We start from the raw sequence: 51993 nt of genomic DNA on the forward strand, positions 1-51993 counted from the left end.
TTTTTTGTTTGTTTTTTTGCGTTGGGTCTTCATTGCTGTGCGTGGGCTTCCTCTAGTTGTGGCGAGCGGGGGCTACTCTTCGTTGTGGTGCGTGGTCTTTTTGTTGCTGTGGCTTCTCTTGTTGCGGAGCAGGGGCTCTAGGTGCATGGGCTTCAGTAGTTGCAGCATGTGGGCTCAGTAGTTGCGGCACGCGGGCTCAGTAGTTGTGGCTTGTGGGCTCTAGAGTGCAGGCTCAGTAGTTGCAGCGCACAGGCTTAGTTGCTCTGCGGCATGTGGGATTTTCCTGGACCAGAGATTGAACCCATGTCCCCTGTGTTGGCAGGTGGGTTCCTAACCACTGCGCCACCAGGGAAGTCCCCTTCTTTTTAATGTAGACATTTACAGCTATAAATTTCCCTTAGCAGGATTTTTGCTGCATCTCATAATTTTTGGTATAGTGTATTTTAATTTTTATTCATTTCAAGGTATTTTCTAATTTCCCTTGTATTTTCTTCTTTGACCCATCAGTTAGTTAACAGTGTTATTTAATTTCCACATATCTGCAGATTTTCCTAGTTTTCCTTCTCTTATTGATTTCCAACTTCATTCCTTTGTGACAAGAAAAGACACTTTGTATGATTTCAATCTTTTTTTTTGCGGTACGCGGGCCCGTCACTGCCATGGCCTCTCCCGTCACAGAGCACAGGCTCCGGACACGCAGGCTCAGCGGCCATGGCTCACGGGCCCAGCCGCTCCACAGCACGTGGGATCCTCCTGGACCGGGGCACGAACCCGTGCCCCCTGCACCAGCAGGCGGACTCTCAACCACTGCGCCACCAGGGAAGCCCTGATTTCAGTCTTTTAATATTAAGATTTGTTTTGTGGCCTAACATATGGTCTCCAGTTAACTTTACAGATGAACATGAAGCTCAGAGGTGAAATGACTTTCTGAAGGTCACACATTTGTTTAGTTATAGAATTAGGGCTAGAACCCAGGTCTTTTGATTCTTAGTCATTCATCATTGACATTTGATAAGGTGTATTAAAAGTGTGAAGGGGCTTAAGGAGCCAAACTTTGCTGGCTCTTCTGCTTTCTCCTATCACTTGAAAGTAAGTATTCTCCAAGGTTTTGTTTGTCCTCCTACCTCCACACATTCTCTAGCTGCTTCCATTGCAGCCTCCCTCCAGCTTGGAATGCCAGTCCCCTTTTCCAATTCCATGCCTGTTATTTCTACTTTAGTGATATGTGAGAACCTTAGAACCAACATGTGATAAAAGGAACTCACGTTTTTCTCTGCATTCCGTCAGCAAATTTTCCTAGCATTCCTTTTTTTGTTGTTAATGGTACTGCCACTCATTATCCCAGTGACTCAGGGTGGGAAGACTGAAGGTCAATTTTAATTTTTTTCCCTTCACAAGGTCTTCAAATCTGATTAGCTGGAAACTGTTGTGGTTTCCCTCTGTAGTACTATTCCTATTTATCCTTTCTTTCACATTTTCACTGCTATTCTATTACCTTTTGCCTGTATTATTGTAATAACCTGATAATTCATGCTGCTCTTTAATTACTGCTATACAATATTTATAATCTTTTTAAAGAATAACTATGACGGTGTCATCCTCCTCGCAAAATCATCAAACAATAGCTTCCTTGCGCCCACTGAATAAGGTGCACACTTCTCAGCTTGCCATCCAGGGCTCCTCATAATTTTGTTCCAAGCTTTTTATTCCACATTTATTGCAGACTTTACCACACGGCATATGCTCTAATTACCTAAGCCTTAGTCTTGCAACACATACTGTACTGAGTACAAGGTGCTGCGAATCCATTGGGAAGCAAAACAGACCAGGTCCTTTCCCATTCTTGCCTCCTGGATCTCAGTCTGATCTTGGACCTACTCTTCTGCACTTTGCACTCCAGACCAGGCTCCTCTAAGAACTTCCCTGTTCCTACCCATGGTGGGCCTAAAGGGAAAAAGGCGGCTGAGGGAGAGGAACAGGAAAAGATTGCAAAGTGCGAAGGTCAGGTGTGAAATCTGCAGCCCTCCTTCCCCTATCAACTACAGCAGGGCCCAACTCTTTACCCCGGAGTTAAACGAGTCTGAATAAGGGCCAGGACTGGGCTTGGCTGAGAAAACAGGGGCAATGGGAGAGAAGTTGGTTTCGGAGAGGAAAGCTTGCGATTTCAAAAACCGTTACAGCCTCTCGTTTCTCAGTCCGCAGTCCAGGCTCTCCTGCTCACTCTCTCCTGGAGCAGTCCAAACTGGCCTCACCTGGCCTCCCTCGCTCCCTCGTGGCGTTCTCCTTCCCCGCAGTCGCAGTTCCCGCCTAGAGCAGCCGCTGAGCCCACGGAGGAGGGGCGTCTAGCTGGTTCCAGCCTCTTCGGGCACTTAGCTCGCGGACCCGCCCCCCGCGCCAGTTGCCAGGGAGCGGTTGCCATAGAGCTGAGCAGTTGTCCGCGTGCGCAGGCGGAAGTCCCGGATTGAGGCGCCGCCATTTTTGCAGCCCGGGCGCGGAGCGAGAGGCTGAGAGTTGGAGACGCTATCCGCTTCCATCCGTCGCGCAGACCCTGCCGGAGCCGCTGCCGCTATGGATGATCGGGAGGATCTGGTGTACCAGGCGAAGCTGGCCGAGCAGGCTGAGCGATACGACGGTGAGTTGGCGGGGCAACGGGGGGCTGGAATTCTCGGACCCTCTGCCGCCGCCCACAGAGGCCGGGAGCAGGAGACAAAATGGCGGCATCGTCTCCAAGCCTAGCCCGGGGACGTGGATTCGGGAAGCAGGAAATGGCCTCTGGGCTCCCGGAGCGGTAGGAGGCTCCAGGCTCAGGAATTTGACCTGTTCGGAGTCCTCAGCTGCAGACATTCGCGAGCCGAGGAGACCAAGGCCATAGGGTGGAGGAGTTGGTTGTAAAATGGCGGCTGGGGGGGAGGGCGAGTCCCGGGGCGGGGGCGGGGGAGGAGATGGCGGGTGCTGTCTCCGGGCGAGCAATCACCAGGGGAGTTTCTGGGCCGGTTTGGGGACGTGGTGAACAATTTGGTGGCGTGATGAGGGACGAAACACCCGCCACATGGGGGAGAGTGGCGACTCGGCACTGTAGCGCGGGCGCCTTTCAGGGAAATATGGCGGGTGGGGGCGGTGGCTTTTCCCCGGAGGCCCAAAGTGGGGCGGCGGCTGTGGAGTCTCACAAAGGAGAACCCTTGCAAGCGGAGGGCTTCTCTGGGCTTGTGGTGGGGGGCCGTCTTGGATGAGGGTGGGGGAAGGGGGGAGAAAGTGGGAATCACTGCAGTTCATCCTTGGGCGGAGGCCAGCTGAGATGCTACGGTCGGATTTCCTTCCCGTAGGCCGGCACACCTTGTAGCGGGGTTTTTTAGGCTTTCCGTTCAACCTCGCTTTTTTCTAGGGAGGCCTAGAAAAATCTCTTTCACGTTCCCTGTCCTCAGATTTATCCCAGAGAGCTCGAAGTTTCTGTAATCATTTTCTGGCTCCATAAGTTGTGGGTTCTGCTGGATAGAACATTGAACAGGAAAAAAGGAGATCATGACTCTTAGTCTCTTTTCCATGCCTGTGCTTCAGTCTACCGGTATTTAAAAATGATGACTTTCCTGTTTATACGCAGCGTTATGACAAATGGAAGGACCTGTTGAAAAATAAAGTTTTTTCAAATAACGTGTAGTAACTATTTGGTTGACTCCCCTGGCTTGGAATGCGTGTTCGTACTTCATTGGGGATATTCAGTTATTCCAAAGCACTCAGCAGAGACTTCGGTTTTTGTATTAAGAACATAAGGGATCCCAGCAGATCCTGTTTTCTTTTCTCCAGTTTTAATAGACGGCTTTATGTACAGATTGGAACAGTTCTTCTTTGTTCATTGCTCCTTTGTTCCTAAAGGTGCTATAGTCATTTTTCAGAACTTTATCGAAGTGGTGGCCATTGTGTCTGTTTGCTCAGTCCCAAAGTGCTGCTTTTTTTAATTGCCCCTCCCGGCCTGGGTCCCTCCCTTCCCCCATTTTGGACCTAGGTATTTGAATTACCCCCACATCCTTTAAACTAGGATTATCAAAACAAAAAATCTTATGTATGCTTTTTGTGTTTTTAATGCTGTTGTGGGGTGAAACGTGGTTGGAATCAAGTGTCAGTGATCTTTAGATTTTGCTTCATTAAACCATTTATTTTTCAACATTCTGTGTGGGAACCTTGCTTTCCTTGAATGCCTGTTTGGTCATGTGAATAGCTTCAGGGCTAGTCCCAGTGTGTCATCATACCTTAGGATTCAGGAATTTGAAAATTAGGAGAAAAGACCTCGAACTCAAATTTAGGAAAGATCACTAAATTTCGTTTTGTAAATCCTTAAATTGCTGTTTGTATTGAACAAGATTTCTGTTGGGAGGAGGAGGGGAATAAGATGGGGAAATACAGCTCAAGGTCAGACTTGTCTTTATTTCAGTATTTAAAAGTCAAACAAATGTAGGTGTGCTTGTAATGGAAGTTTTTTTCTTCTTCCCCTCTCCTGCCCCAAATAGGTTCCCCTCTTAATCTACCAGTGCCCTTGGGAAGAAACTCTAAATTGTATTTGAATGTTTTTTGTTGTGTAGGGATTTAGGCTTTGAGTAAACCTGCTCTGATCACCAAAAAGGACATGGAGGAAGGTTTTTTTAAGAACTTATTTTAAAAACTGATTTGGAAGCTTGTGATTGTAGCTTCCAAGTAAGTGACATATTAGTGTGAAAATCATATTTTTGGAATTGGGTGTTGAGGATTTTTGACCAAAGGCTTAATTGGTTATTCATCACAGGACTATAGAGCCACATCCTTACTGTTGTTTAAACATTAGGGTTGTCCTTCAGGATCTAAGGGTGGGGGGTATATAGGATCTCCCAGGGGGAGAGGATCTCTTGTGACTTTTGGGCACAAAATTGGGAGGGAGTCATTGGAAAGGAAGAAGAGGAAGACAGTCATTAGGAATCATCCTCTACCTTTGTCCACTCCTTTATTGGGTGCAATAATTCAGTTTTGTTTGTGGTCACAAAAAAAAATGGCCCCATAGTTATAAGTTGCCAAACAATTTATCAGGTATGGGGAAGGTGAAGAGTGCTTTTGATGATTTGGTTTGGTGTAGTTGGATATACATACTGGCTTTTTTCCTTGTTCTTGCAGTACCTTTAGCTTTTATCTTGCATGTTATGTTGAACCTAGTACTTCAACTTTTTTGTGGCATCATTTAACTTTGTCCTGGTGAATTGGAATCAATTGATGCAGATTATTTAATGGTACTGGAGGACGAGCTAAGCTGTGTTCAGGAAAAGGACAGTTTGGTGTTGCAGATGGGAAATATTGAAGTTTGGGGCTAGGACTGTTCACTTTGAAGATCAAATCTAGCATCTTATCATGTAACAACAGTAGTCTAAGGGATGGTTTTTATATCCTTCATAACCATATTAAGCAAGCCCATCATCTTTTAGCATTTCTGAAGTCTTAACTTCTCATGTATATGAACCATATTAGTATGGGAAAGTGGGGAATATAGAGGGGGGAAAATGAGTACTTTCTACATTTTTTGAGAATAGAGCGGTCACCATAAGCTACATTTGGGTTGTGGGGTAGTGCTGGTTTTGGCCTGTTCTCACTTTTCTTCTCCATGTGATGATTAGCTCCACATGAGGTAGGGGTAACATTTTTTTTTTTTTTTGCCCGCGCCGTGTGGCATGCGGCATGTGGGATGTGGGATCTTAGTTCCCTGACCAGGGATCAAACCCGTGTCCCCTGCATTGGGAGCGTGGAGTCTTATCCGCTGGACCACCAGGGAAGTCCCATGGGGTAACATTTTGATGGTCGAGTTTGATTCAGTCTGTGAACGGAACACCAGGAATGCATCTGTTCTGTGTCACTTGAGAGCTGTCCTTTTAAGACACCAGAGCCTCATCTCTGGCTTATTTTGGTAGTCAGTGAGGGGTGGGGGGCATGTTTTGAATTACCTCCTTAATATACGTCTTGTTAGGAAAAAAAAAAATGGATAAGAGTAAATTGACTTTAGTAATGAGTTTAAAAGCACAGGTTAATTATCAGCTCTTTGACTATAGGCCAGTAATAATTTTTATTGTTGCAATTTCACTTAATGCTGAAATTGCTATTTCAGTTAATGGAGTTAAGTTTATTGCATACATTTCTCCTATCTAAACATAAGCAGAGTTGGATAATGCAATTTAAAAATTCCTCCTACAAGTAGCTTTTAGTCTTTGTGTTTAAGGTAGATGCTCTTTTGTGTATATTTTAGTGCATATACACAATATATAGTTCAGTCTATTCTGTTGGCTTACAAAACTATAGAATATAATGAAATCATGAATCATTGCAATTTGAGGTGGTGATGGGGTAAATTCTTACTGTGGACATTTCTAGGCACCCTTTTCACCTTTGAATTCTAGTATGGGGAAGAACACAGATACTAAACTGAGCAAATTTTGGATTCATTAAGTACAAGCAAACCCACTGAAAGTCCATACAAATAAGCAGGCTTTTCATAATTGTTTTATAGCTTGGTCAAGGGAATATGAAATATTCAGAAAATTTCTTGACTTTAACCTGGTATAGCAAGTGAAATTTCAGCACAGTGAATTAATGTATCTGATTTTACAAATGAATTTCAAATACTTTAAGAAGCTGATCTGAAAGCATGATTTTTTTTTTTAAAGGGCTGTAAGGCTGATTTTCCAGCAATTTTTTAGCCTTATATTTAAGTAAAGTGTATTTAAACAGTAGTGACAGGCATAGGATAAAGGTTAAAATTTTAAACTTTACGTTATATAGTTTCATATTTATATAGAATTTCACAGACCACTTTCAGAAAATTTTTTACTTATTTCATGTGATATTGAAGTAGGTAGTGTTAATTCCATTTTATGGTTCAGGAAAGTAAATTTGAGAAGATTTAGTGATTTTTTTTGTTTTGTTTTGTTTTTTAATTTTCCTGTATCACATGATTAGTTGGCAAGTACATGGCAAAGCCAGAACTTGTCTGTCTGATGACCTTTAGACTGGTACTCTTATTTCTCCTGAGCCACTCACAAAAGACCCATGTGTAACTAAATCAGATGGTGCCTTGTGGGAGGAGGGGTATGCTTATTTTTTTAGCAGTTACTTCACATAATATGTTTTGGTATTTATGACTTGACTCGTATCCATTGTAAATAGGTGAGATATCTTCATACTTTTCTAAAGAAACCCCTTGTTTTCTTTCAAAAACAAGGCACAGTGAATGAAGTTAGAGTGATGAATTTTAGGTAGTCTCAAAGTGTGTTTATATTTAGGTTTTTTGCTTTATCGCAATTTCTGTATTGGGATATAACTTAATGCCATGCATTTCTGTAAAGTACTTCTAAAACGTTTCTGCCCCTCACCTTAGTCTTAATGAATGCAGCCCTTAAATTAATGATATAGTCATAAAAATTTTGGGGGGCAGGGAGGTTGGCAAATGATTCTCAAATGTTCCAGATAGTAGCCTAGCTGGCTGTTAAGCAGAATCTATTAAGGGGTAGTGGGGAACAGAAACAAAATTGTTTTCACGGTTTTTGAAATGGTCAGTTAACAGTTTGATACAGTTAAATACAGATACATCCCAGTTGACAGATTGGTTTGCCAAGATAACATTACTTTGAGCTCATTAACTAAATATTCATGCAAGTCCTAGGAACAATTTCAGAAGCTCGTTTAAGTTTACTAAGTTGTAATAACAACTGCCATAATAATAGAAGGGTCATCATAATTTATTCAAGTCAGGATACCTTGAAGTGAAGGGGTGCCAATTCATAATTGTGCTGAAACTGCAAATTTGCCCTATGGTCGTCCTACTTAAGACCATTTGTTGCTACTAGTTGTCTCATTTAGAAAGTTTCCTAAGCCTTGTCCATCCCTGTACCACCAAGATATCTTAGATCTGAATCCCCACAATATTGGTTTTCTTCTTTCAAATGAAGTTATTATTTGGCAGAACATAAGACGGATCAAAGGCAAAGTGAAAACTTTCCTTCTCTCACTCCCCTTTCCCGCAAATGGGAGCTGGAAAAGTCAAGAATACAGTAGTTGCTGAAAATAGAGCTTACTGGCATACTAACTAGTCTATCAGACTGATAGTGTCAAAGCCAAGTATGTTTTATGTATGTTTACCTTGAGCTAGATCTGTGTTTAAAAATACTTGACTTAGGGCTTCCCTGGTGGCGCAGTGGTTGGGGGTCTGCCTGCTGATGCAGGGGACACGGGTTCGTGCCCCGGTCCGGGAAGATCCCACATGCCGCGGAGCGGCTGGGCCTGTGCCCCATGGCTGCTGAGCCTGCGCTCCGCGGTGGGAGAGGCCACAGCGGTGAGAGGCCTGCGTACTGCAAAAAAAAAAAGAAAAAAACTTAGGTGCAGACCCTTAGCAGCAGGGTCTGTCTTAAGTTTAGAACTTTGCAAATAATATTTTTAAAGTCTCACCCACGTCTTGTTATGATCATTATGTTTAGAACACTGAATCCTGAATAGTTTAGAAAACATATGATCATGATGCTGGTTTATCTTTTTGAAATTTAATCTTGAATTTATTGCCCTTCTTCCAGTGATCGATCCATCATAGTAGCTGGGCATATCTGTCATTGGTAGGCTTCATTTGTGATCAGGACAGGATTTTATCTAGCTAAAGCAATATGAAATGTGTTAAGCCCTTCTCTTCACATATAAAAATTTGGAGGAGACACGTTACTATGAGTAAGAATTAATGACTTTTGGACTTCCCTGGTGGCGCAGTGGTTAAGAATCCGCCTGCCAGTGCAGGGGACACATGTTCGACCCCTGGTCCGGGAAGATCCCACATGCCGCGGAGCAGCTAAGCCCGTGCGCCACAACTACTGAGCCTGCGTTGCGTTCTAGAGCCTGCGAGCCACCACTACTGAGCCCGTGTGCCATAACCACTGAAGCCCATGCGCCTAGAGCCTGTGCTCCGCAACGAGAAGCCAGTGCAATGAGAAACCTGGGCACCTCAACGAAGAGTAGCCCCCGCTCACCACAACTAGAGAAAGCTGGCGTGCTCAACGAAGACCCAACACAGCCAAAAATAAATAATAAATAAATTTATAATAAATAGTTACCTTGTTAAATTTGCTTGTTAGGAAGTCAGAATACTTAAAAAAATGACTTTCATACTTTGGTGGATGTAATGTAGTGCAAAGGCCTTGGAATCATTTGGATTCCTCATCTATAGAATGGGAATTAATGATATCTACCTTGCTTGCTAATTTCAAGGGTGGTTATGAAGTTGTGGGGTTTTGTAAACTGCAAAGTATAATTATCAGGTAGTAGTCTTAATTGTGAAAATTTCCTTTTACCCATTGTCAGAGATGAAGTAAATGTTTTTGCTGTTGATCTACATTCATATTAGAGGATAACGTACCTTTGTTTTTTTTGGGGGGGGGGTATGCGGGCCTCTCACCGCCGTGGCCTCTCCTGTTGCTGAGCACAGGCTCCGGATGCGCGGGCCCAGCGGCCATGGCTCACGGGCCCAGCCGCTCCGTGGCATGCGGGATCCTCCCGGACCGGGGCACGAACCCACGTCCCCCGCATCGGCAGGCAGATTCTTAACCACTGCGCCACCAGGGAAGCCCTGACGTACCTTTTTTGAGTTATTCTTAGCAAGTGTACTGTCATGGGTTTAGTGTCCAAGTTAGATTTGCATAAAGGTTAGTTCCCAAAACAAAATCCTTAATCTTAACTCATCTGTAAAATTGCATATCCAGAGGATGAAGGTTGTCCAAATTTATTCCCAAGCAGTTTAACCTATACTTTGGCCATGTTGAGGTATGTAGTACTTGATTTTTTTGGCTGCACCTTGTGGCATACAGGATCTTAGTTCCCTGACCAGGGATGGGACTTGCGCCCCCTGAAGTGGAAGCGCGGAGTCCTAACCAGTGGACCGCCAGGGAGTCCCTGGTATGTAGTTCTTCCTTTTTTCTTTTTTAATTTATTTAATTAATTTATTTTTGGTTGCATTGGGTCTTTGTTGCTGCATGCGGGCTTTCTCTAGTTGCGGCAAGCAGGGGCTACTCTTCGTTGCAGTGCATGGGCTTCTCATTGCAGTGGCTTCTCTTGTTGCAGAGCATGGGCTCTAGGCACGTGGGCTTCAGTAGTTCTGGCACTCGGGCTCAGTAGTTGTGGCTCTTGGGCTCTAGAGCGCAGGCTCAGTAGTTGTAGCACATGGGCTTAGTTGCTCCATGGCATGCAGCATCTTCCCGGACCAGGGCTTGAACCCATGTCCCCTGCATTGGCAGGCGGATTCTTAACCACTGCACCACGAGGGGAGTCCCTGTAGTTCTTTTGATATTAATTCCAGGTTAATATTCAGGAGGATATACTTATCTCCCTAGCAGATATAACACCTGTTGTCTATGGGTTTGGGATGAAAGGTTCCATATTACAAAAGCGTAAAAGTAAATCAGTGTTAAGTATTTGCATGTTAGCAGTCTCAGGTTACTGACTAGGAAAAAATATTATGTGTAACCAGTATCGTGAGATGTGATTTTAAAGGCTTAGTGTAAGCCTTGGGCAGTGAATGGGTTCTGATTAAAGAAAGCTACCAATTATGAGCTTCCCTGGTGGTGCAGTGGTTAAGAATCCACCTACCAGTGCAGGCGACATGGGTTCGAGCCCTGGTCCGGGAAGATCCCACATGCCGCAGAGCAACTAAGCCCATGTGCTACAGCTACTGAAGCCTGCGCACCTAGAGCCCGTGCTCCACAACAAGAGAAGCCACTGCAATGAGAAGCTCGTGCACCACAACAAAGAGTAGCCCCTGCTCGCCACAACTAGAGAAAGCCCACATGCAGCAATGAAGACCCAACGCAGCCAAAAACAAATAAAATAAATAAATTTGTATGAAAATAAGCTACCAATTAATACTACGTAATCCTTGGTGGTTAGTCATTTGAAGATTTAAGGACCTTGGAATGGTGGTGGTGAATACTTTTGTGTTGTAGAAATGTGTCCTGCTTAAGAGTTTATGTGATTGATTGATTTTGTTTGCGCATAATGGGCTAAATCATAAATTAGTAAAAATTTATAATAGGATTACCATGAGAATTTCGACACATTTTATGCCCTTTGACTATAAAATATCACTTAGGACAGTTATAATTTTGCTTTTATAAGTTTTTCAAAAGGTACTCATTAATACAAATTTTTTTTTGTGCAGAGTAGAGTTTTCCCTCCACAACTTTAAAATACGTTACTATGAAAGTGCTGCAATTTTGATGAGAGTTTCTTGGCTGTTCAAAGACCTAGGAAAATAAATCAGATTACTAAATTTGAATAAGAAGTATAACTCTTCTCCTGAATCAGTGCATGGGTTATTTCTGGTCATTTTACCTCTCATGTGCTCCAAAACAAAATTTTAAGGTTTTTTAATTTCAGTATCAAATTCTACAGAAATTATGAAAAGAGATTGACTTTAAGCTCTTTTTTTTCCACTCCCATATGTACCTTAGGTCATTTACTTCCCCAATCTTTTACATTTTTTTTGGTTCTAGTACAGGTAAACATGTTTGCATGCCTGAGGGAGTATCTTCGTAAATTCTAAGAGGAGAAATCTCCAGTTCTGATGGAGTAAGAGGGATCTTTTTTTTCCTCTCAGTATTGAGACTCGTGGGCAAGATACCTTTCTGGAGTCAAAATTGTAGAGTCGTTGTAAAAGGATGTCTGTTTTTTACCTATCAGAAGCTAATCAGGAACGTTAAAAAATATTTTTTTTATAAATTTATTTTTGGGTGTGTTGGGTCTTTGTTGCTGTGCGTGGGCTTCTCTGGTTGCGGCGAGCGGGAGCTACTCTTCGTCGGGGGGCGCGGGCTTCTCATTGCGGTGGCTTCTCTTGTTGTGGAGCACGGGCCCTAGGCGCGTGGGCTTCAGTAGTTGTGGCTCGTGGGCTCTAGAGTGCAGGCTCAGTAGTTGTGGCGCACGGGCTTAGTTGCTCCGCGGCATGTGGGATCTTCTCGGACCAGGGATCGAACCCATGTCTCCTGCATTGGCAGGCGGATTCTTAACCACTGCTCCATCAGGGAAGCCCTAAAATTTTTTTAAGGCTAGATTTTTTCTGGCCGGCAGCGCAGCTTGTGTTATCTTAGTTCCCCAACTACGGATCGAACCTGGGCCCTCAGCAGTGAAAGTGTGGAGTCCAAACCACTGGACCACCAGGGAATTCCCAAGGCTAAAAATTGTTTTACTCTTTTTTAAGGGAAGGTATGAGTTAATTTTAGAGTGAGAGGCTCCTCTGTTTAGGCTGGTGCATGAAGAAGAAAAATGGTACATATTTGAGTGTCAAGATTATTGTGTTTTGAAAAGCCTTAGTATTCAGAGTATGTACCAGGCACTGTTCTAAACAACTTGGGATTCACCAGTAAACAAAACAGACAAAAGGCCTGTTCAAGGAGCTTATTTTGCAGTGAATGCCTAAATGCTTTTAGAATTACTCTTCTGTTAGTATGTGTAATTAAGAGTTAATTTGAGGGTGGGAGGGAGGGAGACGCAAGAGGGAAGCGATATGGGAACATATGTATATGTATAACTGATTCACTTTGTTATAAAGCAGAAACTAACAAACCATTGTAAAGCAATTATACTCCAATAAAGATGTAAAAAAAAAAGTTAATTTGAATTAGTCAATAACAACAGTGGTGTTTGGTACAATGTAAGGCATTATACCTGGTGCTGGTCCCTGTCCCATATCAAATTCTTTCTTCATTGACTACTAGTGTTAAGTGGTATTAACAAACAAAAGTTTTCTCAAAAAATTATTTTCGTTGACTCTGTGATAATAAAACCCTGTAACAGTACCATCTACAATTTATTGAAAACTATTCCAGGTGCTTAACATTCCCTCAATCCTCAAAAACAACCCTGCAGAGTAGGTACTTTTACAGATAAGGATTAAGAACTTTAGGAAAGGTGGCAGCAGTAGGGATCACTGGGATTCAGCTAGTCTATTTCATTCCCGTTAGTCCAAACCACTTGAAGCTCTATTTCTGTTCCTTACATTAAAAAAAAAGAAAAAAAATTTTTTATTTGTTTCTGGCTGTGTCGGGTCTTTGTTGTGGCATGTGGGCTTCTCTCTAGTTGTGGCGTGTAGCTTCTGTAGTTGTGACACGCGGGCTCACTAGTTGGGGCTTGTGGACTTAGTTGCCCTGCGGCATGTGGGATCTTAGCTCCCCGACCAGAGATCGAAGCCGAGCCCCCTCAATTGGAAGGTGGATTCTTAACCACTGGACCACCAGGGAAGTCCCTGTTTCTTAGTTTTTTTTTTTTAATATATATAAATTTATTTATTCTTATTTTATTTTTTTGGCTGCACTGGGTCTTCACTGCTGTGCCGCGCGGGCTTTCTCTAGTTGCGGCGAGCGGGAGCTACTCTTCGTTGTTGTGCGTGGGCTTCTCATTGCAATGTCTTCTCTTGTTGCAGAGCACAGGCTCTAGGCACGTGGGCTTCGGTAGTTGCACCACGCAGGCTCAGTAGTTGTGGTGCATGGGCTTAGTTGCTCCGTGGCACGTGGGATCTTCCCGGACCAGGGCTCGAACCTGTGTCTCCTGCATTGGCACGCGGATTCTTAACCACTGCGCCACCAGGGAAGCCTTGTTCTTTAGGTTTTAATTTTATAACTTAAAGGTTATTTTGAACAGTCTTTTGGCTTAATTTGTGTTTTCTTTCATATATGAATAAGGCAGAAGGGTATGTAGGTTTGAGTATATGTTTTATTGAAGAGAGAGATGAGATAGGAGAATGAGCACTGGACCAGAAATCATTAAATTTAGGGGAGGTCTGTCATGTCCATGTTTTATTTCTGATTACTGTCCCTTCAGACATGTAACTTAGTCTCAGGGCCTGTTTTTCTCATCTATGTAATAGACTTCTTTTATTATTATTATTATTTTTTAATTGGAGTATAATTGCTTTACAATGGTGTGTTAGTTTCTGCTTTGTAACAAAGTGAATCAGTTATACATATGTTCCCATATCTCTTCGCTCTTGTGTCTCCCTCCCACCCTCCCTATCCCACCCCTCTAGGTGGTCACAAAGCACCGAGCTGATCTCCCTGTGCTATGCGGCTGCTTCCCACTAGCTATCTGCCTTACATTTGGTAGTGTATATATGTCCATGCCTCTCGCTCGCTTTGTCACAGCTTACCCTTCCCCCTCCCCATATCCTCAAGTCCATTCTCTAGTAGGTCTGTGTCTTTATTCCTGTCTTACCCCTAGGTTCTTCATGACATTTTTTTCCCCTTAAATTCCATATATATGTGTTAGCATACGGTATTTGTCTTTCCCTTTCTGACTTACTTCACTCTGTATGACAGACTCTAGGTCTATCCACCTCATTACAAATAGCTCAATTTCGTTTCTTTTTATGGCTTAGTAATATTCCATTGTATATATGTGCCACATCTTCTTTATCCATTCATCTGATGATGGACACTTAGGTTGCTTCCATCTCCGGGCCATTGTAAATAGAGCTGTAATGAACTTTTTGGTTCTATTATTATTATTATTATTACTATTATTTTTATTATCATTTTTAGGTCGCGCTGTGGGGCATGCGGAATCTTAGTTCCCCAACCGGGGATCGATGCCCCCTGCATTGGGAACATGGAGTCTTAACCACTGGACCACCAGGGAAGTCCCTGTATAATAGACTTCTGAAAGCTGTATTATACAATTTGCAGGCAGAAACTTTAAAAAAAGTAATCTTTGCCTTGTGACCAGCAGAGTGGAGGGCTATGAAAGAAATCTAAATTCAGCTGTGGATTGTGTCTACAACTTTGGGTTTTACTCCAGTCAGCTAAGCTACTGGTTCATTTAATAGAGGAACTCCCATTTGCCAAGTTTTCATATATATTCCTGCTTGTGTTGAATGAATTACAAGGTTCAACTATATGAAATTGTCAATTTCAGCCATTTTTGACCTACAAAAATGATGATTTTATATGATTTAACGTAATGTTAAGTTGTGGTTGGAAGGTCTGGAAGATGAGGCTTCAATATACCCCAAAAGGCATCAAGCTTTTAAGGAAGCACCAGGATTAATGAGGGACTGTGCACGAATACTTTCCCTCAGAGGCTGGTTTAGCTTTTTTACTTACCTTACTTGAGTTGACCTATTTTCACTTTGTAGGTCTGTTCTCTTTTTTTTTTTTTCTTTTCTCAGAATAATGGATTCGCATTTGCTGTATTTGCAATTCTCTCTTTTTTTTTTTTGGCGGTACACGGGCCTCTCACGGTTGTGGCCTCTCCTGTTGCGGAGCACAGGCTCCGGACGCGCAGGCTCAGCGGCCATGGCTCACGGGCCCAGCTGCTCCGCGGCATGTGGGATCTTCCCGGACCAGGGCACGAACCCGTGTCCCTTGCATCGGCAGGCGGACTCTCAACCACTGCGCCACCAGGGAAGCCCTGCAGTTCTTTTAATGCAGCACTTTCAGGGTCACTTTGGCATGATAAACTTCTCTTGGAACTGTGCAACATAGGGACCCCAGATATTTTGATCATTTTGGAGAAAAGGTGCTGCATAAAATACTGTTTTTTCTCCCGAATAACATGAATGGAATTTCATCCTGTTTTACTAGTTGTCAGGATAAAGAGAATGTACAAGGCTACTACCCTCATTGTTCTTTCCAGAGGAGAGTTGGTCTCAGTATTATACTTTACAGTTGGTAAAATGCAGCTGTAAGAAAATGTTTGGATTTATTAGATTATGTAGTATTAATATGGTTCCTTAAGTGTAACCAGTAGAATCCCACTTATTAATGTGGAATTTTTTTTACTGTTTTATATTTTAAATTACTGTTGTCTTTCTTCTTTCCCCTTACGCATTGTGAGGTTCTTTGTTGCTTTCTAGCTTTGAAATCTTAACTAGTGCTTATTCCTAAACCCACTGGCTTTTTCACATGGACATTGAAGATATTCACATGTTATTTTATTTAATCAAGGAATAGAGAGATTATGGGACTTCCTTGGGGGCACAGTGGTTAAGAATCTGCCTGCCAGTGCAGGGGACACGGGTTTGAGCCCTGGTCCGGGAAGATCCCACATGCCACGGAGCAACTAAGCCCTTGTGCTACAACTACTGAGCCCGTGGTCTAGAGCCTGCGAGCCACAACTACTGAGCTCGTGTGCTGCATCTACTGAAGCCTGTGCGCCTAGGCCCCGTGCTCCACAATAAGAGAAGCAACCACAATAAGAAGCCTGTGCACCACAACAAAGAGTAGCCCCTGCTCGCTGCAACTAGAGAAAGCCCGCATGCAGCAGTGAGACCCAGCACAGCCATAAATAAATAAATAAATATATTTTAAAAAAGGAATAGAGAGATTAAACAGTGTTGAGCAGGAGAAAAATACCACTGTTTGTAATTTCTTATTTATTTATTTATGGCTGCATTGGGTCTTCGTTGCTGCATGTGGGCTTTCTCTGGTTGCGGTGAGCAGGGGCTACTCTTCATTGCGGTGCGCAGGTTTCTCATTGCGGTGGCTTCTCTTGTTGCAGAGCATGGGCTCTAGGCGCGTGGGCTTCAGTAGTTGTGGCACATGGGCTCAGTAGTTGTAGCTCGTGAGCTCTAGAGCACAGGCTCAGTAGCTGTGGCACACGGGCTTAGTTGCTCCGTGGGATCTTCCCGGACCAAGGCTCGAACCCGTGTCCCCTGCATTGGCAGGTGGATTCCTAACCACTGTGCCACCAGGGAAGCTCTCCCCACTTTTCTAAAAAAAATACTTATTTTATATTTAGCTGCATCAGGTCTTAGTTGCGGCATGTGGGATCTTTCATTGCAGTGTGCGGACTTCTCTCTAGTTGTGGTGCGCCCGCGGGCTCTGTAGTTGCCCTGTGGCATGTGAGATCTTAGTTCCCTGAACTGGGATCGAATCTGCATCCCCTGCATTGGAAGGCAGATTCTTAACCACTGGACCACCAGGGAAGTCCACAATTTCCCCGATTCTTTTTTTTAACTACAGAAGTTAAAATTAAATGTAAAAAAGTTAAACAAGTACAGCCCTATCAAGTAAAATATTGACAGCTACTCCAACCTGCCGGATGTAACGTTTGTTGACAGTTTGAATATACTTTTAGAACTTCGCTCAAGTGCCAATTCGTGTATTCACAAACATACCTTGTTTTGTTGACTCTAATGTTATTGATATGCATCATACTAATACAGAAAAATGCTAACTGCATCATGACATGCCACTGACTAAGAGAAATCTGGGTTTCAGAGATGTTAATGTAAAAAAAAAAAGTGTCCTAAAGATAGATACATATTTATAGTACATACACGTAATGTACTGCATTCTTTCATAGAAATCACATTATATATGTTATTCAGCCACATGCCTTTTTCCCTCAACAAAACATTGTGAATATAAAAAAGTTTTTTTAAAAAAATTATTTATTATTTATTTTTGGCTGCGTTGGGTCTTTGTTGCTGCGTGTGGGCTTTCTCTAGTTGCAGCGAGCGGGGGCTACTCTTCGTTGTGGTGCGAGGGCTTCTCATTGCAGTGGCTTCTCCTGTTGCGGAGCACGGGCTCTAGGCACGTAGGCTTCAGTAGTTGTGGCGTGTGGGCTCAGTAGTTGTGGCTCGCAGGCTCAGCAGTTGTGACGCACAGGCTTAGGAGCTCTGCGGCATGTGGGATCTTCCTGGACCAGGGCTCGAACCCGTGTCCCCTGCATTGGCAGGCGGATTCTTAACCACTGTGCCACCAGGGAAGCCCTAACAAAGGTTTTTTAAAACAAAAATTGGGACTTCCCTGGTGGCGCAGCGGTTAAGAAGCTGCCTGCCAATGCAAGAGACACGGGTTCGATTCCTGGTCTGGGAAGATCCCACATGCTGTGGAGCAGCGAAGCCCATGAGCCACAACTACTGAGCCCACAAGCCACAAGTACTTTGCCTGCGAGCCACAACTACTGAGCCCGCATGCCACAACTACTGAAGCCCTGCGTACCTAGAGCCCGTGCGCCACAACAAAGACCCAACACAGCCATAAATAAATAATTAAATTTATTTAAAAAAAAATTGGACCATTTCAACCAGACTAACATAAAAACATTTAAAATGTCTGGTTTGTTCACCTATGTCAGTCTACCTTTAAAGGAGGAAATCTTCCCAAGGGATTTTACTGTGCAGCCAGGTTGAGAAACACGGGAATAGATCGTTTCTCAAACCCCTGACTAAGAGTTACTGAGGGTGCTTATTAAAAATTAAGGCATTTGATCAGTACTCAAATATAATACATATCTCCGGGTATACAGCTAGATTTGACTAGACGACCTTGTAGAGCTCCCTTCTTAGAGGCTGTCTCAGCTGTTTTTTCAGCAGTGAATTGCCAGAGACCCTGAGTTGGAGAATATGGGAAATTCTGTGGCAATATTGCATAGTTCTTTGTCCAGTTTTTTAAAAAACATGATCAATTAACTCTTGTTTTTGAGTGGCGCTGCATACTTTGAGTATGGACCTCTTACTATTTTTTCCCTTCATTTACGTAGTTTATTGATTTCTGTCGCTTTTCCCTGTATCTGCGTCTGTATTTTCATATTATGTTTTTTAAAAAATTTATTTATGGTGCATTGGGTCTTCGTTGCTGCATGCAGGCTTTTCTCTAGTTGCGGCGAACGGGGTCTATTCTTTGTTGAGGTGTGCAGGCTTCTCATTGTGGTGTCTTCTCTTGTTGCAGAGCACGGGCTATAGGCGTGTGGGCTTCAGTAGTTGTGGCGCGTGGGCTCAGTAGTTGTGGTTCGTGGGCTCTAGAGCACAGGATCAGTGGTTGTGGCGCATGGGCTTAGTTGCTTCGCAGCATGTGGGATCTTCCCATACCAGGGCTCGAACCTGTATCCCCTGCATTGGCAGGTGGATTCTTAACCACTGCCCCACCAGGGAAACCCCCAGTGGTCGCCTTTAAGTAGAGATTATAACAGGAGGGTTGTGATGGTGCCTGGGATTTCTGCTTTTTTATTAAGCCCCCAGGTGATGTTTGATGTTCCTGGTCTGTAGACTACACTTCCTGTAGCAAGGATTGTAGACTATGTTTTTCAACCGCAACTTTGTCTTAGCTTTAGTTTCCTTAGAAGTGGACCCTAAAGCAAAGATTCAGGAGCCAGTGATTTACTTTGTTGGGGAAGGAAACATCAGTTGGGGAGTGAGGGCCAGCATATAGTCAATAAAGGTGTATTATCAGGCTAACTACCACTGTGGGCAACTGTAACTGAATGACCCTGGAGGAACTTTGAGAGCCATTGTCAAACATATGTTTCATAGCCTTCTACTGGAAAAAGATCCCATCTGTGACTTTCATAGCTAGAGAGAAGTCAGTGCCTGGCTTAAAAGCTTCAAAGAACAGGCTGACACTCTTATTAGGTGCTAATGCAGCTGGTGATTTAAAGTTGAAGCCAATGCTCATTTATTGATTTTTTCCCCTTAAATTTTATTTATTTATTTATTTATTTAATTTATTTTTGGCTGCGTTGGGTCTTTGTTGCTGCGCGCACGTTTTCTGTAGTTGCGGCAAGTGGGGGCTACTCTTCGTTGGTGGTGCATGGGCTTCTCATTGCAGTGGCTTCTCTTGTTGTGGAGCATGGGCTCTAGGCGTGTGGTCTCAGTAGTTGTGGCGCTCGGGCTTAGTTGCTCTGTGGCATGTGGGATCTTCCCAGACCAGGGCTCGAACCCATGTCCCCTGCACTGGCAGGCGAATTCTTAACCACTGCACCCCCAGGGAAGCCCCACATTTATTGATCTCTGAAAATCCTAGGGCCCTTAAAAATTATGCTAAATTTACTCTGCCTGAGCTCTGTAAATGGAACAACAAAGCCTGGATGACAGCACATTTGTTTACAACATGGTTTATTGAATATTTTAAGCCCACTGTTGAGATCTACTGCTCAGAAAAAAAGATTCCTTTCAAAATATTGCTGCTTATTCACAATGCACCTGATCACCCAAGAGCTCTGATAAGAGATGTACAATGAGATTAATGCTGTTTTCATGCCTGCTAACACAACATCCATTCTGCAGCCCATGGATCAAGGAGTAATTTCAACTTTCAAGTCTTACTATTTATGAAACATATTTTGTAAGGCTGTAGCTTCCATAGTTAGTGATTCCTCTGGTGGATCTGAGCAAAGTAAATTGAAGACCATTTGGAAAGGATTCAACATTCTAGATGCCATTAAGACTAAGTTCACTGTTCTTTATTTAGCTTATTACTGCTTCAAGCACAGTGTTAGCACTTCTCTAAGTGCTTACATCTTCCTGGATTCCTGTATGTTTTTAAGTCTTAAAAGAGGCAAGCAGGGCTTCCCTGGTGGCACAGTGGTTGAGAGTCCGCCTGCCAATGCAGGGGACGCAGGTTCGTGCCCTGGTCCGGGAAGATCCCACATGCCGTGGAGCCTGCGCATACGGAGCCTGTGCTCCGCAACGGGAGAGGCCACAACAGTGAGAGGCCCGTGTACAGCAAAAAAAAAAAAAAAAAAAAAAAAAAGGCAAGCAAATAAAAGGATTTTAACATATTGTTGAGTTCCTATTATGTGCCAGGGAGTTTACGATGCAGTATCATTTTAACTCTTCATAACCCAATGAGTGATGGGGTATCTTCCAAGTTGTAAGTGAGGAAACAAGTTCATAGAGGTTAAGTGACATAGGTCAAATAGCATGTAAGTGAATATCTAAGCCAGAATGAAAATCTAATCTGCATCATTCTGGCTATAAATGTGGTTTCCTACCATGCTGTTTCCCAAAGTGTGTGTGTCTTTTGGTCCACCTAGTAACAGTACAAGTGGTATGTAGCTATGACAAGAATAGTAAAAATGTTACTGGAATAAAATAAGACCTCTTTAGAGAGGCTTCCCAGATCTCCTGTTTTGTTTCAGCATCCTATTCATTTCATATAGTACTCAACACAAACTGTATTTAGATGTCAGATTTATTCTGTCAACTTTAAGCCATTTAAACTTTTGCTTAAAGAAGAATCCCAGGGACTTCCCTGGTGGCACAGTGGTTAAGAATCCGCTTGCCAATGCAGGGGATACGGGTTCTATCCCTGGTCCGGGAAGATCCCACGTGCTGTGGGGCAGCTAAGCCTGTGCACCACAACTACTGAAGCCCGCGCATCCTAGAGCCTGCATGCCGCAACTACTGAGCCCACGTGCTTAGGGCCCATGCTCCACAACAAGAGAAGCCACTGCAGTGAGAAGCCCGCACACTGCAACTAGAGAAAGCCTGCACATGCCACAACAAAGACCCAACACAGCCAAAAATAAATAAAATATTAAAAAAAAAAAACACCCAGGAGTGGCTTCCAAATCTTGGCCAAACTGTTTACTCAGATTGCTTTTTAAAATAAGTCATCTTAACATATGTAAGATACATCTCAATATTTTGTTGGTTTTAACAAAATATAACTGGTGATTACTATAGCTTTTTATCTCTCTAGGAAAATATAAGTGATATAAGTCTCCTAAAGCTACAAACATCAGCTTTTAATTGTATTTTTAGATCCTTTCCACATTATTTACTGTTGGAATTAAAGTAGTTAAGAATTTTTATTTATTTATTTTGGCTGCGCCGCATGGCTTGTGAGATCTTAGTTCCCCAGCCAGGATTGAACGTGGACCCTTGGCAGTGAAAGCACCGAGTCCTAACCACTGGACCGCCAGGGGATTCCCAGTTAAGAATTTTTTAATAGATTGACTTACAATTTTGAGTAATGTAAAATCTTAAATTGTGTTTTCGCACCTCAGAACTCTTCAGTGATTTGGAAGCACACTCACACAAGTGCAAAAAACATTTTAAAGTGATGGCATCACAAACTTTGTGCAGACTTAGGCAGCTGAATTATTAGTGATGAAACTAAATTGTCGAATTTGGCAGGGATTTAATGTTCAGCAGCCAATTTAAGTCACGTTAGTTTTCTGAGAATGTTTTGTAACCAGCTTAATCTGATGGGCTTATGAGAGTATAGCTCTGTCAAAAATCATGTTCCATAGGGAATCATACTGAATTTCTTTTATGGTTAGCTGACAATACCTGCCCTTAAAATTGTCCAAATCAAATTTCTTTTCCATGCCTTATGGTACAGAATTATTGGTGCCAGTAGAGTATTCATCAGTGTGACAGAGAAAATGCATAGTTTTAGAAAAAATTTGGCTCTTACCTGTATATTCCTAAATATTAACAGTCATTGCTACCAAGAGATACGACTCTTAGAAATCTGTAAGACAGGATGGTGATTGTCATTGGATTATCCATATGAATTGATTATGTTTAGTGGTTGTACAAATTTTGCTTAGCTGGTAATTTCACTCATTTCTTGGAGGTTGTCTAAGTCCATCAGATCATCTGAAAGCAGCATAACACCTGGACATTCACATAGGTAACTTCCTGTAGAAATGCTCTCATTGATTTCATGAGATCAGAAGTGTCTGAGTGAAGACTGCTTCTCTTGTGTAAATCTAGTCAAACGTTTTCTGTGACTCTTTTTACGTAAAGATCCATGTGGTAAATTCCTCTTAGATTTAGTACCTTGGAAATTTTTCCTCCAACAAACTTGCATACTTCTTGTTATCAAATACAGGAACAAAATTCAGCTTGGGACATTTTATTTTTAATTTCTTTTTTTTGGAATTTTAAAAATATTTATTTTTGGCTGCACTGGGTCTTTGTTGCTGCGTGCGGGCTTTCTCTAGTTGCGGCGAGTGGGGGCTACTCTTTGTTGCGGTGCGCGGGTTTGTCATTGTGGTGGCTTGTTGTGGAGCACGGGCTCTAGGCGTGTGGGCTTCAGTAGTTGTGGCTCGTGGGCTCTAGAGCGCAGGCTGAGTAGTTGTGGCACATGGGCTTAGTTGCTCCGTGGCATGTGGGATCTTCCTGGACCAGGGCTCGAACCCGTGCCCCCTGCATTTCAGGTGGATTCTTAACCCCTGTGCCACCAGGAAAGTCCAGCTTGGGACATTTTAAGTTGTTGCTTCAGTTGTCATTAACCATAGACAAAATTCGTGGTCTGTGTTAATTAATTGCCCATAATTCCTATGCGTATCTGTGACCTTATAAGTAATGTCTGGCTTGATAGCCTTTTTTTTTTTTTAAAATAAATCTTAGTGTGGTTTCATTCGTTTTTTTTTTTTTTTAAAGCTATATTGAGACACTGTAGTGCGCCCTCCCCCCTTCTTCCAGCTTCTTGTACTTGGACAGCAGCAGGGTCATGTGAGCTGTTTGGCCAGTGCAGTGTGAGCAGAAATTGTATGTGTAACTGTGTACAGTAAGTCCCTTACATACAAACTTGCTCTGTTCCAAGAGCGCGTTTTTAAGCCCAATTTGTTACTAAGCCCAACGAAGTTAGCCTAGGCACCCAACTAACACAATCTGCTATATAATACTGTACTGTAATAGGTTTATAATACTTTTCACAGAAATAATACATAAAGAAAACAAACAGTACCTTGAAAAGCACAGTAGTGCAGTACAACAGCTGGCATACAAGGGCTGGCATCGAGTGAACAGGCAAGAAGAGTTACTGGCTGGAGGAGAGAGAGGAGGTGGGAGATGGTAGAGCTGAAGGATCGTCAGCAATAGGAGACAGAGGGTAAGCTGCAGTTTCACTCACACCTGACGTTGATGGCACAGGTTCTGGTTCCTTGATGGATTCAATTCTACCTACCCTCTTGAGAAAACGATCCAGTCATGTCTGGGTCATAGCTCTTTTTTTCTCGTCATAAATGACACAGTAGGACTGGATTGCAATCTGAACGGCTGCTGCAGTACTGTTCTACATTTAGGTCCTGTGCCCCCAAAAACTAAAATCCTCAAGTAAAATTTCTTTGCCATTTCCCACATTGTGAGTCTCTTTGATTCTTCAGTTACTACTTCTTTTGTCTCTCTTCGTCTTTTCCGTGCATCTCCTATTCCATCAGGTCTTCATTAGTAAGCTCCTCATGTTGCACAGCAAGGAGTTCAGTGAAGTCATCCTCTTGCAGACCTAGCTTGAAATAAAGACACTATATTATTGTACTCTATACAGTACTGTAAAGTACACAAAAGCACAACCACTTGTAAAGGATGCATGCACATGACAGTGTACTCCAGACAGGTGAACTGACTCAGGTGATCGGACATGCTAACGCATGTTCGTATCTTTGAAAGTTCACAGCTTGAAGGTTCGTATGTAGGGGACTTAACAGAGACAGTGACAAACCCTTTCCTGATTCTTCTGTTTCTTCCCTTGCTTCCTTGACTAGAGAAACCTCAAGTACCGAACCATACAGCCTCAAGATGGTGGACTCTCACAAACATTTGAGTGAAAAAGAAACCTTTGTTGTGTCAAGGCTCTGAAATTTGATGAATAATTTGGTTCCCAAGCTCACCTGTCCTTTGGGAATACAGAATTATCAATCACAATTCAGAATAGGTTGAAAACATGTTTACTGTCTCTTGTACTTTCAATTTTGAGATATTAAATAGATTGCATCTAGGCCTCTGCTTTCCAGAATCTTAGGGGAGGCAGAGCTGTCTGAAAATTACATGCCAGCTTCTCTAAAGGTCATCCTTTGGCTGGTATGTTAAGTATGTGCATGCTATATGAAGGACATTTTGCTTTCATGGCATGCCTCAATATGAATGAATCATTAAAGGGCATAACACTTCCCCCTTCTCTGCACACTAAGTCTCTGGTGGATTTCCTTCTTTTCATTCCTTAATTTCTAAACCGTATCTCTTCAGAACTAAGTATTGAGATTTTAAGGGAGATATTCATCACATTAAGCTCTCTGGCCAGCCTGAGCTCTTTCATCTTAAGCCTTTTAGTTCTCCCTTTGGTCCTCAATCTAGCTATTCTCTCCTGTTGCTGGCACAAGTCTGGTTTTCTGCTTTTTATTCATTTGGGAACTCCCCCACCCCCCTACCCCAACCCATGCCAAGCATCAGGTTTTCCTTTGCTGCTGTACTTATCTTCCCCACTTTTGACCCAGAAAACACAAATATTTTTTCTGTGTATGGTACAAGAGGCATCACCTTCATACATCCCAGCTTTCAGTGTTAAGTTTCTCTGATAATCATAAGATGGAAATGTTCCCAAAATTTAAACTTTTGAAACTGGGACATTCCCTGGTGGTCCAGTGGTTAGGCCTCCATGCTTTCACTGCAGGGGGCGCGGGGTTGATCCCTGGTGGGAGATCCCGCATGTGGTGCGGTGCTACTGAAAGAAAAAAAAAAAAACTTTTTTCTTCAGCAGCTGGGAAAATACTTCAAGATATTTGTTCTCTTCCTTTTGCTGTTCTCTTCTAGTGCAGAATGGCTTTCTGTGATGGTGATTCTTTTCTCTTTATTATCTTATTATCCTTATTTGAGGTTTTTAGTTATTTTGTAAAGTGTCTCTAAGATAATAGTCATCATGTGATAAAGTGAAAAACTCAGTGTGAGGGGAAAATGGTTTTTATTTTATTATATTGAAAAGTATAGTTTTTACACTTCTGTTTTAACAGATCTTTCTGTTTTGAGGAAGTACTCTCATTTGATAGAAATATTAATATGTCTTGGGGGAGGGGTAAAGACTTCTCTATATGTCAGTCCAGATGTATGCATATAAAATATATTCTGGGACTTCCCTGGTGGTGCAGTGGTTAAGAATCTGCCTGCCAGTGCAGGGGACATGGGTTTGATCCCTGGTCCCAGAATATCCCACATGCTGCGGAGCAGCTAAGCCCGTGTGCCACAACTACGGAGCCTGCGCGCTACAGCCCGTGAGCCACAACTACTGAAGCATGTGCACTCTAGAGCCTGTGCTCCACAAGAGAAGCCACTGCAATGAGGAGTCTGTGCACCACAACGAAGAGTAGCCCCTGCTCAACACAACCAGAGAAAGCCCGCAGACAGCAATGAAAACCCAACGCAGGCAATACACACACACACACACACACACACACACACACGTATGTATGTATGTATGTATGTATGTATGTATGTACTGGGACTTGCCTGGTGGCACACTGGATAAGACTGCACTCCCAACGCAGGGGGCCTGGGTTTGATCCCTGGTCAGGGAACTAAATCCCACATGCATGCCACAACTAAGAGTTTGCATGCCACAACTAAGGAGCCCACATGCTGCAACTATGGAGCTTGTGAGTCGCAACTAAGGAGCCCACCTGCTGCAACTAAGACGTGGTGTAACCAAATAAATATTAAAAGAAATATTGTAACAGATTCAATAAAGACTTTAAAAATGGTCCCCATCCAGGGCTTACCTGGTGGTGCAGTGGTTGAGAGTCCGCCTGCCGATGCAGGGGGACATGGGTTTGTGCCCCAGTCCGGGAAGATCCCACATGCCGCGGAGCGGCTGGGCCCGTGAGCCATGGCCGCTGAGCCTGCGCGTCTGGAGCCTGTGCTCTGCAATGGGAGAGACCACAACAGTGAGAGGCCCGCGTACAGCAAAAAAAGAAGGAAAAAAAAAGGTCCCCATCCAAAAGAAATTAAAAAAAAAAAAAAATATATATATATATATTCTGATAGATCCCAAACTAACAATTTCAAACAACCATGCCTGATAACTAATAATTGGTCTAGAGAGATTTTTACTGAGGTGATTTTTATTATTTCAACAAGGTGAATTTTACAGAGAGTTTTATACAATTTACAGAAGTACCTTGGTTTTTTCCCCCTGGCTTTTCCCATGGTAGTTCTGCATCACCCCTGAGATAACTTTGCATTCTTTCCATTTGACATAATGATTTGGGAAGCTTGCCTTCATGCAAGCCAGAAATAAATGTATTGTCTTAAGTTTCTTCTCATGTTGGGTCTTTGGAGGAGTTTCTTTTCAACAGTCCCTAGTTAACTGAAGATTTTATCAGTACTATCATCATCATGTCTGTCATCTGGATTACTTTTCATTGAGAAGGGGGGACTACAGAGTTTGGGACAGAGCTCCTTCATCTTCGTCGTGTGTGTGTGAGAAAATACACATAACAAAATTTACCACGTTGATCATTTTTTTTAAACAGTGATACATATATTTTTAAAATTATTTATTTATTTGGCTGTGCTGGATGTTGGTTGCGTTATGTGGGATCTTTGTTGCGGCATGTGAGATGTAGTTCCCTGACCAGGATCGAACCCTGGTCCCCTGCATTGGGAGCTCAGAGTCTTAACCACTGGACCACCAGGGAAGTCCCACCATGTTGATCATTTTTTAGTGTATAGTTCAGTGGTGTTAAATACATTCACATTTTTGTGAAGCCATTACCACCCATCCCCCTGATTGTTTCCATCTTGTAAAACCGAAACTGTATCCATTAAACAGTAACTTCCCATTGTCCCCTTAGCCCCTGGAAACTAACATTATACTTTCTTTACGACTAATTCAAGTATCTCATATAAGTGGAATCATGCAATATTTGTGTTTTTTGTGACTGGTTTCTTTCACTTAGTATAGTGTCCTTAAGGTTCATCTATGTCGTAGCATATTGCAGAATTTCCTTTTTAATATTCCATTGCATGTATATACCTACCTTTTGCTTATCTCTCCACACGTCAATGGACACTTGGTTGCGTCCATGTTGTAGCTATCATGAATAATGCTGCTATGAAAATATCCAGATACATCTGTTCAAGATCCTGCTTTCAGTTCTTTTTGGTATATACTCAGAAGTGGAATTGCTGGGTCATATGGTAATTCTGTTTTCAGAATTTTTCGAGGAACTACCATACTGGTTTACGCAGCAAATGTACCATTTTACATGCCCACCAACAGGGCATGGGGTCCGATTTCTCCACATTCTTGCCAACACCTGTTTTCTGGTTTCTTGATTGATAGTGGCCATCCTAATGGGTGTGAAGTGGTAGATGATCTTAGTCTTTTAAATAAAGGAAAGAGCTAGATTTTTTTCCCCCTTGATTGTCTTGCTCTGAATGCGCCCTAGGAGGCTCTTGATTGGGAATCAAATCTGGTAATCATTTAAAATGGCACTTTTGTATGCTTTGTTATAGATTGCTTTGATGGGCTTATTTCCTGCCCTCTCCTTTTTTTTTTTTTTTTTTTTAACATCAACCAGCCACTTTTCCATATAAAAGATAAGTTATAACCCTTCACATTCATTGTGCCTTTTCTTGATAATCTATAGCAGATGAATTGGTAAGCCTTCTAGACTACAGTATACCCAGTTCTCAGAATAACTCCAAATGCCTTGACTTTTTGTATTATGAAAGAGTTTTGGTCTTCTTTAGTCATTTCATGTACAGAATTCAAGATCAGATCATATAATACTAGATACTTCATAAGTCCCTAAGATGCCATGGTCTTGTTAATTGGGTATATTATTTGAATGTACTATAGGCATTTAGCTAAAGTTGATAACATAGGACACCTATACTAAATTCCCCTTTATGTATTTAATGAACAGAATTCAGACCTTCAGGATGATTCTTTGGGTCTCAGAAACTTCTTTAGGGGCAGATACATAGCTAAATTTTCTACAAAATAAAATGGGCTGCAGAAAAAGGGCCTATTGAAATTGCTGAGAAGGGACTATAGAATCTCTTGTTCTATCTAGGAGGGGGGGATCCTTAAATAGGTTTCATTTATCTGTGATATAGTCAGGCCCACCAGAATATATTTCTCAATCTCTGTTAACATAGTTCAGTTTACATTCTTCATTCTTTCATCAAATGTTTGTGTGCCATTTATATCATTAGATACTGTGCTTTTCTGGGAATAGAGAGATAAAGACACAGTTAATGCCCTTTTAGGATGGTAGTATTTGATGGGAAGAAAAACACTGATCCTCAACACAGAAAGAAGTATGAACATGGGTTGGAGAGCACAGTAAGGCTTTGCAGAATAAGAACTTGATCCAGAGGGATGAATAGTTTCCTAGACAAAGAGGAAAGGTCATGGGTCAACTGATCAGTCTTACATAAAGCAAACCCAAGACCTCTCCAGAACCTTGAGTGACAGAACCTTTTTAAGGCAGTGTTTGATTCTGTGGCCCTTTCTGTCCTTGGGGTGTTTGCTGTTAGTGTTTTTGGACTTAAGAATTTGTTTCTATGAGCACACTACTTGGAAAGTTAGTTGAATGTGGTGGTTAAGAGGGAGCTCAGGCACTTAAGTTAGATTGTCTGGGTTCGGATTCTCGTTTTACCACTTAATAGCTGTGTGACTTTAGGCAAGTTACTTTTTCAGTTTTTTGTCTTTAAAGTCAGAATTATGTGTTCTGATAGCCGGCAGACATTTTTTTCCATGTTCAGAGAAATTATGGTTATGACCCTGTATACTTTGGTAGGAGGTACATGAGTCCCATCATCCAATACACAGCCTGCTTGTTTTCCTGTGACTGATTCTGAACAGTTTGCTTCCATCCTGAGTCTGGCTCTTACTAGAAACTGTACGCCCCCCTTTAGATTTTGTACTCTGTCTTTATAAAATTAAGACGATTGGACCTCAGCAGAGACCTGTTTTACCATCTGGCAGGGACAGTCTTGGGAGAATCAAGTTTACTGGGATGTTGTTTACTACTAGGCATTGGCAATTAAGGTTTTTTTTAGATGTTGGGGGTAAGAGTTAATTAATTTTTGCTGTGTTGGGTCTTTTTTTATGTGCGAGGGCTTTCTCTAGTTGTGGCAAATGGGGGCCACTCTTCATCGCGCTGCGCGGGCCTCTCACTCTCGCGTCCTCTCTTGTTGCGGAGCACAGGCTTCAGACGCACAGGCTCAGTAGTTGTGGCTCACAGGCCCTGTTGCTCCGTGGCATGTGGGATCTTCCCAGACCAGGGCTTGAACCCATGTCCCCTGCATTAGCAGGCAGATTCTCAACCACTGTGCCACCAGGGAAGCCCGGCAGTTAAGGTTTTTGAAGATAATGTTCTGGGAGGTTAACTTGTAGGTGGAAGAAGATGTAAGCAGGAATAAACTACATTTTAATGTATTAAATTAAAGCATGTATGTCTGTTGTCATTGAAATCATTTATCTTGCATCTATTCTTATAAAAGCAAATGAAAGGATCCCCATACAGATGAATTCAAATAAATGTTCAAATCTGAGATAATATGATTAAATCAGAGCATGACTGTGGAGTCAGAGTGCCTGTTGTAATCCACTGAATTTGTGATTTTGAGCAAGTTTCACCCCCACAGTTTTTAGTTTCCTTTTATAAAATGGGGATAATACTGGTACCTACTTCAGAGGTCTGTTCAGATTCAGTGCATTCAGATTCAGTGTCTGTTCCGGTGCAAAGCATTTGGAACAGTGCCTACCGTGAGGTGTTTTATTTGTGAATCAGTTTATCGAAGGAATGTGTAAATAGTTCAGAGAGCAAAAACCAAGAACCAAAGCTAAATTAAAGTTGGGGTGCAAAACATTTGACTCTCCTGGCAGGATAGTCAGTAACAAAAAGAAGTAAGCTGGTTTAATGTAATGGATGTCTAACTAGGCTATTACCACTCAATGAAGGAGAAATGACCTGGAACAAAACAAGCTTAGTATTTGGTTAAGATGTCCTTGGAGTTGTGAGGATTATAATGTTTCAGAGTTTCTGTAACAGTGGTGATTTTCAGTCAGCTACCCGTTGTCCCCAAACTATCAAGAGTCCCAGAAATGATATTTTATTGCCCAAAACTCATGTACCAAACTGCGCATCCACAAGTAGTGATTTGACCATGAGATGCAGTTCTCTGGTTCATAAATTGTGATCATATCTACTGCAGATAGATTTGACAGTCTTCTGCCATCTGAGAAATGCTGAGATCGCATTGATAAAATAGTTGCTGCAATAATGATTTCGTGAAATACTAATGTTTGAGAAGGTTGTGTGAATGTAACTGGTGTTAGTCCTCTGCTGATGGAGGTTTTAAGGTTGTGGCTAGTCTAGAGTTTTGGATAAATAGGGTTTTCACATACTTTTGGGGTATATTATAGTTAGGATTGTGTTTCTGTTGCTGGTGTAAAAAAAAAGGATAAGGATGACACCAGTGTTATGGGAATTTCTCTATAGTCATAATTTGTACAAACTGGTACAAAGCCTGGTTGTAGAACTTTTAGCTCTTTTCTCTTCTGCTTCATGCTACTACTATCCCTTAATCTAGTTCCTTGGCGAGTGAAGAAATTTCTGAAGATAAAGGGCTATGGGGAGTAGTTTGGCTTTTAAAAGTAACTACTATAACTCCGTAATAAAAAGGCAGATAACTCAAAAATTGTCATAACATCTGAATGGTATTTTCCAGAGAGCATACAGAAATAGCCAGTTAGCATATGAAAAGATGCTCAACATCATTAGCCATCAAGGAAATGCGAATCAAAATCAGAGATACCACTTCATGCCCACTAGGATGACTATTAAAAAAAAAAAAAGGGAACAAGTGTTGGTGAGAGTATGGAGGAATTAGAATCCTCCTCTGTTGCTGGTGGAATGTAAAAATGGTGCAGCCCCTGTTAAAAAGTTCAGCAGTTCCTTCCTCAGAAAGTTATCATATGACCCCACAGTTCCACTCCTTAAGTATTTATTCAAGAGATTTGAATGCATACTTACATGAATGTTCATAGCAGCATTTTTCATAATAGCCAAAAAGTGGAAAGTCAACTCAAATGTCCATTAACTGATGAACGGATAAGTAAAATGTGGTATACACCTGTATACATTCAGTAAATGAAGTATCGATAGATGCTGCACTATGGCTGAACCTTGAAACATGCTAAGTGAAAGAAGCCAGTTACAGAAGACAACGTACTATATAGTTCCATTTATATGAAATGTCCAAATAGGTAAATCGATAGAGATGGAAAGTGGATTGGTGGTTGCCTAGGACTGAGGGATTTGGGGGTAAATGGGGAATGACTGCTAATATGTATGGAGCTTTTCTTTTTCGAATGATGAAAAATGTTCTAAAATAGATTATAGTAATGGTTGTGCAAATTCTGTGAATATAACTACCATTGAATTGTATGCTTTAAATAGGTGAGTTGTATGTGAATTATAGATCAGTAAAGCTGTTATTTAATAATAACAGATAACTGCTACTTTTGTATTTGTACCACAGTCTTTTGTGCATTGTTTTGTGGCTTTTTCAATGAAGGGAATTGTATACTTACTTGAAGCTGGGATAGTAGAATATCATTGAGTATTTAAAATATATTTCTCCCCTCACATTGTAAAACTATTATATGATCATTGTTGAAAATTTCTAGAGCACAGAAAAATAAAAAAAATCTGTCATCTGGAATAGTACCCAGAGACAAACATTGTTAAATTTTTAGTGGTATTAGATATTTGGGTACAGTTTTTCCATATATAATGTTGCAGAGCTCTACAGTTTAAAAGAATTATGGTCTTTTTTTGGTGTAGCTACGTTACTTTTTAAATTGCTTTGTTGTTGGAACAACTTAGATGAATTACTGGTTCACTTCTGAGGCGTGTTTAATTTGTTGTTAGTTTTTGAGAACTAGTATGGCAGTGAGCTTGAAATGATACCCTCTTTACTCCACTGCCACTAAATTTAGGCTTTTTTACATGGCTGTGGTTAAAAAAAAAAAAAATTGGATGTTTCAAATGAATGTGCTCAGGCTCCCACAGATGGTCTTAAATATGCCTTAATACTTTTTTTTTAATGCTTCAGAATTGCATTTAAAAAATTCAGCTGTATTGAGGTAAAATTTATAATACGTTACTTATACACAAAAAATTCATTGTTTTTTTAAAAATTATTTTTGGCTGAGTTGGGTCTTCGTTGCTGCGTGTGGGCTTTCTCTAGTTGCGGCGAGCGGGGTCTACTCTTCGTTGCGGTGCGTGGGCTTCTCAAATTGTGGTGGCTTCTCTTGTTGCGGAGCGCAGGCTCTAGGTGCGTGGGCTTCAGTAGTTGTGGCTCACGGTCTCTAGAGTGCAGGCTCCGTAGTTGTGGCGTGCGGGCTTAGTTGCTCCACGGCATGTGGGATCTTCCTGGACCAGGGCTCGAACCCGCGTCCCCTGAATTGGCAGGCGGATTCTTAACCACTGTGCCACCAGGGAAGTCCCAAATTCATTGTTTTGATAAATGTATTCAGTTGTGTAACCACCACGGTAGAACAATTCTGTTACCCCCCCAAATTTCCCTTGTACTCCTTTGCTCACAAGCCTTTCACTTCACCCCTATATCTTGGTAACCACTTACTTGCTTTCTGCCTTTATAGTTTTGCATTTTCTATAACTTGATTTAAATGGAATCATAGTCCTTTTTGGTCTGGCTTTTTCCTTTTGTTTTTAAAAATACCTTTATGGGAGTATACTTGCTTTACAATGTTGTGTTCTGTTGTACAACAAAGTGAATCAGCTATAAGTATGCCTATATCCCCATATCCCCTCCCTCTTGAGCCTCCCTCCCTGGTCTGGCTTTTTTCAATTAGCATGTTTTTTGAAATTCATCCATGTTGTTACTTGTATCAATAGTTCATTCTTGAGTAGTATTCCATTGTATGGATGGACATTTTGGGTTGTTTTCACCTTTTGGCTATTATGAATAAAATTGCTGTGGATATGTATGTAAAAAAGTCTTTGTGAAGATTATATTCGTATCTCTTGGGTAATACCTAGGAGTGGGCTTGCTTAGTCTTACGGTGTTGAACTCTGTAAGAAACTACTGAATTGTTTTCTAAAGATCATACCATCTTAATATTTCTATCTAACTTCTGTTTTTAAAAAATATTTATTTGGCTGGGTCAGGTCCTGGTTGAAGAACATGGGATCTTCATTGCAGCATGCAGGATCTTTCGTTGCGGCGCGTGGGCTCTTTGTTGCGGCACACTTGCTTTTCTTTAGTTGTGGTGCGCGGGCTCCAGAGTGCGTGGACTCGGTAGTTGTGGCATGTAGGTTCTCTAGTTGTGGTGCGCGGGCTCAGTAGTTGCAGCACGCGGGCTCAGTAGTTGTGACACTTGGGCTTAGTTGCCCCCGCAGCATGTGGGATCTTAGTTTCCCGACCGGGGGCTGAACCCGAGTCCCCTGCATTGGAAGGTGGATTCTTAACCACTGCACCACCAGGGAACTCCCCCCACTATGTAACTTCTTGATATTCCTGAAAGGATAATTTTTGGAAACATATCATTTCCTGGGATTACACATAATTTATCATATCATTAAGCAGTGTTTCCATAAAGTCACCATCTGCATTGTACTTTAAGGTATGCTTATGCTTAGAATGTGTGCTAAGGGTGCTTGTTAAAACGCAGATCCTTGGGTCTCATCACCAAAAATTCTGACACAGTAAAAGTTGGAGAGCCACATGCTAATATGGCACTTAGTCTTTTCTAAAAGCATAGTTTTCATTAATATATTTATTCAGTTAGTGTTTATTGAGCTGTTTTTGGCTCTTCCTCTGCATTCACGTACATTTTATTAACTATTTTTTCCTATACTTGGGATCACCCAAGGTTTATCTGGGCCCCTTTCTTTGCTCGCCACCTAGTGGTGACAAATAAGAGCCATACAAAACTTTACTGATGAATGAATGCATAGGAGGTGGACAGTGCCCTTCTAAAGGAGGAAGGATTGCAAATACCCAAAGATAAGTTTGTGTTTGTGAGTAACCAAATGCTCAGTATATGCTTGCTATATGAATGAATTCCCTTTTTTCCAGTGACTGCTTTTTGGGGAAGTTCAATTTATTTGTATTTAATTGGGGAATAATTTATTTGAGAGAAAATGCATTTTAGAGCCTGTAAATTTAAAACTTTTGTTTTAAACTGCCAGCTGAATTATTTTTACTGGGAAACGGATAGGTGTGCGCTCCTAGTTCTCTTAATATGGGAGAGATGCCTCCAAGCCATACTGAATTATACTTGATACTGTATGAAGTCATTTTGGTTCCATACAATTTATATTCTAGATACTATTTTTTCTGGGCTCTTAATTTACTTTATCTTTTACATGGTTTTAGTTTTTTACTCATACTAGTTTTGATGATTGTGAAGTTATTTTGTTAAAAATTTTTTTCTTTGTTTTACATTAGCTTGACAGCAAAAAGATCTACTGTGATAAGGATGTTTCAGGGCTTCCCTGGTGGTGCAGTGGTTGAGAGTCTGCCTGCCGATGCAGGGGACGCGGGCTCGTGCCCCGGTCCGGGAGGATCCCGCATGCTGCGGAGCGGCTGGGCCCGTGAGCCATGGCCGCTGAGCCTGCACGTCCGGAGCCTGTGCTCTGCAACGGGAGAGGCCACAACAGTGAGAGGCCCACGTACTGCAAAAAAAAAAAAAAAAGGATGTTTCAACAAAACATAGTTTGTACGGTCTCATTTTATTTTCACTTATAGAAATGGTGGAATCAATGAAGAAAGTAGCAGGGATGGATGTGGAGTTGACAGTTGAAGAAAGAAACCTCCTATCTGTTGCATATAAAAATGTGATTGGAGCTAGAAGAGCTTCCTGGAGGATAATCAGCAGCATTGAACAGAAAGAAGAAAACAAGGGAGGAGAAGACAAACTAAAAATGATTCGGGAATATCGGCAAATGGTGAGATTGTCATATCCTAGACAAGTTTAAAGAATGATGTCTTAGGTGGTGGACTGTTTAAATCATAGCCTAGTACACACATTGTTGTATACCCGTGTAATGTATATTTTACATTTTAATGTATTTACATCTTTCACCCACCTGGATTGGGAATTGTAGGCTATACAGTATTTCAGGACAGAGGAGAAGAACTTTGTTCCCTTGGAAGCTGCAGAGAGTAGTGTTGAGCACCACACAAGTAAAGAACTAATTTAATCTCTGTTTTTATTGTGGTAACTACAAAATACTTCCTTGAGTGACTTGAAATTACCACTCAGGACAATTTAACAAATATTTGTGTGCCTGTTATGTGTCACACCAGTTGCTAGGTGTTATGTGCAAAGTTGAGACAGTTACAGTTAGTATCTTTATGGAAGATCAGTCTAGTCATTGTTTTTTTCATAGAATAGAAAGTATCAGAGGGCATTGGGCGTTATTTCATAAAGTTATTGTTTCATATATTACATGTGGGTATATACGGATATGTAATGTTTTTATTGTGGGTTTTGGTCAAAAAAGTTTGATCTAGTGCAGTGGTTCTCAACCAGAGGTGACTTTGCTCCTCAGAGGACATTTGGCAATGTCTAGAGGCATTTTGGATTGTCACAACTTGACAGTTCTGCTGGTATTTTAGTGGGTAGAAATGAGGATACTGCTGAGCATCCTGTTATGCATAGAATAGCCCCCCACTGTTGAGAAACTGATTCTAGTGGAACTGATTCTAAACACACTCTTAAGAGTACAGTGAGGGAAATAACAGAAGCAGTCACAAAGTTAGCATGGGGAGTAGTAATTTGGTAGGGGGAGGGAAAAGGGAAACGTTTACTGACTAACATGGGGAGATATTTGTAATATATATAATTGTGCAAGATACTGTATTTAATCTTTAAATGACCGTGTAAAGGGTATTACTCCAGTTCATAGATGGGAAAACAGAGGTGTTCTGAGTGATTAAGTAACATACCTGGGGTTACAGAGAAGGTGGTTAGCTGGTACCAGTGTGACCATTACTTTCAAATATGTTGAAAAAAGAATATGGATTGTCGGTAGACAAGTTTGGTGTCTCAGAGGGATGAGGAAATGAGCAAGTGCTAAAGAGGTAAGTCTGTGAACTAGATTGTGGGATTTGGGATAAGTAGGAAAGGAAGCAGGAAGCAAAGAGAGGAACTGATAAATTGGGAGAAGATGAAAGAGTCAAGAGGCTGGAATTTAAGACTTCCAGGATAGAACAGCACAGTTAGGAGTATGGACAAGTGAGGATCATGGAGTTGAGATGAAGGAACTGTGTTGAAAGGAACATGATAATACCTTGGTGTGATACCCGGAATTGGAGAGGTAAGCTGTAGATACTCAGTGAATGTGGGTGAAGAGCCTGCGGAGATCTACTGATAACAGAAATTGAGAAATTAAAACATAGTGGATGAGCTTCCAAGGAGGAAGGGTTTGGAGTATTAGGAGAGCAGTCATACTGAGTCAGTGAGGAGTTAAGAGAGTCAGAAATCATCCTTCTCTTAGAGCAGTCTATCTTTACTTGAAAAGCCATAAAGAAGGTAGTTCATTCAGGAGAAAGCTGGTTTTACTTAGGATTAGAAAGAGATTATAGGAGAAGAGAGAGTGGGCGAATTATTTACAGTGGGAAGGAGGAGGTTCCAGAGGGCATGAAATGAATTTGGAAAGGTTGAACAATGTCACTGTAGTAATAGAAAATGGAAAGCAGACTGTGTATATATGTTTAGGAGTAGTGTGCGTTTTGGGCATGATAAACGAATTGGGACAAGTGGCAATATTTCCTATAGTTTACAGATTTTTGGTGTTGTAACTGGCTATGGATCTACCACTCAGGTGGTTGGCTGCTGAGCATAGTAGTGGTTAGAAATGGTGAGCCTTGGAAGCAGAATACCTTGGTTTGAATTTTTATTCCATCCCTTACAAACTGTGACTAACCATGCAACCTTACCTGGGTTCAAGTTCTCACTCTGCCTCTAAGTTCTTTAAGTTAGTGATCTTTGGACGAATATAGTAATCTTTGTTTTCCCATTAAGTGGAGACAATAGTTGCTACCTCGTTAAAGAAGCTACTTAATATAAATGTGCTGCACTTAGTAAGTAGTAATCACTGTTAGTTCTGTAGTTGAACTGTGAGGTTTTTTTTAAGCACTTAAGTAATGGCACTTAGGAAGAAAGACTTTCCATAAACTGGACACAGCTTGTCTCTGCTTTTTTATCAAGAGAGGGAAGGGGGGTTTGGAGAGGGAGGGGTATGCATGTTCTCTTCTCCAAAACCAGAGATAGAATGTGATAATTTATATATAATTTCTTAAACAATTTTTTTGACTTTATTTTCAGGTTGAGACTGAGCTAAAGTTAATCTGTTGTGACATTCTGGATGTACTGGACAAACACCTCATTCCAGCAGCTAACACTGGCGAGTCCAAGGTTTTCTATTATAAAATGTAGGTTCTATACTAGAAGGGAAAATGTCAGATTAAATGTTGGCTCTCTTAGAATCATCACTTTTTTATGTAGGTTTACAACATTTTATTTAATGTTGGAAAGATAGTTACGGGAGGAGTGAGTCTCAAGAATTAAATTAATTTTTGAATACTCATTTGCAGATTCACTGCTAAGAAGAATCAATATTACTGCATTTAAGGTGGTCAGACTGTTACTGTAAAAATGTGCTAAGTTTCGCTTTACCTATTCATAGTCATTTGCTTGTGTGGGGCTGCCCCCCAGCTACAAGCAGTGCATTACACAGTTCAGTCTTTTTTTTTTTTTTTGCTGTACGCGGGCCTCTCACCGCTGCGGCCCCTCCCGCCGCGGAGCACAGGCTCTGGACGCGCAGGCCCAGCGGCCATGGCTCACAGGCCCAGCCACTCCGCAGCACGAACCCGCGTCCCCCGCATCGGCAGGCGGACCACCAACCACTGCGCCACCAGGGAAGCCCCACAGTTCAGTCTTAACAATTTATATGGAAGTTTTATTTCATGATTAACAAACTGTTGTGCCATTCTATGGGACCACTTTTTATATTTAATTCTCGTCTATCAAGTGATAAATTTGTTGATTTTTGAGGCTTTTCAGTTAATTTCTCTAGGATTTGGCTTATATTTGGCAATGTGAAATCTCTGAGGAGGAAAACTAAATAGATGAGTCAGTCATTCCTGAAAGAGGCTTTTTGAAATTATTGAAGTATACCGGTTTCATATTTTTGTCACATACGTGATCTTATGTAATACAGAAAACTTTTAACAACTTATTTAAAAAGCATTATTCCTAATTCTGTGTTTTGTTTTTGTTTTGTTTTAGGAAAGGGGACTACCACAGGTATCTGGCTGAATTTGCCACAGGAAATGACAGGAAGGAAGCTGCGGAGAACAGCCTAGTGGCTTATAAAGCTGCTAGTGATATTGCAATGACAGAACTTCCACCAACACATCCCATTCGCTTAGGTCTTGCTCTCAATTTTTCCGTATTCTACTATGAAATTCTTAATTCCCCTGACCGTGCCTGCAGGTAGGTCATGAAGGAGAACAAACGCTCTCACTATGAAAGTAAAAAAGGGTTACAAAGGAGCATAGCAACTTGTTTTTTGTCTTGTTCCTTGGGACTGCCTTAGTTGGCTTGGCCCTGTAATAAAGAATTATTCTGGCTTTTAATGCAGCTGTTTTGAATGGTATAAAGACAGACCTATCTCATTTCACTAGGATAGCAGTTAGGATAATTATGTTGATGGGGAAAAAATTGATTGGTAGATTGAAAAGAATCTTGTTACAGAGTAAGAGGAAGGAATGAGGAATTTTCATAATAGAATTATCTTCATTTCTGTATATTAGCTTTCAGTCTTTATAGCATGTGTTTAATATAGTTATGCTCTTAGTGTACATGTCATTTTGTATTTTCTATCATAAAATTTGGCATCCTATTAACGTATGTAAAAGTATTCCCCCATTTATACTTCAGATTGTTCCCTTTCCCAATTTTTGATACACATATAAATTTAAGGAATATCTTTATGTACATAGCTTTTTACTTTTTAAATATACATAACATGAAGTTTAGCGTTCTTTTATTTTTTAAATTAATTAATTTATTGGCTGCATTGGGTCTTCATTGCGGTGTGTGGGCTTCTCGTTGCGGTGGCTTCTTTTGTTGCGGAGCACGGGCTCTAGGTGCGTGGGTTTCAGTAGTTGTGGCTTGCGGGCTCTAGAGCGCAGGCTCAGTAGTTGTAGCACATGGGCTTAGTTGCTCTGCAGCATGTGGGATCTTCCCGGACCAGGGCTCGAACCCCTGTCCCCTGCATTGGCAGGCGGATTCTTAACCACTGTGCCATCAGGGAAGCCCTAGCATTTTGTTTTTAAATGTGCAATTCAGTGGTATTAAGTACACACACAATATTGTCTGTCACCACTATTTCTAAAACTTTTTCATCACCTGAAACAAACTGATCACTAAACAATAACTCCATATTTCCTTCTGCCCCAGTCCCTGGTAATCTCTACTTCCTGTCTTTATGAGTTTGCCTATTTTAGATATCTCATATAATAGGAATAATGTATTTGTTCTTTGTAACTTCAGTGTTCTTGAGTATGTAGGAATCAGATATTCCATGAAAGGAGAGATTTTCCTGATGTAAGGTGGATTCATTTGAATGCAATTAAATATTAATTTATCTGAAAATATTCTAAATGTTGCTAGTCGAGTTTGTCCGAACAGGTACTATGTCTTGACTAATAAAGAAGCTATAGCTGTTTAGCTGATAGTACTGGTTGAATCTCTCGTTGCCATTCTCCAGGCTAGCTGTCCCACACGTAGCTTCAACTTAGTCCTTTCCATGCTTTTGCTTTAATCGGAAGTGTGCTATTTGTGCTCTTTTCCTACCCATTAATTAGTTCAAACATGACTTCCCCATTTGCTCCTCCTCTTGGGTCCCTAAAGTACTTTCTCCAGGATAGCACTTCATCCTCCTATTATAGTATTTATGTGTCAGTCCCTCTATTCTTAGATGTTTTAAAAAGTTCATTGTGGACCCAGGTTATGTCTCTCTTTCCTCTTTTCTTTTCCCCACCTGTGTCCATCGTCACTTGGTGTACATAGTACACAGTACTCAATAAGTGAATGTGAAGTTTGTTTCATTTTAACTGTAGTAATTCGCTTATATGATCACATTTTTGTGAGTTCTAGATTGCCTAGTTTTCTTCCTTGCTCCATTAACATTAAATTCTGTTGGATTAAATTGTGATACTGTCTCAGAATTTTCTCTTTTTGCATTAAAACTTTGGTGAACTGTTGACTAGAATTTGGAAATACCTTTAATATGCATGTATTTTGGTGGTGGATTAGAATGGGATTTGGTCTGCTTGTCAAAAGCATAGTCGTAAGTGGAACTCCAAAAGTTCCACTAGTTCCAAAGTTGCTGGATTACAAAATTAAAAAGGGAATTAATAGGAAGTTAATTTTCATCAGTTACATCTGCTTTTCCTTTATTTCAGTGCCTAAACCCAAGCATTCAGTGTTGATATTACTGTGTGATAACTGAAGAAAAGACTGAAATTTAACTTATGTCATTTCCAATTCTGGTTTGGGACTTTTTTAGTTTATTTTTGTAATACATTTATGTAAACACTTGTAGGTTGGCAAAAGCAGCTTTTGATGATGCAATTGCAGAACTGGATACGCTGAGTGAAGAAAGCTATAAGGACTCTACGCTTATCATGCAGTTGTTACGTGATAATCTGACACTATGGACTTCAGACATGCAGGGTGATGGTAAGGAGACTGAAGTTAAAGTGTTGTCTCTTTCAGTTGTTGGATCTGTTTACTCTTAGAAGTTGGAATTTCTTTACATTAAGCTACAATTTAGACTCAACAGCCTTTCCTCCAGACTATCAAATTTTGATTACTGCCTTTACCGGAAATGATATCAAAGTACAGTCTTCCATTTTGGTCTGTAAGATGATAAAAGACCTGTTTGGGAAAGGGGATCTTTTGTTAATATTCAGAGATTTAAAGTTTTGCCTCTAATACTGTTTGGTAAACTTAGTTTACCTCTTCTCTCACACTGTGTTTTGAAAGATGGAGGGAGAGGAAGCAGTTCATATTATCATTCCTCAGATTCAATTTTAGGGGGTCTAAGGTTAATTGTATTTGATTGTCATGATCACTGCTTTGGCTGAGTGGTAATCCTCAGGTTAAAACTAGATGGTTAGGGGGAAGGGTAAGCTGTGACAAAGTGAGAGAGTGGCATGGACATATATACACTACCAAACGTAAAATAGCTTAGTGGGAAGCAGCTGCATAGCACAGGGAGATCAGCTCGGTGCTTTGTGACCACCTAGAGGGGTGGGATAGGGAGGGTAGGAGGGAGGGAGACACAAGAGGGAAGAGATATGGGAATATATGTATATGTATAACTGATTCACTTTGTTATAAAGCAGAAACTAACACACCATTGTAAAGCAATTATACTTCAATAAAGATGTTAAAAAAACCAAAAACAACTAGATGGTTATAAGCAGATGTTTATGAAGCATCTTTTCTGTGTGGAAATCTTTTATCTAAAAAAAGAACTAGTTTTACCTCTGTGTTCTACACAACAAATGGCATGTCCTGCCCATAGGTCCTTATTTAAGAGGTCTGGTGTAGTGTCTTGTTTTCTAGCGTTGCAGTTGTAAATAGTTACTAGAATATTTTATAAAATGTAATCTTGTGATGGGCGGTGGGGTGGGGTGGGTGCTTAATGTTTCTTCCAGTTGTAAAAGGCCAAATTTGTCACGTTTCTTGATTTTAAAGGATATTTTATTCTGCCCATTTCTAAAGAATTGTTTTAATCCATGATACATCATTGAAGGAGGGGGGATGGGACAGGGAGATGGACACAAACTAGTGTGGCATGATAATTATGAGAGTTTTTGTAATTGGTGGTGGTGATATGGGGAGTGGAAATAAAGTTTCTTGTCATTTTCAGCTACAGATCCTTTAAGAGTGTATTACCCAAACTGAAGCATATGTTGTATTGCTTGAGGCTAGCTGTACTTTCCGTTGGTCAAACCAACATGTTGTACTGTATTTGGAAGCATACTTTTTAAAGATGTATTTGAAAATGGGTGTCAGGGCATGTAGGTTGGCAGTGGAAGGATAGAGTCAGATTTTAGAATTACCTTGAGTCATGGTACTGAAGTGAGAATTAGGTGACTCAGCTTCTAAAGTGCACCAACCTGATGAACTATTTAGAAACTTGACTAGGGTTGGCATGAGATATGTGGCACATGTGACCTACTTGCACACTTTACCGACAAAGCCAGATGGAGTCACAGATGATTTTTCATTCAACACAGCACTTGAGGGGCAACCAGTACCAGTCTGTGGGACTCAAAACCAATTTAACTATCTCTGAACTAATGACTAAGGTTCCTTCCAGCTTTAAATTCTATTGTATTCTAACAATAACTACTAAGAAGAATGGCCAAATAGCTGTGGACTCTTCACAGTCACCCCCAGCTCAGAGAAGACTAATATCTCTGCCTGTTTGAGGGGATAAAAGGAAAGCATGTGGAGAGTTTGGTAAGCGGTTATTGACCTATAAGTAAGCTCTATACCCCTTTGACCTCTGGGGATGTTTTTTTGAGGGTGAAAAGTAACAAAAAGAAGGTGACTTTGAAAAGCAATTTTTTTTTAGACATTTGATGCCAGCTCTTATAACTAAGTTGCTAGATTACAAAAATAAAGTTTATATTTTTCATTATCACTCATAACCAGGAATTGATTGAGGGTAGACTGTATGTCACTCCATTTTTATACAGAACCAAAGATATGCTTTTTCTTGGTTATTGAGCATTGTTTTATGAAATGGATCATTTAAAAATAGGGTATCTTTAGATTTGTTATGTTTTCATAGTTGGGAAGGTTCTTTGTACAAAATGTTTTATTACATTTTAGGGTAGATTTCTCTTTAATCCTAAAAGACTTAAAAATCTAGTGAAATTCAGTTGCGTCAGTTCCTTTTCATTTTGTAAATTGACCAATTAATTAAATTTGGTCGAAACAGATTGATTTTCACTTAAGAGGTTTGTCACAAAATATTTGGAATTAAGAAGCAGTTTAATGTGAAAAATTCAAGTGGTCTATCTTGAAATTTTAGCAATATTAAGCTATCTGAATTTACAAATTGTTGTCGGTACTAGGAAATTATTTGCCAGTTTTGCTAAAAGGTAGAGTATTACATGTTTCATTAAATTGGTTTTGTGATTTAGAATCAATGCTGAATGTAGAAGAATTTTGGTCATGAAATTGGTCAGGATGTTACTTGCATTTATTTTAAGGATTATTTAGATGGTTTTCTCCTTTTTTACTTTAAATATGAAAAATGGTGTCAAAAACCTTTTGAATTGAGGGTTTCTAAAGGAAGAAGTATATATTCACAAGCCTTTACTTACACGTTTATATGTTATTAACAGCAGAGTATGTTAATGTCTGTCTGGGTCTTTTGAAACATAATTCTTTAAAGGGAGCACCACTTTTTCTCATCAAGTGATTTCAGTCCTTTTCTCTTAACCTGTAGTCAGAGGACTGTTAAATACACAAGTCCATAGAGAGGAAATGTGTTCGCTCTGCCCGTTCCCCTCCTCCCCTCCAAATCTAGAAACTGGGCAAAGAAATATGTATCTGAAGAACCCTTTTTGCCCCCCTTCTGTATACCTTTTAAGAGGATATTATTACATCCTCTTAAAAAGGAACAGATTATTTCTTAGAGTGAAGTTCATACAAAGTAAAAGGATCAAAATCTGACTCCCCTAAATCATTGATGTTTCCTTTGTCCTGCTCTTGGTTTATTTTTCTTGTAATGTTGCTTTCATATGATTGTTCTCCCTCCCTTTCTCCTTGCAATATAGATTCCTAAAGGAAAATCCAACTCTTCCTTTCCTAAAAACTACTTTGTAAGTCATTATCATGGCACAGTGAATTCTGCTTTTAGTTTTGGTTCTTCACTAATCATGCCTGCATATCATCATCTTGTCGCTTAAAAAACTGCCTGTTCTACATTCCAGGATGTGAAACCTTCTAAGACATTTATGATCTGCTACCCCTGTCTACCTCTGTTTGGGTGTGACTTATGTGACAGTATTTTTATGCCAAAGTTACTTGGAACTTTTGGCAAATCTAATGGTTGCTTATGAGTAAATTAGAGTGTGCTCTGTTGTTGTATGTTAACCATATTTTGGCAGTGTATGGCTGTTAAAAATGAGAGTGAACGTTCCTATCATTTCCTAAGTTTGAATACATTATTCTTTGGGGGAACAGTTGGGTGGACCATCATTTTTTCCCTCAGTAAATAGTTACTTTTGTCTTTCCTTGCACGTCTTTTTCTAAATGTGATTCAAAAATCTTTATGTACATTAAGTACTTTTACACAATGTCAAATATTTTTATCACAAAAATGTTAAAATGACTGAAACTATCTTTACTTAACCCTTATTGCCATGACAGCATTTATTGTATCAAGGTCTTTAAGACTGTTTAAAAGTATTCCTCAGAGTTTTGCTTTATGTCTGTAGGCAGCTGGTCTTAGTGTCATTTGTCCATTCTAATTAAGTAATTTAACAAGCACTATGAATGGATGGGTTGTCTGAACTATCATATAATGATTGTTGGGTTAGTTAATTGATTTTCATTTATTTTGATCAAACTAGTAACTACATAGGAATTACAAGTGGCTTGTTAAAGAAGAAGAATGTAACTTTTACACGTTTATTTTTTGGCAGAAGCCTGCATGCTTCCTTATTATGGCTGACTTATTTAATGCTTATTAATAGGTAGATGATTCTCTGGTAAATAGGCTGGCTTTCTGTTGCATGTCATAGTGCAGTTGAAACTCCTCAGGCTAATCATCGTGTTCAAAGGGAAAAGAAAAGTGGCATGAGAGAACTGGTCCAAATGCCCTTCTTTAATAACCTCAGTGGTCTGGTTTACTTTGAGCATGCTATTCCACTCCGGAGTGAGAAATTGTGATTATGGTTTGGTGTGACTGTCCAGGATACAAAATGTGTAAAATATTCGTTTACAAAAGCAGAATCCTCCCTCTAAAACTATAGAACTCCTTTGAAGAATTTTACTGCTCAGTTCTCTTACTGAAACATTTCTAATAATGGGGCCTCCAGAAAAATTAGATTTTGCAAAAAATTATAACGTACTCTTGGTTCTTGAAGAGGTGAGGTTATTGAGAAAGAGTATTTTGACTCAAGATATACATGAAAGCTTGAAAATCATTTTAACAATATGGTTACCTGGCTGTCTGTCTAAGAGCTTTTTTAGCATAAAAACACTGACTTTTACTATGCATCAGTTTTTTTTCATCCTGTTGATCATTCAGGACCTTGATCCAGCAGCACCTCTTGGCTTAGGCATCTCAGGTGTCAAGGTAGAAATCCTTTGCCTGTCTGTGTTTAAACCAATTGCAGCAAATATAAGGAGTCTTTATGCTTGGAATGATACCTTTGTGACCACAACAGCCTAGTTTAGTCATTATGAAATAATTAACTGTCATTCTTCTTTGCAGGTGAAGAGCAGAATAAAGAAGCGCTGCAGGATGTGGAAGATGAAAATCAGTGAGACATAAAAGCCAACAAGAGAAACCATCTCTGACCACCCCACACCTTCCCATCCCACCCCTCTTGGAAATTCCCCCATTGTCACTGAGAACCACCAAATCTGACTTTTACATTTGGTCTCAGAATTTAGGTTCCTGCCCTGTTGGTTTTTTTTTTTTTTTTTTTTTTTTTAAAAAAAAAAAACAGTTTTCAAAAGTTCTTAAAGGCAAGAGTGAATTTCTGTGGATTTTACTGGTCCCAGCTTTTAGGTTCTTTAAGACACTAACAGGACTGCATAGAGGCTTTTTCAGCATTACTGTATTGTCTCCTGCCAGATGTGGCAAGATCACCATTAGAAATGGAAATTACATTCGAAAGCCATTAGACTTTTAGGTGATGCAAGCATCTAAGAGAAAAGTTAATCACACTATAGAGGTGTATGTGGTATCATTTTCCCTTTTTCTAATTGTTTAAATTGAACTTTATACCAATGTTTAAAATTAATTGGATGTTAGCTTGAGGTGGTTAAGGTTGTTTGGGGAGTTTGTTGTAATGGTTTTGCTGTAAAAAGTGTTTCAAACTCTGCTGAAATGTTGCTGAAAAGCATGGTGCTGGTAACAGTTCAACAATCCGTGGCTGCTCATTCTTGCCTACTTTACTCTCCCTCTGAAGCAGGTTAGCATTGAAGGTGGTAATGGAAAAGCCTGCATGCGTGTTCAATTCTTTGTTTCTTCTCCTTCCCTCTCCCCCTGGGCCCCGCCCCTCCCCTCCTTCGCTCGCTCAACCTCTTTTGTTCAGTATGTGTAACTTGAAGCTAATTTGTACTACTGGATATCTGACTGGAGCCACAGATACAGAATCTGTATTGTTCTTACTGAAACACAGCATGGATTAACATTAAACTTAAATAAAACAAACCTAAATTAAAAATGCCAAACATCATTGCGCCTCCATCCTTTATCCTTCTAAAATAAAATCTCTAGTCTGAACATATTGATTATATTGTTTGCCTGAATGTGAAAAAGATCCCATTTATTTTTTTCCTTCCGTAAATCACTTGTCTGTTTCCCAAAAATGATGTATATTTCTGGGGGGAAAATACCTGTAACCTGGTTGTGAAGAACAAGTATAAGTAGTGCAAGTATCCTGTCTTCTAAACCAGATAACAACACAATGTTTATTTTAATCATTAAAGTGCAAGTGTGTATTTATAATACAAGGTGTAATTGTGGATCATCTAGCATGGAATTTTTGGGGTTGTGCAACGAAAGGCTGAATATGTGAATGTGTCAGAATAATCCTTCTTAGGCTGAGGGGAAAATCCCCCCCGCCCCAGTCAGTGACAGGAGCAGAGAAGAATGATTAAATTCATTCTCAGTAGTACACGTACACATGGTAAAACAATAGTATGGTAGTCCCCTTTATTAGAAACACTCAATGTAATATCTTCCAGAGATCATATACATCACTGTATACAGATATTTAGTTAGTATAGATCATTGTCAGGCATTGAGATCTGTCTCATTCAAATGACTGCCTCACATCGATGTACTCCTGATTTTTGGGAAAAAAAAAAACAGTTGACTACTTTTGGACATTCAGATTATTTCCAGCCTTGCTGTTGTAAATGGTGCTGCAGTAAATGCATGTGTATCTGTATGATACATTTCTAGATTTCCTGTGTTAGAAAACATATACTTTTCAATTGGTAAATACTATCCCCCTCCAAGAATTGTTCGACATTATAGCCCCATCAACAGTGTATGAGACTACTAGCTTCACCACACTTGACTTGTTGCTAAATGAGATGTTGACACCAAAAGTATAACTTGGGCTTGAGTTCTTCGTAGTAAAGACTTGGGAAATCAGTAGATTAGTGATGTACTAGTAGTTCTTACTAAAATAAGTGTATGTAGAATAAACAATGTTTTTGTGAATTGCTTTTCCGTCAGATAATTGGAGACGATTGTATATAAATTGTACTCTTTGGAGCTACCTTCAAGAGATAATCAGATTTGTTTTTTTTCCAGCAGTAATGTTGCCAAGTGTTGTCTGCTGCATCTCAGTCCAAAACTAGAGGAATTTGTTGAGCTCTATCACAGATTTTTAAAGAAACTGCTAATAGATTAGATTCAGGGTTTTGCGGGCCGCTCCCACACTAAACACTAACGTGTGAATGCCTGGCCTTGGAAGAGTTTGAATGAACACGTAGGTAATCTTTTTACAGAATAGTCTGGTTTGTGGAGGTGGTTCTGCCAAGTTGGGTTGTCACATGAATTTGTTTAGTGAAAGAGTTCCTTAGTTGACTATGTAGACTTCTATTTGTGTTCAGCAAATTCAGGATGCCATGAGCATTTTCAGTGGTGTGGCAATCTTGGTATGGAGAAAAAAGGACTCGCCATCCAAAGAAATTAATGAAGGCACTTAGGAAGGACAGTGGTGATCAGTACAGGTCTTTAGAAAGATCCCTATCAGAGATTGGAAGACAGCGAGCGAAGACTGCAGAAAGGTGACAGCCCTGTGAGGTCAGTGTTACTTCACTTCCTGTATCTGTTGTCTGGGAGGTGGAGTGTTTGTTTCAGCTCCTGGTTTAGTCATCTGTGAGGATCAGTTGATTTTGATAGAAACTTGAGTTACCATTACAACTTGAATGCAGTTTTGATTTTTTGGTAATTGCTTTGAAAAAGGTTTTAAATTCAAAGGTTTTCTAAAATGTTAGGAGCAGCAATAAATGGGTTTATATCCATACTTGGGTTCTGTGATGGGTGGCCAGAAAGGAAGATCTCCAAAATTATATTTTACTGCTTTAGTCTAGGAAGACAAGAATTGTAAGTTAGATCATAATAAGGGCGTGTTGATGGAATAATATAAACAGTGACTCCTGCTCCAGACGAATGCCACTTGAGAGTTTTACAAAACAGAACCCCATATTAGTTGCTATGTATGCTGTTGATCCTAGGACAGTAGAAGAGTGGTCATGCTGAAAAAATTGCATAAAGATGAATCTTGCTTTGCTTTGAAATTTTTAACAAGTTCACAGGGATCTCTGGTAAAATTCTGGGATGCTTCATTAAAATAATTGTTTTTCCTTCTTTGATTTGGATTTAAAGTTTTATTTTCCCCCTCGAAATTTTTTTAAAAATTGAGGTATAGTTGATTCGCAATGTTAATGAGTTTCAGGTGTACAACAGTTTTTAAAGGTTATACTCCATTTATAGTTAAAATGTTGGCTATATGTATAGTTTACCTCTTAATTCCTTACCTGTATCATGCCCCTTCCCCCTTCCTCTGCCTACTGAAAAGGAATTGCGAGCTTTTAGAGGAAGTGGTGATACTGGATCCAACCCAGATCAGCAAAATTAAACCGTCCAACAAGATAAGACATATCTCTCATTTCTTTGAGTTCCTAGACTTGTGATTGGTATTGACAACTAATAGCTAACATTGAGTATCAGCTATGTACCAGGCACTGTGCTCATTAGGCAGTGTCTAGCACATAGGTGCTCGATAATTAGGTAAGTTTTCCATCTGCGTTTTTTAAATTGGAAAACTGGGATGGGAGAAGTTGAGGTACTTGTCCAAAGCCACAAAGCTAGTAGTAGTCAAACAGGATTCAGAGTTGGGTTTGTATGACTGAAGAGCCCATGCTCTTAACCATTAAGCATTCTCTTTCTTTTAGGCTGTTAGTGTTTTATTGAAATATATTTTCCCTACCCTAAAGTGATCATCTAAAAAATACATTTTAACATTTCTGAGATCAGTATATGGTTTACAATCGATATATGCCTTTTTGAAAAGCTATAGTAGACATTAAGCTGTAGTGTAAGTAATTCATATTAGAATTGAGGAAATAGAATATAAATGATAAATATATTTAGGGCTCTTCAGTGGCTGCTGTCTAAAAAGAGGATTACTGCCTAGATTAATTTTTTTGGCAGTTTCTTAATCTGTAGCTTAATTTAGAAATTTAAAAATCAGTTGTTTTTTTTTTAACAGGTGGAGCAATTCTTCCAATTTAAAACAGTTTAGCTTGGACAAGTAGAGCCATAATCCAAATAGATAACCAGTGATTATGGACTGTCAAGTTGCTGCAGTGCTGTGACTGAGTTTTCCAGATAACCTAAGTCTTACTGTTCTTAAAAAGTTCTTGGGTTTTGGACATTTGTTTCTCACATAATTGATGTTAAGAGTGTGTACTTGCACAACCCATGCGGTATGAGTCATGTCCAGGAGCTTTCTTCCTCTGGCTAAAGCTATCATTGACCATTTTTTTCAGTTGTGCTGAAAAGTCTTGGAACTCATGCTTCCATCCCATATTGCTTGTTTCTGAGTCTTCCATGAAGACCCTTTTCCATTTAGAATTCTGGAGCTATAGGGTTGTGGTAGGGCTTATTTCAGCACCTAAGGCTTCTTTCCCATTAGTGGTACATTTGTAGCATTAACAGGCCACAATAACTGCTGAACTCCTCAGAATTTGCTTTCAGCAGAGTTCAAGTAATAAACGTTTAAAAACTTTTTTTTCCCACTTAACCTCATTCGTCATTGAGGATATGTAAGCCAAAACGAGATGCTAATTTCACCTTGTCTAAGATTATAATTATAGTTAGCAGTGATTAGATTTATAGAATACTTTGTTGTGGTGAGGATGTAGAGAAATACATAAGACTATTGTTGGTATTTTTTTTAAGTTTTTATTCAAGTATAAAAAATACATCAAAGGTGTACATCTTAGAATTTTTACAAAGGGAACACACCATTTAACCACCACTCATATCAAGAAATAGAACAGGACCAACATCGTAGAGCACTCCATGCCCTCTTCATTAATTTACCCCCTTACCCCTACAACTGGAACCAGTATCTTGATATTGCCATTGATTAATTTTGCTTAGTTTTTGAACTTGATGTAAATGGCACATACACATAAATGGCTTGTTTTCTTTCCTCTTAACATTAGGTTTGTGGGATTAGTCCGTATTATTGCCTGTAATAATAGTGTATTTTTATGGCTATGTAGTATTCTGTTGCATTAGTATACCACTACTTGTTCTTATGAATGGACATTGGATTATTTTCAAATTTTGGATGTTACAAATAATGTTGCTGTGGCCATTCTTTTACATGTCTTTTGGTATATACATGTATGAATTAATGTTGCATATATATCTAAGAATGGAATTGATGGGTCATAGGGAATACATGTGTTCAGCTTAGTAGATACTGCAAAACAGTTTTCCAAAGTGGTTGTACTGTTTTACAGTCCTACCAGCAGTGTATTAGAATCCCAGTTGCTCTACATCCTCACTAGCATTTGGTATGGTCACTGTTTTTAGTTGTAGCCTTCTGGTGGGTGTGTACTGATATCTCATTCTGGATTTAATTTGTGTTTTCCTGATGACTAAGGAGACAGTACTTTTTAATATGTTTATGGACCTTTGGATAGCTTCTTTTGCCTGTTTTTCTGTAGGTTGTCATTTTACTGATTTGTAGGACATCTTAATATATTTAAGAATAGAGTGTGTCTTTGCAGTTATTGCAATTATCTTCTCCCATTCTGTCCTGCTTTTTTATTAATGATGTCTTTTGATGAGCAGGAGTTCTTAATTTTAATATAGTCCAATATATCTGTACTTTCCTTTAAGGTAAGTGCTTTATGTATGCTATTTAAGAAATATTTGTCTACCCCAAGATTGTTAATCTTTTGTTTTTCTAGAAGCATTGTTTGACCTATCATATCTAGATCTAGAATCATCTAGAATCTGTTTTGTGCATGGTAATAGGGAGATGTTAAAAGTAACATTTTTCCATATGGATATTCAGTCGACCCAGCAACATTTATTGTCCATTGGTCTATTTGTCCTAGTGCCAATGCAACACTGTAGGAATAAAATAATTCAATATTC

The 51993-nt window shown here is 40.3% G+C and overlaps 1 protein-coding gene across 1 annotated transcript; it reads left to right on the plus strand.

The window, feature by feature from the left end:
• The first annotated feature begins 2458 nt into the window (after window positions 1-2458).
• On the plus strand, window positions 2459-49182 carry YWHAE (tyrosine 3-monooxygenase/tryptophan 5-monooxygenase activation protein epsilon). Its single transcript, XM_022595810.3, has 6 exons — window positions 2459-2632; window positions 35267-35466; window positions 37851-37957; window positions 38814-39020; window positions 41137-41273; window positions 46060-49182. The coding sequence occupies exons 1-6, from the start codon at window positions 2569-2571 to the stop codon at window positions 46110-46112; spliced, it is 768 nt and encodes a 255-aa protein (XP_022451518.1). The 5' UTR covers window positions 2459-2568; the 3' UTR covers window positions 46113-49182.
• The last annotated feature ends 2811 nt before the right edge of the window (window positions 49183-51993 follow it).

Source organism: Delphinapterus leucas, chromosome 19 (assembly GCF_059928025.1).
Source record: "Delphinapterus leucas isolate spDelLeu-1000000601 "Yukka" chromosome 19, BTC_Dleu_Yukka2, whole genome shotgun sequence".
NCBI classification, from domain to species: Eukaryota; Metazoa; Chordata; class Mammalia; order Artiodactyla; family Monodontidae; genus Delphinapterus; species Delphinapterus leucas.

What these genes read in the sequence shown, in the direction of transcription:
- YWHAE (XM_022595810.3), top strand. Translation starts at nt 2,569, where the DNA reads ATGGATGATCGGGAGGATCTGGTGTACCAGGCGAAGCTGGCCGAGCAG. An exon ending in GCAGGCTGAGCGATACGACG is followed by an intron (nt 2,633 to 35,266) that starts GTGAGTTGGCGG and finishes TTTCACTTATAG; the next exon opens with AAATGGTGGAATCAATGAAG. An exon ending in TTCGGGAATATCGGCAAATG is followed by an intron (nt 35,467 to 37,850) that starts GTGAGATTGTCA and finishes CTTTATTTTCAG; the next exon opens with GTTGAGACTGAGCTAAAGTT.